The sequence below is a fragment of the Coptis chinensis genome, chromosome 3 (genome assembly GCF_015680905.1).
Source record: "Coptis chinensis isolate HL-2020 chromosome 3, ASM1568090v1, whole genome shotgun sequence".
Lineage (NCBI taxonomy): Eukaryota > Viridiplantae > Streptophyta > Magnoliopsida > Ranunculales > Ranunculaceae > Coptis > Coptis chinensis.
The window spans coordinates 15,295,323-15,367,411 of record NC_141458.1 but is presented as its reverse complement, the minus strand read 5'-3'; the positions used below and the strand labels follow the sequence as shown (position 1 = coordinate 15,367,411).

Below are 72,089 nucleotides of genomic sequence, written 5' to 3'. Positions count from 1 at the left end.
TAAGGGCGAGTGTCTAATCAGTTCTTGACCAACTAAGTTATACATATAGAATATAGAGAAACACCAACGTTAACAAATTTATGGAGTAAGAGAAACAGGAGAATTGAGCTGCTAATGTTTGTAGAATATATACAAAAAGACAGATGGACGTTACCATAATGGTCTGCGCGAAAGAAATGAAACGTGTTGAGAGGCATTACCTTTGACTTAGCGGTTAAACCATATGGTAGGGGTGCTTAATTCTGGGAGGAGAAATTAACCCATTGCATGCAAGCAAAACAATTTAGTGTGAAAAGAAGGTAGCACCAAGAAGAATTAATTAAAAAAAATCAAACCCAAGCGTACATCAGATTGTGTCTTAAAAACACAGCACAAATTAAGAACACATCCTGGCTTAAAGTAGAAGAAATCTTGTGACAATACATATTGTCTAACAATGTCACACAGAGTCATTTCACTTGATATTGATTAAGCAGGACATAATATTGGCATTCCCACTTATATTTGTCATCCTTAAAGAATACCATTGAAACCTTTTAACAAATCAATTGCAATGGTTAAGATTAGATGAATATCCTAAGGTCAAAATGAAATTCTAATTCCTATGCATTCATAAATAAAAGTTGACATTCCCACTCTTCCATCTCAATACCATGAAATACTTAACCGGTGAATTAAGCTAAAGACAAATCTATATCTAGAAAAATAGATTAAGGATTGAAGATCAACACACATCAGGATCCTCAGCCATCCGTGTGCAAATCTGCTCTAGCATCCTTGGCCAATGCATTTTTGTTGTGTACCATTGTACCCTGGTGACTATACATTCAAAATAGGAAAATGTATATTAGACTGAGATAAAGAGTTCTAAACTTGTAGCAAGTAGCAACAAACTCAAAAGCTAATACAAAGCTAATAAACATATACGACCAGTTGCCTCTGAAAACTATGTGACACATTGGTGATATTGAATACAATTGTTCCTAGAACTTGTTCCCAGAAGTTTCTTACATGTGGTTCTTCTAATTTTAAGTGTCGTCCATGTAAATAAGGAAAAAGGGAAAAGTGAGAACGATAGCATACACAAAAAGGAAATACATTCATAGGTTAATGTCTGAAACAAAGGGTTACTGTCATACGAAGTGGGTACTCAGTGATTGGTATTTCTACTCCAATTAATATTATGATTCGACTCCCTGGTAAAATCTTGCTATGTCCTTTTGACCTTTTCCGTCCAAACATAAACCATTAAGAGGAGAGAAAATTGAAAAATGATATGTTAAGAAATTACTCCACTAAGTGGAGTAGGAAAATATCTTCAAAATAACTAATATAGCAAGTAAATAAAGCATGGAGTCGTTAACTGCCACTGAAGTAGTAAACTCGAGAAAAAATAAAAGTTGAAGTACCCATCACTTGTTACATACTTTTTTGCAAATATTCCACCTCACTATTCTCACACTGCTAACCCTAAGAAGAGATTTAAACAACAAAGATTTGAATCCCAGCCCTGGGATATCTCAGAAATTTAAAGTAATTTGAGTTCATTCTGTTTTTTCTGGGTATGTTATCAGTACTACATCACCTTAAAGAAGACCATTGAAACCTTTCGTTTTTGGTTTTGGTTTTGTTCTTGTTTTGGTTTTTCAACAATTATTAGATAAAACTATTACTGACAAAGTCTAATTCTTTGTCATTTTTTTCAACACAAATCCTACATTCTAAGCAATAGAAATAAACTCGTTAATCAGAAAATTAAATCTTATGAAAGCACATATTAAACTAAGGATATTTAACAAAACATGTTGATATTAACCTTGATTTAACAATGACCAAAAAATGACAAAAAAAAAAACCCTGCGTCAACTAATAAATCATATCAAGTATACAGAGCATCAAAGAAATAGCTTAACAAAAAGAAAAGAGGTGTAGGTTTCTCAAAACTAAGGAAGTACGAATTTTGATTCAATTAAATGAAGTTCATGTGATAGAATATGAAAGTAGGTGTACAAACCTTCCTTTTGTGAGTTCTGCCCTCCATACTCATGTTTGCCAATCTATTACTTCCGTTGCTTAACTACAATGAAAAACTGAAAAAGAAATCCCAAATTCTGAAACCAAGAACACATTTAATAGAAAAAACTTCCATCAATCTTTTCCAGGGCGGAGTGAGTCAGTTAATCAATAGGAGTCTATGCCCCCAAAGCAAATAAGAGATGGCAAATTATTGGTTATTCACTTAAATATTCAAAATCAATAAAATTTTCTAGCAGTCATCAAAAATAGAAAAAATAAGATAAAAGCAACAGTTAACGAAGATAGCAAAGCAAACACGAAAGACCAATAATTCTCCACACTATTTTCAATAAAACTTTGGAAACGAAAGGTTCAAAACTTTAATCCTAATCGTGCTAATTAATTTCTAATCTCGGCAACACAACTTTCGAGGTAAAAAAATCCATCCCAAAAGCAATCTCTGAAATTGAGAACACCATGGCAAATAAACAAATAAACAACAACAGCATGGCACTACTATCTCAATAATCTCAATTAAGTGTAGTAACGAACTACACCATGGAACCGCCATCTCAATTAAGTGTCGTAATTATTTTAGATTATGTTTAGCTACACTTACTTGAGAACGCCATGACAACAAATTAATCCACTGACCAAATTTTATGTATATCACAAATTCACAACAACACCCTACTTAATCATTACCAATTCTGGAACAACGACAGTGAGACACAGTGAGGCTATAACTTTGATTGAGAAAAAAATAAGACACCAATGAGGTTCTGATTAATTTACTCACTTAAGGAAAGTAATAGAGAGAGATAGTAGACACGCCATTTCTTTTCGTGGAGGGAGACGGTGAGAAACTTTCTTCATGAATAGATGGATGCTTCTTTGTGAAAAGAGTAGAATGACCCTCGGTGATCTTTTCGTTTTTTTTTTTCATTTGGTTTTCAACTTCGGGTAAAAGAAGTAGTTAAAAGGCATTTACTCTCTTATTACCCCTTTCAGAGAAATTAGAAATTGACCTGCAAAAGCCACCGTTGTATCATGCTACCTTTTTTTTTTTTTTTTTTGCCTTCGTTGAGAACTTAGAGCTTTGGAGAACGAAAGGTTTTTGTGAGCTTTGGTGTTGGGAGAATGAAGGGTTTTTTGTTAATTTTCACAATTAAAGTTTTAAAGTTTTGGAGAACTTAACCGAAGGGTTTTTTTTTTTATTTAATTTCACAATTAAGCTCTTTAATTAATTCCTTATCCACATGGTGGAACCGTGGCCCTCGATTTATACCCCCTAAAACTGAATCCCAACCGTTGGTCATAAAACTTCCCTCTAGAATTAATTTTAAGTTTGACAAGGCTAGAAATATCGAATTGAGCTAATTTTTTGTATATATCTTATCCATGAAGAGTAGATTATATCTACAAAAAATCATATACTAATTCATTGTTGAAATGCACTTTTTGATAGGATATACTAATTTTAAGTGACATCCTTATTGTACATCCTATCAAAAAGTGCATTTCAACAATGAATTAGTATATGATTTTTTGTAGATATAATCTACTCTTCATGGATAAGATATATACAAAAAATTAGCTCAATTCGATATTTCTAGCCTTGTCAAACTTAAAATTATTTCTAGACCGTTAGATAAAATTGCGAACTTAAACACTACTTTTGACAAAGTTCCACATATTAGATTGAGCTAATTTTTTGTATATATCTTATCTAGCCATGAAGAGTAGATTATATATGCAAAAAATCATACACTAATTCATTGTTGAAATGTATTTTTTGATAGGATGTACGTAAGGGATGCCACTCTAGCCAAACCGATATACGAGGGGTTCCGTTTACAATAGATTTGGTACAATACTTCTTACAATAGATCAGGACCGAACACAACTAAAAATCTAGCGGTTTTAAATTTGTGTGAGCTGGCACTCATTTAGTGTGAAAGAAGTGTGTGGGAACGGCTCCAGCCAAGCCGAGAAAAAAAAAAACCCCCACGTAGTTTTTTTACTCTTCTTCCTCTCTGTTTTTGGCCTTTAGAAACCTTACACTTCACCTTCTTGAGAAATAATATCACCATCGTAGCTCTCTCTCTCTCTCTCTCTCCATATATTGACACCACTGTCGGGGTAAAGCGCCTGTTATGACCAGCAATAATGCTACTTTACATTGACGACAAAAAGAGATTAAACGAGTAACATATAAAAGGTATACTTCTCTAAACCCAATTCTGTTATACTAAGAAAAAACATTACTTTGGGTGAAGTTATTGTTCAAAAAGTTATAATATTAAAGTTTTTCTGCATTTTTTGTCTAGTTCTTGGGTGATGTCGGTGTTTATGTGTTTTGGGATGAAAACAAGATATTTTGTTTCTATGGGAAACTAATTGATGTCAACGTTATTTGACAATGTTGCTCATGCATTATAGACAATAATATGATAACATATGAATTGAAGTTTTACACTTTTTTTTAGAAATCATTTTTTTTTTCTTTGTATTAATTTTCTGTTGATTTTTTTTTTCATAGTTGCTACAAAAAATGGAAGAATATCATGACCAAGAATCTGAGCTTATGGGGAACTTCAGTGGAGTCGCAGACTGTGGAACATCTTATGTCCAAGTGGAAAAGAACACAGTTGGATCTCCTACAAAGGATTTCGACGATGCCATAAAGACACCCTATGTAGGGATGACTTTTAAATCAATTGAAGAAGCAAAGAAATATTATGAACAATATGGTGTAAGCAAAGGATTCTCAATTGTTACGAGATCTTCTAACAAATCTTGGTTGCATTGTGACATGGTGACAAATATCGGTTTTGCGTGCTCACATTTTGGTTCTCACAAGAAGAAGTTAAATGAAAATGTTGAGAGACCATGTTTGAATACATCAATAGAAAGAGGGGATTGCAAAGCGTATACGTACGTTAAGCTTAGGCGAACCACACTGAAGTAGGAGGTTGGACAGTTTTGTGATGAACACAATCACACATTTGTCTCGCTGTCTAAAAAGATATTTCTTAAACAAAACCGAATGATGCCAGCTGCGGCGAAAGGCATGGTGGAACTTTTTCAGAGGGAAAATATGCAAATAAACAAAGTTCTACGTGATCTTTGAGATGATGTGGCAAATTGAGAATCCACAATTTTTCTATGCTATTCAGTATGATGGAGAAGGGAGAGCAGTTAATTTCTTTTGGGTTGATGCTAAGTCTCACATGTCGTATGAACAGTTTGGAGATATAGTGTCATTTGATACTACATACAAGACTAATAAGTACGAAGCTGCTGTTTGCACCATTCACCGGTGTGAATCATCACTTTCAAACTATCGAGTTTAGATGTGGGTTACTACAAGACGAGACAGAGGAAAATTTGATATGGCTATTTACAACTTGGAAAGAAGTAATGGGGGGAAAAGCACCTATTTCAATTCCATTATTACTTACTCGGACCTAGCCATGAGAGTTGTTGTACCTAAAGTGTTCCCTAGCACACGTCATAGGCTATGCTATTGGCATATTAAAAAAAAGTTTGGTGAGAAGTTGGGACATTTGTACCACAAAGGCTCATATTTTAAAGGAGATGTTAAGAAATGCTTAAAATGGACATTCAGGATTGAATATTTCGAGAGAAGATGGAACACACTGATGAGTAAATATGAATTAAGTGGCCATCATTGGTTCATTGGAATATTTGAAGATCGTGAGGCATGGGTTCCTGTGTATAATCAAACTACTTTCTTTGCTGGTATGAACACTACTGGTCGTAGTGAGGGAATCAATGGGTTTTTCAAAAATCATATCAAAGCCACCACTAATTTAATGGAATTTGTTCAAAAATATGAACAAGCTTTGAAGACTATGGAATTGAATGAGAGAACAGAAGATTATAAGTCAGAACAAAAGAATCGTATTGTCACTGGGAGAAGTTATATTTTGAAGCATGCATCCAAGATATATACACGAAGGATGTTTGAAAAGTTTATAACTCAATTTCTAAATGCTGAGTTATACAAAGCTGACATTGTTACTACTGAACCACTTACATATGTTGTGAAGTACATTAAAAGAAAGACTGATGGTGAGAGTGAGCATTGGGTTGTGCAATAGAATCCCCAAACATGTGAAGGTATTTGTGAATGTAATTGTTATGAATTTGTTGGAATACCATGTGCTCACATACTAAAGGTGTTATCAAAACTTGATGTCTACTTAAATCCCTGAAAAATCTCATTAATAAAAAAGATGGTTGAAAGGGGCTAATAGATTTTGGAGAGGTGGGAAGGAAGGGTCTCTTTGTCAAGAACAAGTTGATGCCATGAACGTTGGTTATTTGTGTCAAGAAGCAAACCGTTACGTGTATTGCATCTTGAACTCCAACAAGCTATAAAATATTTTTGGACGGTCTAAGAGAACTCGGTAAACAAATGTCGGAAATTATGCCCGATAAAGATGTTGATGAATCAGATGTTCCAGAAGAATCAGATGCTCCATGTTCTTCAAGGGAGGACCCTTGTCCAGTTCAACCGCCTCTAGTACTTTTAGATCCCAATGTTTCATAAACAAAAGGTAGGGGCGGCAAACAAAAAGATGATGGGTCAACAAGAAAACATGGCAGAATTTGCATCCTATTGAAGTAGCAACAAACAAAAACAAAAACAAAAGGAAGTGCCGTTCTTGCAATACTTATGCTGATCATGACAACCGTAATTGTCCTCAAAATGCAACATCAAAAAGAACAAAGTCGGTTCCTCAGAGTGATCCTGGAGCTGCTACAAAGTGATTTTTATGACTAGTTTCTTATAACACCCCGTGTTTTTTCATACGTATTTTTCTATTTAATTAATTAATTTAATTGTTTATTTTAAAAATTCGTCGGATTGGACTCGGGATACGTGGGCCTGGTTTTGGGCCCGAGTCTGTGTTGGGCTTGGGTTTCGGACCCAAGTATATAAACACTTTTTCTAGAAAATAGGGTGGAGAAGATAATATAATATATTAAAAATGGAGGCAGAGAGAAGCTGGTTTGCTGGAGCATTGGAGCGCGACGAATCGGGCTAGGAGGATTCGTCGAGCTGTTCATACAGGTGAGTAGCTATTTTGCTATTTCACCGAACTTATAATTTCCGTGTACCGGGGTATACTGTTAAAAAGTATCTGCTCATATTTTCGGTTCAGTATTTTGTTATTTGCATTCGTCCTGTTTTGAAACTCATACTGTTCATACTGCTGAACTGTTAAACTGTGGTTTTGGATGAAATGCTCAAGCTTTGAAGAAACATCAATGGCGGCACCAAGAAATCGCCGATACCATATTATATAAACCGCTGGTGGTAGTAAGGGGGATGAAGATTGGTAGAGATCGTCGAAGGTTTCGACAGAGCGTCAATGGGGGCAGCGAAAACCCCTGTATTCGTTTTTGGTTTTTGTTGTTTTGCTCTAGTTGGATTTTGGTTGTTGTATTATTGATGTTGGAGTGTAAGAGGGCTGTCGATTGGGTGCTGGAGAGTGGGAGTTCGAAGCTTGAAGGTGCGTCAATGGCGGCACGCCCAGACGCCCTTCGGTAATTTGATTTTTATTGTTTGTGTTGTATTGTTGTTGATTGAAGATGGAGGAATTGGTTATTGGTTGGTTAGTGGTGGTTGAGGGTTGTGTGGGGCTGTCGATTGAAGCTTGAAAACAAGCTTTAATGGAGGTCGGATTTTAGATCTAGGTTGATGTATAAATGGGGATTGAAGGATTGGAGTTTTTGTTTTCATTAAAGTGGTGTGGGTTTCTATGAGGAGTCAAACCGCTAGGTTGGATTGGGTGGCCGATTGAATCGGTGGTGGCGGATTGGGAATCAGCATTGGAGAAAGATGATGATGAACAAGATGGCGAATTTCGGTTTGGGCCTTGGGGTCAAAACCTTAAGTTTTGTTTTGGGCGGTTTTGTTTTAGTTGGGCCGACCTTTGTTTTGTTTTAGTGGCTAGGCGAAATTTCGGGGTGGTTGGCGAAATTTCAGAATTGTTTTATGTGGGCGAAATCTAACTTAAGTGGTTGGGCCCTTTTCTATTTGTTTTGTAATCTTTGGACCAGTGTAATTAAGTTTAGTTTGGGCCCAGTTTAAGTAAGTTTTGGGACCAGTTCTAATATTAGTCTATGGGCCCGTTTCTAATATTGCTTGGGCCAGTCCATATAATTTAATATAGATCCAATTGGGTCAGGTAGAATAAATAAGTGGACTTTTAGACTTCCGGGTTCTAAGGTTTGGGCTTGGCCAGTTGGGTCCGAACCATTACCTTAGTCACGAGCCCGTGAACCATGCACCTTTGACCTTAGCCATGAACCATGGCTATGACTCTGAACCTGTCAAACACGGAAACGCCAGTTTGACTTTGACTAGGACAGTTTGACTTTGACCATCGACCGTTGACTTTGACCTTTGACCATGGACGGTTGACTTTCACCTTTGACTTTGACTTGGACAGTTTGACTTTGACCATGACATGTTGAGTTTGACCTTGACCATGAGGTGTTGACCGTTGACCGTTGACTTTGACTGTTGACTGTGAATGTTGACTTTTCCAGTTTTTCATATGTTTGTTTATATGGATATATATATAGTAATAAAATACTGTCGGATATTGTATAACTTGGTTGGTAAATTATCTAATTTAGATTTTGACGTGAGTAGTGTGTAAAGCATATTGGGCTTTGATTGTGGACTGTGGATTGTTTAATTGTACTACGTTTTATGTGTATATTATATGGACACATATAGTAATAAAATGCTGTGGAAGCTTGTACAACTTTGGTTGTCATTATCTAAGAAAGATTTGACCTTGATGATTGGGTATTTTTGTAAAACATAAGAAAGTAAGTTATGTGTGTTAGCTTTTTAACGCAAAAGCCTTGATGCATTTGGACACCGGAAAAAGCGTTGTGTCATTCGGAAGATAGTCCGTCGAAAATCTAGTTTGTTTGAATATTAGGATTTTTACCGTTTTCGACCTAAGTTTTTCTTTTAGATGGGCTAAGGTTGGGACTTCGAAGTTCTACATGAAAAAAGTATATTTAAATACCTTAGTTTCTAAATAATTAAGTTACATGTCATTTAGATGAATGTAGAAAAAAAACCTTAGCATTGATTATGTGGGTGATAAGAACTACTGAGCGCTTTGATTCCAATCTTGAAAGATTTGGATCGTGGGCAACTTTGAGCAAAAGTGCAGCCACTACACTATATCTATAATATATATATTAGTTTGTGTGATAACTATGTGATTATGTTAGAAATTACTTCATTGTTTTGAGACTACATAAATATATATGTGGGAGATAGAAGTTGTATATGAATATAGACTTTAGTATATGTGGATATGTTTTAGACATTAGTGTGTGTGAACTTGAATTTGGGCTAATGAACTATTTGTTTTTACGATATTGTATATATGAGTATGGTTATATAAATTGTATTTGTTTGATTATAAGTCCGTTTTACCTTTAATGATATTTAAGTGCTTGATTTGCCTTGACGCGCGAAAGTGACTCTTTGCATGTGTGGTCTATTTTGACATGAGTAATGCTAGTATAATTATAAGTGATAATAATGTTTTAATGTGTCGCCCACATCTTTAGAACTCTCCATACTCGATTTGGTAATGAAAAGAAATGTTTATGACTTGTGATGTCATGTGATAGATGGGTATTCATTGAATGTGCCATGAATGACCCGTATTCATTGAATGTGCCATGAATGACCCAATCGTTTGGACTGCCCTATAGAGGAACTAAGGTATTCGCCTTGCGGGTTGGTCGTATTCCTTGAATGTACGGGAATGTAGGTTTGGGTATTCCTTGAATGTGGCGGGAATGACTTCAGGGCATTTATTGAATGTGCCATGAATGGCCCGTTAGTGTTATGATGGGTATTCCTTGAATGTGGCGGGAATGACCCAAGGTATTCATTGAATGTGCCATGAATGACCTGATATTTTGTTATGCCCAAAAGAGGCTTTGTGATTATGTGTATGGAAAGCCCGAGAGATGGTTGTGACTCACAAGTTCTGAGTTTACAAGATGAAAGTATGTTTCACGGAGGCGATATCCCGCTTGGGGCCGTATGTCTTGTGTAGTACTTACTCGGTGTGAGTGAGGCACACGGATATGTGTGATTTGGCAAATGTGTGTAGTGCAAATCGTGGAGTAGGAACTAAAGGTTGGGCTGTGTCTTTGAATAAATGAGTCAACGAGATAAGTAATAAGCAAAGTAAAATATTGATTTTTCGTGTGATGGAGTTATTGCATATGATGTATATAATTTCTTATGATAAATGTTTATGTGGTTTGTATGAGTTGATACTCACAAGGGATGAATGTACTCCTTGGTTGTGGCTTTTCCTCGTTCTCATAAGTAGACGAGTGATACTAAAGTAAAAGTATATGAATTGTGTGATGTTATGGATGTGAAGTGTGACTGTGAATAGTATTAGTAAATGGTTGTGATTTCTATGTGACTATGAATTTACTATAACTTGATATGTTATTACGAAAAATATTAATGACTTGTGATAGTCCGAGATCTATGGTTATGTATGCCAGAAAACTTTATGACGTAATGATGTCATATGAATGACTACCCTTGATGAAGGTATTATGATAAGTGGTATTCCCCGAATATGCGGGACGAACCAGGTTATATCAATTAGACTTGAATGTCTTAAATGAGGTTGGGTCATGAATAGAATTTTGACCGGGCCGAGATAAATCAATTTATTGTGATGTCTAACTCTGTTTTGCAGGAGGGTAGGATCTATTAATCTTTTCTGCAGGGACGTAAATATCCTACCCTAAGACGACGTGTTGGCTTAAAGGTAAGGTATACCAAACTCATATTTAATTAGGTTATCATATGTGCAGTTAATAAATGAAATGTAAGTGGTATTGTATTGTGAGTTATTTTGGAAAGTGGGAATGACGAGTAATATTATATGAGATTCTTGGAATTTGTATGTTGGGGGTGAAATCTTACTTGGGAAGAAACTACACGCCGTTTTTGGAAAACGGAACTATATTGTCTTCCAAGTTGAAATTGTTTGTAATGTTATATTATTCATTTGAAAGATTATTATATATATATTTTGTTGTTAGTCTACTCATACCAGCAAATTCAATTTGCTGACCCATGTTTGCTTTGTTTTGCAACGTGGGTGTGTTCTTGGGAACATAGATGGTGGAGTCTGCGATGGATGAAGACACGTGACTTGGATTTGCTCTTGGAGTCTTCTGGTTTAAGTTTTTCGAAAGTGTATGGTTTTGAATTGAAACAAAGGTAATAGAATTGGTTAGTAAAAATTTTATTTGTAAATGAAGCGTTGTTCTTTCAGTTTTAATTTGATCCCAGTTTTTAAATATTGTAGTTGATAATATGTTAGTGGGTTTTGTTTCACCCTGGGTTTCCAGATGATTGAATATCAGTTTTAATTTTTCTGGAAATTTGGGGTGTGACATTTCTAGTGGTGGCATAACTTAGTATCGAGAAGCTTTTGTTTTCTGGAATTTGTATGCCATTTTATTTGCTAGATTTTGAGTAAGTGCTTGTAATTGCTACTGTTAGTGTTGTGACAAAAGAACACCAGCTGCCTTTACAGCACACTTATCAGAAAGTTTGAATGTTGAATCCCTGATCAGGATCGAATGTTTAGTTCCCTCATCACTAAAGCCAAATTTGTAGCCTATTGGTAGATTGATTCAGTAGAGTCAAAGTTAGCTAAGCAAGTGAACGAGGGACTAGTGGGGTAGGAGTGTAAAAAAAAAACGTTAACCCATCATCCGGTAGAGTACCCGGTTTTCACCCACTACCCAAACCTGCACTGACCCGAAAATAGACCCGCCCCGCCCCACCACCGTTTTTACGCTGTCCGGCTATAGGTGTAGGTTATATGCTCAAACCCGACCTGTCAAGCCACCCGACCCGCACCGTGTCAAAAGCCGTTGACCCAACCCCGTTAACCCGCACAATTTCAAAACTCTAACTCTAATATTTTTGTATTTTGTTTATATTTTCTTTTAACTTTTGTAGGAATTTGAGAGATATGAATACAAACTTATGAGTTCAACATCAATTTCACATATTCAAGTTTGAACATTGGACAAATATCAAAAGTTCAAATTCAACTTTCGAATTTTGGAGAAGATGAATAATTCATCTTTGTATTAATTTCGAATTCTTTTAGTTTATATTTTATTGTTTTGTACCATAGATCCTCGCTCCTATCTTCATTTTATCATGCTATGAGAAATAATCAATTTACAAATGGTAAATCACGAGAAAAAAGTTTCAAATTTACAGATATGGTTTTGGGTTCAAATTCAAGTTTTTTTATTTTTATTTTTGTTTATTTTTTATTGATTGATTCCATTTTTTTCTCTATGTTGTGAATTGGAAATATATTACTTGCGGAATTAGAAAAAAAAATTGGGTGAAATTGGGTTAAAATGATAATTTCCACCCGACCCGGATGACCCACCCAAAACCCGCCCAGTAAGCTGACCCAACAGGCCGGGTGATGGTACTAAGACATGACACTTTAACCCACCCCGCCCCGCTCCGTTGGAGACTACTAGATTTGTATCCCTAGACCCCCCCCCCCCCCCACTATTTGACTGCGGTTGACTTGGCCCGCCCCGTATTATACCCCTACTGGTAGGGCAGGGATCGGGTCGGATATGGCTATATCCGAATCCGAATCCGAACCCGAACCTGATTATATCCGAATCCGACCCGAACCCGACCGAATCCGACTAACCCGATGGGGATAACACTAAAAATTCAAAACAATCCCAAAAATTATATCCGAATCCGAACCCGAACCAGACATATCCGATTCCGAATCCGACCCGAATACATAAACGGATACAAAAATCAACCCGAACCTGATATATTCGGTAATCGGGTCGGGTCGGATTCAGATCTACCCGACCCGATTTCCTGCCCTACCTACTGGTGGGTACTAGAACAAGCTATCTTAATTCGCAATAAGAATTCAAGACTGGCGAACTTGCAAGGTTATTCCTGTCAGACAGTAAAAGAAATCGCCTATAATTTTTCTTTTATTTTATATTTTTTTATCTTGTAAACATAAGTCAAAGTATGTTTATGATACTCTGCAATGTACTATTAATCTTGTTTTGAGTAATGAAATGATTATCCAATTTTTCTCAAGTGTGCTTAATGCTTAATCTTATTTTTTTTTATAGCATACATGAGATGTCAGATCGATTTTGTTCTGGACGGTTAGCAGTCAAAGATTTAAAATAAAAAGACAGCTTACATTGGGAAGAGAAAAAGGACTGTGCCATAAATTACATTGCGAAGATAAAATAGTGAAGAGAAAAAGGGACTGTACCATAAATTAATTATGGAACGACCAAGCTCCTAATTTTATCCAAAAAGTGTTGGCTTTCATACATTGACAGGATAAAATTCTCTCACTTTTTTGCACTCTTCTCTTTATCCATAAAACACATAAAGTTATATTCTTTGGAGTCTATATCAGATCCTTCCGAAATGTGTACTACCAATTTTCAGCTGCTAATATTAAGACAAGGGCATGATAGATTATAAGCCAAAGTACTACAGAAACAAGCATCAAAACCAGTAACACTTCGTGCTAGAGCAGTACCAAGAAAATCATGCAGTTGGCTCCTTGCGATTCTGTGGGCACGGAGAAACGCAGCACATATGCAACATGCCGATTCTAACCTCTCGGCTGTAAAATATGTGACCAACTTTTGCGGACATAAACTCATTTGCAATAATTTATAATAGCCTGGGAAATGAACATGTGCTTTGAGACCATTCCAGACACATAGAGTCTTGTGAGATACCAAATCCATCGCCTCATCAACTGCTTGCATCATAATATTTGCTGTATTAAGCAGCTTGAACACTTGGCATGGAATTAATCAAATATCAAAACCAATACTTGGACTGGCTGTCTAATTGTGTCTGTGGTACAAGATCCCTTAACATAATGATACAGCCTGTAACTGAATCACAGTGGAATCTCCTAGTAGACAGTTTTGAGGAGTTGGAGTCAAGATATATAAAACATCAAGTATAAGACAACACAAGATTAAGCTTTTCATTTTTTTCTCGTTCTTTTTTCAGAGCTATGGAATAGGAACTTTTCGATACTTCCTATTCTTAGGGAAGCAAAGTGATGAGTCAAAAAAAAAAAGATTATAAATTTAAAAGTGCCACATGCATTTTCTCTCTCAACTCATACAGTCATACCTCCACAATGCACATGCTTCGCTTCATACTCAGTGTTAGACCAATCAAAGATGGAATGGAAGAAATGATACGCAACGTCAAATGAACTTACCATTTAAGAGGCGTATCCTTATATCTTTCAAATTCAAGGCATCCAGATGTTTCTCACTTTCAGTAACCGCATGAAGGTGCACCCTCTCTCCTTCCATGTTATTCAAGCATGAAATATATCATTCAAATACTATATTCCTCAGCCCAAAACTTGATTTCACTCATACATACAAAATTTCATTCTAAGATATTGTTTGAAAAAAATAAATTAAAATAAAAAAGATTCGATCAAAATGAAGCTAATCAATGTAAATAAAATAGAGAAAGCACCTTAGAATTGCATCAAGCCCCTTCTTCCTCACTCCAACCCCTTCTTATTCTTCTAGCTCAAAACACATGAACACCGACATCACCCAAGAACTAGATAAAAAACGCAGAAAAACTTTAATATTATAACTTTTTGAACAATAACTTCACCCAAAGTAATGTTTTTTCTTAGTATAAGAGAATTGGATTTAGAGAAGTATACCTTTTATACGTTACTCGTTTAATCTCTTTTTGTCGTCACTCGTCAATGTCAAGTAGCGTTGTTGCTGGTCATAACAGGCGCTTTACCCCGACAGTGGTGTCAATATATGGAGAGAGAGAGAGCTGCAATGCTGATATTATTTCTCAAGAAGGTGAAGTGTAAGGTTTCTAAAGGCCAAAAACAGAGAGGAAGAAGAGTAAAAAAAACTACGTGGGGTTTTTTTTTTTTTTTTTCTTCTCGGCTTGGCTGGAGCCGTTCCCACACACTTCTTTCACACTAAATGAGTGCCAGCTCACACAAATTTAAAACCGCTAGATTTTTAGTTATGTTCGGTCCTGATCTATTGTAAGAAGTATTGTACCAAATCTATTGTAAACGTAACCTCCTGTATATCGGTTTGGCTAGAGTGGCATCCCTTACGTACATCCTATCAAAAAATACATTTCAACAATGAATTAGTGTATGATTTTTTGCAAATATAATCTACTCTTCATGGCCGGATAAGATATATACAAAAAATTAGCTCAATCTAATATGTGGAACTTTGTCAAAAGTAGTGTTTAAGTTCGCAATTTTATCTAACGGTCTAGAAATAATTTTAAGTTTGACAATACTAGAAATATCAAATTGAGCTAATTTTCTCAGTATATATCTTATCCATGAAGAGTAGATTATATCTACAAAAATCATACACTAATTCATTGTTGAAATGCACTTTTGATAGGATGTACAATAAGGATGTCACTCTAGCCAAACCGATATATATATATAAACCCAAATCTAAAGGACCACCATTTTACAGTTCTCATCATAAATAAGAACTCACGTGTGTGAAACAAACAAAATCCCATTCGCACAAAAAACACAAATATTTTCTCACCCTTCGTGACTTTCTCTCGCCCTTTTTTCTCTCTCCTAGTTCTCTCGCCATTGTTGCCACTCTCTATCCTAGTCCCTTTAAATCTATAGTCATCTCCATCTTCCATTGGTAACAATTGTTGCAACGAGAACAAACTATGAATAAGAAGGTCGGGCCGAGGCACGGATCAAACGCTTTCTTTAAGATTGTTTCACATCTGCTTCCTCTTTATGCATAAAATCGTCCAACCTCTGGGGTACAACAGCCGGATAGACTCTCCTTTGTTTCATCGCAGATAAACCAAAGAAGAAAAGAAGAACCACGATTCGATCTTATGAAAGCCCTCAACTTAGTATAGAAAATAGTTTTCGCACACCTTCTTGTTAGGTGCTGCTCTAGGAGTATTTATAGAGGAAAACATGGAACACTTAGTAGATCCGGATAGGTGGTAATTGATCCAATTTCCCAATAAGAATTGGATTCTACAAGTTTATCACATCTGTTTCCCAATCCATATCCAATCTCGCTTTCCAAACTTATCCGAAATAGTTTAAGGAAAATGGTCTACCAAAAGATATCTAATTCGTTTCCAAACTTATCCTAAAAAATTTAAGAAAAATGGTCTACCAAAAGAAGATAAGGGATCAAAGAGAGCCCAAGCCCAAGCCCAAGTTCACCTCTTGTTTTATTCAAAATAACACAACAATCCCCCACTTCTTTTTTGATAAAACAAAATAGAAAAAAAAAAATATACTTAAAGGCAATCAATATCGATTATCAACATGTTATGCATAGATGAAGGTGTCCACGACTTAAACCTTTATGTAATGAAAATTACTCAAAGTATAAGAGACATAAGTGACTAAGTCTTAAACTTAGGTCTTTAGTATACAATAAGTCATAATCACACACAGCATATCTAGTGTTCTTCTTTCATGTTCTGCATATTAAAGACCCTGTGCTCTCCTGGATTCGTGAATGATCTAGAGAATCAGCCATCATTTTCATAGAAAGCGGCCTCTACTTTCACATTCACTAGGTGAGTCTATCAAGAGTGCTCCTCAGAGCTATACACTCCCATAAGGACCATAGAACTTCATTAAGAGTTTTTCCCGTAAAACCTCAACCTTTATTATCGTTCGCTGTGATTTCATACATTTTACTATCCAACTACGGACCAGATAAGTAACAATGTATGTCTTACAACCAACATTCTATGACTTGTTCTTCCCTTTGAACCTAGTTCTTGGGATCTCCAGTCTCTAGGTTGGGTTACCATTATAGATGTTCATCTTCCAATTGGCTTCAGTCCCATGCTTTTGGCGGTAGTCCACAGTTTTTCTTTGGCCAAAGCTTTGGTAAATAGATCTGCTAGATTATCACTAGATCTCACAAAATCAATAGTCATTGCACCTTTAGATATAAAATCCCCGACAAGATTTATGTTTACGACTTAATCTGTCGATTTACCATTATAAAATTTATCAGTGGACATGCCCGATAGCAGCAAAGAAGCTATCACAATGTATCAAAGTGGTCGGCATCGGTTTATGCCAAACCGAATATGAGTGAGAAGATCTCAGAACCAACCAACCTCCTCACTTGCACTAGCCAAAGCAATCAGTTCAGACTCCATGGTAGATTGTGCTATAATAGTTTTCTTCTTGGACTTCCAAGATACAACACCTCCACCAATGCTAAACACATAACCACTGGTGGCCTTAGAGTCTTCTGAGAGAGTGTTCCAACAAGATCTCAGATACCCCTAAAGAACAACAGGATATCTCTGATAATGAATACCCAAATGACTGGTTCCCTTTAGGTATCTCATTAACCTGCCAATTGCTTTCCAATGCTTAGCGCCAGGATTACTAGTATACCTGCAAAGAACACCTACTGCATAGGCAATGTCAGGTCTAGTACAATCTGTAGCATATCTCAAACTACCAATGATACTTGCATATTCATTCTGATTCACAGGTTCACCATTATTCGCAAATAATTTAACACTGTGATCAAAAGGAGTACCAACAGCCACACAATCGAAGTAGTTATACTTCTTTAACATTTTCTTAATGTAGTGTGACTGATCCAGCCATATGCCATCAGACTATCTTGTAATTTTGATTCCCAACATTACATCAGTCTCACCTAAGTCCTTCATATCAAAGTTAGAAGACAACAGGTTCTTGATTTCTTTTACAACATGTAAATTGGAACCAAAGATTAGTAGATCATCAACATATAAGCATATAATAACATATATCCCATCAGAGTACTTATAATAAATGCACTTGTCACTTTTATTTATCTTGAACCCACTGGTAATGATAAAGTTATCAAATTTCTCATGCCACTGTTTAGGTGCCTGTTTCAACCCATAAAGTGACTTAAGTAATTTGCATACCTTTTTACCATTACATGGTTCCACGTAACCTGTTGGCTGATCCATGTAAATCTCCTCTTCTAAATCCCCATTTAGAAAGGCTATCTTAACATCCATTTGATTAATAACAAGATTATGAACAGCAGCAACAGAAAGTAATACTCTTATGGATGTTACCCGTGTAACATGTAAATATGTGTCAAAGAAATCAAAGTTCTCTCTCTGTCGAAAACCTTTGATAACCAACCTTGCTTTAAACTTGTCCACTGAACCATCAGTTTTAAACTTCCTTCTTAAAACCCATTTGTTTCCTATAGTCTTGCAACCAGGAGGCAAATCAACAAGCTCCCAAGTTTTGTTCTCCATGAGAGAATCAAACTCACTCTGTATGGCTTCTCTCCAAAACTCAGAGTCAGAAAATGCGAGAGCTTCTTCAATGGAGGAGGGATCTCCTTCCAAAGAAAAAGTGACAAAATCGGGTCCTAGTTCCTTAGCAACCCTTGCTCTCTTACCTCTTCTCGGTTCAGATTCTGTAACAATGTCTCTGTCATGTATTCTAGGCATATAAGTGTCAGAAACATCAGAAGTAGGTGCCTTGGAGGAAGACGCACCCCCACTATTTCTAGATAGGTATGGAAACTTGTCTTCAAGAAATTCAGCATCAGATGATTCAAACAAGACATTAGTCTTCATATCTAGAAACCTGTAGGCCTTACTGTTCATAGCATAGCCTAGAAAGACACACTCATAAGCTTTGAGATCTTGGGATCATGATTCCTTACAAAAGCCAGACATCCCCATGTTCTGAAGCAACTCAAATTAGGCTTCCTGTCCTTCCATATCTGATAAGGTGTAAACCTTCATCTTAGAATTAACAATTATATTCAAAGACATAGCAAATAAATCAAAACAAAATTTCACCCCCATAAATTTGAGGGTGCTCCAGAACTAAGTAACATAGCAACATTTAATTCCTTAAGAGTTATGTTCTTACGTTAAGATATTCCATTCATTTCAGGTGAATAAAGAGCTGTCGTCTCATGGATTATACCATGTGATTGCAAGAAAAAATCAAAATCAGCAAAACCATATTCAGTACCTCTATCACTTCAAATGACTTTAATGTTCCTGTCATGCTGATTTTGAACCTCAAGTATATAAGCTTTAAAAGCATCAAACGTATCACTTTTATTCTTCAGCAAATAAACATATGCAAACTTCGAGCAATCATCAATAAAAGTAATAAAATATATTTTACCACCACTAGTCAGAACTCCTTCAAACTCACAGATATCAGTATGTACCAAGTCTAGCAGGCTTGTACTTCTCTCAACTGATTTGTGAGGCTTCTTTGTGATTTTCACCTTAGTGCAAGATTCACAGTGTGCAAAATCATCATCCAAGTTAGGAATTAAGCCAAGTACGCTCATGTTCTTAACATATTTCCTATTAATATGACATAATCTACCATGCCAAACATTAACAGAACAAGAGATCATGTAAGCAGAAGTAGAAGTTTTATTCATATCAGCAACATTCAACTTAAACATCCCATTACATGCATAACCCTTATCAATAAAAACCCCAGACTTAGTGATCACATACTGATCACTACCTATGACTTGCTGAAATCCAGCCTTATTCAAAATAAAACCAGAAACCAAATTCTTCATAATCTCAGGGGTATGAAGCACATCCTTTAACAACAGTTTCTTCCCAGAAGTAAACTGCAACTCAACATCACCAGTACCTAGAACCTTGGTCGTATGATTATCACCAAGTATGACTTCTTGATGCGTAGTTGTGGTATAACTCTTGAACCAGTTCCTATTATAGCAAACGTGCCTAGAAGCACCAGTATCAGCCAACTACCCCTCACAGACATTAACAGAATTGACCTCAGTTATCATAGAAATAAAAGGTTCCTCAGTAACATTAACCTCACTGACTTTACGACTCTTACAGTTCCTAGCATAATGCCCCTTCTTCTTGCAAGTATAACAGATAACTTCTGACATGTCAACAGGTGGTTTCTGATTCATATGCACCTGATTCTGGTTCTGATTTTGTGGAGCTTTCTTGTTAACAGGTTTGTTCTTCATGACATTCTTATTAGGTTTCAAACTAGATTTAGTTTTATTGGTTTGTTGGTTTACCACATTAACCTTAGCCTTAGCAAATGACATGGCAACTTCCTCATTAAGGTCTTGTTTTCGTGATTTCTCTTTTATACGAAGTCTCATAATAAGACTCTCCATCGAAAACTCTTTAGACTTATGCCTCAGTATGCTCCTGAAATCCTTCCAAGAGGGAGGAAGTTTATCAATGACGACAGCAACCTGAAATTACCCGTCAATTTTCATCCCTTCTGAAAGTATCTTATGAACAATAATCTGTAGGTCATGGCACTGAGACACAACAGATTTATCATCTACCATCTGAAACTTAAGATAACGACTTACAGCGTATTTTTTGGAGCCAGTTTCCTCAGTATCATACTTTTTTTGTAGGGCTTCCCAAACATCAGAAGCAGACGGAAGTTCAGAGTATAAGTCATATAGATCATCAGCAAGCAAGTTCAGGATGTAATTCTTACACTTGAAATCCGCAGTGATCCACTTATCAACAGCAACAGATAGAGCAGGTTCCAGTAAGACATCTTTATCAGGAATCAGTTCACTTAGAATGTTTTCCACTTTCACCAGGGTCAGATAGAACATCATCTTTGCCTTCCACCGCTTGAAGTGCTCACCAGCAAACTTGAACGGTCGATTATGAAAGTTGTCATTATGGGACCTGGACTGGTTACCTTCTTCAAGTTCCATTGTCAAACAACCTTAAAATTGTTGGTAACAATTGTTGCAACAAGAACAAACTGTGAATAAGAAGGCTGGCTGAGGCACGGATCAAACACTTTCTTTAAGGTTGTTTCGCATCTGTTCCTCTTTATGCAGACAAAATGCGTCAACCACTAGGATACAACAGCCAGATAGACTCTCCTTTGTTTACTGCAGATAAACCAAATAAGAAAAGAAGAACCACGATTCTGATCTTATGAAAGCCCTCAACTTAGTATAGAAAATAGTTTTCGCACACCTTCTTATTAGCTACTGCTCTAGGACTATTTATAGAGGAAAACGTGGAACACTTAGTAGATCCGGATAGGGTACTAATCTAGTTTCCAGATAAGAATTGGATTTTACAAGTTTATCACATCTGTTTCCCAATCCATATCCAATCCTGTTTCCAAACTTATCTGGAAATAGTTTAAGAAAAATGGTCTACCAAAAGATTCCAATTCTGTTTCCAAACTTATCCGGAAATAGTTTAAGGAAAATGGTCTACCAAAAAGAAGATAAGGGATCAAAGAGAGCCCAAGCCCAAGCCCAAGCGCAAGCCTAAGTTCACCTCTTGTTTTATTCAAAATAACACAACATCTTCTTTAACCAGGAAACTAGGACTGCTCTGACTTCTGTTGCTGTCGATTGAAGCTTGAGAGCCTCAGAGGTGTAACAACCAAATAAGATATAAAATGAAAATTTCAAAACTTGAAACAAACAAAGCTTGTTGAGCGTGGTTTTACTCATTCTTGTACCGTGTATATGGATAATTTTGGTGGGTACAAGATGCACCAAGTGCCACTCGTGAGGATATTGGTGGAGAATAAGGGGAAGCACTACTTAGCTTTTAAAAGATATTTAGTTCTATTTGTAGTGTTGCACTTGGAGAGAAGTTCATTCAATCAGCACTATTTCATAAGCAGTATCACCGAATCAATCTTTAGTTGGGGTTAGACTTTAGACACCTAACTTGATGAACCTTTTTCTTAACAACGAATTACACATTGATTTTTCCAATATCTAGATTATATTATAACTTTTTGGTTATGGATTATTGGATGTTCAAAGATTCCCATGGAGGATTTTGAACTAAAGCTCCTCCTTCATATATCCCAAGTCTTATGTTTCTAGCTAGCGTATCCGCTATTCCTTCTGATCTGGATTTACCTATTTCCCTTTGAGAAATAAGTAGAAAGAAGTAGAAAAGGACGCTTACGTTTTTTGGCTCTAGCTGCTCGCCTACACGTAGAAACCACAATCCTTGAACACCCCGACCAGCAAGTCTCTCCTGCACCATCTGGAATGGATTGAGAGAAGTTTTTTACTTTATAGCGGCAGGTTTCTAATCTAATTTCCGATCGACCTGTAAGAGATGAAAGAGTCTTCAGGCTCGCAACAAGGCCTCTTCCTGCATATGCTGCCTTGCTATTAGGCCCTCCACGAGGCTTCCGCTAGGAGAGTCTCCCGATAGAAGAACTCAACGAAGCCGCAAAAGGCCGATGAATCGTCTATTCCCAAGCTGCGACGCGAATTGTTTTTGTTGGGAATAAATAAAATAGGCGCAAAACCACCATGTTCAACACAATAATTCATGTGTTGTATATGTTTTGGTTTTTTTCCGAAAAATGAGCTTGCAATATCGTTTTTTTAAATAGAGAGAAAGAGAGGAGAGACAAGACAGAACCAGAGATAGCGAGAGACAAAATAATAGGAAAAGAGAGAGCATACGTAGAAGAAAAAGAGAGAAAAAGTAGGATTGTAAAAGGTAATTCTTTTTATATCCCTTTTTGGCGTGGGTTTTTTTTAGCGATTGTACGTCCGATTTTTTTCTTTATTTGTCACGTGAGACTTTTATTTTTTGTTAAGTTTGTTTACGGACATCCGCTTAAGAGCCAACCTATATATATATATATATATATATATATATATATAAAATATATATATATATATCGGCAAAAACAATATTCAATATTCGGTGGAGATATATCAAATATTTCTATCTCATGTACCCAAAAAACGAGATATATCGACAATATTTTGGGCCTTGCCTACCTCACCCCCAATTCGATCTCCATGCTTAATATTCTTCCACATTGTAATTTTGAGACCAAACTAACTCAACCATGCCTGATCACCATTAACTACAAGGATTAATTTGTCTAAACCCACCCTACATTTATCAGCAGTTTGTAATAAAACCTCTACATTTGTAAATATCATGATATACCCCCCCATACTGTCTGACTTCCATCCTAGTTTCGTTTAGTGTTCATGATTCCGAACGGAATGTCTGAATTACGCCCAATATTTTAGTTTTCTAAAAAAACAAAATAGGGTTGAAATATTGATCATTTCGAAATTTAACATGGATCGAAATATTGTGAATTTCGATTTTTCAAATTTTTGGAATTCTGAAAATTTTGAAATCTAAAACTATAGTTCCTTTAGTATTCCACTTTATACTAAAATTACTCTTAAATTTCAAGTGTAAATAGAAAAGAGACTAAATTTAATAACGTCTTCTTTTTTCGGAGTAGTTTTGGTATTAGGTGAAATACCAGTGAAAAACTGAGATGGAAATTAGACGGAGTCGGAGATAAATCATGATATTTACAAATGTGGAGAATTTATTATAAACTAGTGACAAAAGGGGTAGACAAATTAACCCTAACTACAATCATCGTAATAGCAATTTGATCACTTAGCATCCCACAGACCCAGAATACTATAGATTCAACGTTGATCAAAACATTACAAATCAAAAAAAAATCCACGTGTCTTATGCTTAGCACACAGTAAAGGCCTCGTCCGGTAGCAGCTTATCACGTCTTTCCACCACTTCTCATTCTAACAAACTCGTCGTACGAACAGCTGGGTCCCACTGGTAACCGTCTCAGTAAACACAGACCGTTCAATCTTCCACGTGTCAAAATCACACTACACGATTCTCAAATTATCCGTACCAGACCACGTCACACATTCCGCTTCAAACAAACTTTGGCTCTTTATTACAGAGTATAAATAGTCTTCTTCACTGCTCTCTCCACAACTCATCACTCAAGTACCTTCACCACCTTCTTTCATTTATCATTTTTTTTCTCATTCCTCATTTCTCTCTCTCTCTTTCCTCTTTCACAACAACAACCACGCCTCTCCTCATTTCTCATTTCTTCAGAAAAGGTAAACTTCTCTCTCTCTCTCTCTGTTTTTCTGATTTGAAGACTGATTGAATGTACGTACACTGAACAAAATAACGATCTATGAACTCGTTTTCAATCGTTTTTTAGGGTTTTAATAAACTCGTTTTTATAGATGTAATCGTTTGATGAATCCGGTTTTCTACTTCTTTATTACTTCAACGTTAGTTATTTGTTCTCTCTCTCTCTGTTGAAATTACAGGCGAAGAAGATTTCTGGAAGGAGTACTGTTGTTGAATGAGGTGAGAAACTTTGTTGTGATTTGTTTCGAGTTTTAAGTAATCTTACATTGAACTTTTGTTTATTAGATCGATTGAGCAATAAATGGCGGCGAACGTAGTAGAACAACCAGCAGCTGGTGCTTTAAGTAGACGACAGTCACGTAATGCTGCTGCAACAACAAGTTTCTCTTTAGAAGTGTTTGATAATGAAGTCGTTCCACCGACTCTAGCAACTATTGCTCCAATTCTCCGTGTTGCTAAAGAAATCGAATCCGAACATCCACGTGTCGCCTATCTCTGTAATAATTAACAACTTCTTTATTCATGCATTGATAATGAATTAAGTTTATACATAGTGTACGTAGTAGTTCCAATTAATATATAATAATGCACGGCTCTGAACTTGTTTTATTGGTTGATTTGTTTTTAAGGTCGGTTCTATGCATTTGAGAAATCACATAGACTTGATCCGACTTCAGCTGGTCGTGGTGTTAGACAATTCAAGACTAATCTTCAACAGCGACTGGAAAGGGTGAGAGAGCTTCTTCATTCGCTGCTGTTTTTCATTCCGTCATTATTGGGCCTGAAAATGTTGTTAGAATTCTAGAGCTTTGTTAATTTGTTAATACCTATCTAAAATTGTTAACAAACAGAACCTGAAAGTTAGCCCATGTTTTTTTGACAAATCTATTCATAGTCCACTTGGTCTGGGCTCTGTGAAAGAGAGCCCAAAAGGAAAAAAGAAAAGAAAAAGAGAAACAAAAACAGTGCACGCTAAACTTTAAACTGAGTGAGACACACAGAGAAAACTAGGAAGGAAACTTGTAGTCAATTCTTGAGTTCTTTGTTCATTAGAGCAGCTGATGTTTTCGCCACCTCAGATGAAGTTCATGTTAGCATCAAACCGGTAGCTTCATCTCACTCTTCCTCTCTATTCCAATAAATTTGAAATGTTTATTATGATTTAACTTTTTTTTTTTGTCTAATTCCTTAACTTGTTTTTATAGTTTTAGTAATATACTTACTTGAACTTTCACCTACAACGTCCAAATTCTACTAAAATATTGTAATGTAATTCCTCTGTCACAGATATGGTTAGAATAGTTCTGAAAGTGTGGAGATATGATCCCTATTTTTCTGTAGACTCTAGTTAGGCATAAACAACATTTCCCATGTTTTATAAATTGATCTGTGGATGCTGAAGACGTATTTGAAAGATTATTACCAACATGCCTGCCCCTTTAATTTCTTCACTGAAATTCTCATCAAGACGAAGCTAATGGTGAAAATTGTTTGACAGGACAACGTATCTAGCCTTACTTACCGTGTTGAAAGGACCGATGCACGGGAAATTGCCAGTTTTTATCAGCAATACTATGAGCAGTATGTTAGAGCCCTGGACAAGGGGGAGCAAGGAGACAGGTTTATTTCATTTCATACATAAGGCACATACTTTTTTATTGTCTGAATTTGTTTACTTATCAGCACATTTGAATTTCTCAATAGAGTCCAAATTGGCAAAGCATACCAGAATGCTGGTGTTCTTCTTGAAGTTCTTTGCGCTGTTAATCAGAATGAGAAGGTTGAAGAAGTTGCTCCTGAGGTTAGTGAATCATTGTCGTTCTTCAATCCAAATTATGGTGCCTAAGAGTGGAAAGTGGTAAATGTGGAAGGTTATTGAGCTATGCTGCTTTTTAGATATTTCTAATGATTTGAGCTGTTGGGGGTGTTCTACTGTGACAGATTATTGCAGCTGCGCGAGAAGTCCAAGAAATGAACGAAATCTATACTTCTTATAATATTCTTCCATTGGACGCTGCTGGTGCTTCACAGTCCATTATGCAGCTTGAGGAGGTCTGTGTAATTGACATTCCCTTTGTCAGTCCAACGATTCAATCCATTGTTTTAGTTTGGATACCGCTTGGCAGTTTGGTCACTAACCATGTGAACATTTGTTTTGTATATGCTCTAACCAGATTAAAGCATCTGTGGCTGCTCTAAGGAACACTTGGGGCTTAAGCTGGCCTGCCACATTTCAGCATACCCGACAGAGAACAAGAGACTTAGACCTTTTAGATTGGCTTATGGCCATGTTTGGATTTCAGGTGCGTGTTATTAATGGCATTAACAGAATACCCACATAAAGTATGGTCCCAAGAAGAGTTCGACAAAGTAAATTTCATATATTTGTTTACAGAGAGACAATGTCAGGAATCAAAGGGAAAACTTAATCATACTGCTTGCCAATGCTCATATAAGACTGGTACCCAAGGCCGAGCCTCTCAACAAGGCAAGTTCTCTCTTGATAAATTAGAAATCTGGGTTTGGGCATCCCCGTTAGGAAACTTAATATGATACAGAGATCTAAACATAGAAACTTAATACCTCTAGCATCATCTTCCAAGTGTTTGTCACTTTGTTGCATATGGAGCTGCTAGTAGATGATGCATCTCCACACTTTTTCTCCCTTCTTTAATTTTGTAATGTTGGTCTTAATTTATCAGAGCAGCGCATACTGGGAATTTTATGTATGTGGTTCTCATCTTATCTTTCAGAGGTGCATTGGTTTTGCATCTAAAGTTTGAGATTAGTTAGACAACTTTAGCTGTTTTATGTTAACAAATATTTCAATTAGCCTCATGAGGCAGTGGTGTTTAGCTTTGAATTTCGAGTTGTCGACTGTAAATTACTTATTTCAATAATTTATTTTAAGTTTGTAACTACTCAACTTAACTAGAATTGAAAGTAGTTTTAGGATTTAAATTTCAGTTTTCCTGCACTATATTTGATTGCTTTGTGGGTGAGAAATCACTCTGCCTCCTCTATCAACACTTCGGATTTAGATACCACTGCTATCTTCTACACATTTCGAAAAAACTAGAAAATCGTTAACTTTCCTCTGTTACCCTTACAAGAATTTTATCATGCAGCTTGATGAGCGAGCTGTCAACACAGTTATGAACAAGCTTTTTAAAAACTACAAGACATGGTACAAGTTCTTGGGCCGGAAGCATAGTTTACGGTGAGCTGTAGTAGAATCTTTGTGGAACTTTGTTAACATTATCATATAACTGCTTGAGACAGCTAACCCTCAGCGTCTTAGCTATATAAAGAAGCTGCACTTTCAAATGTATATATTCTATACTTTCAGGCTTCCTCAAGGACAACAAGAACTGAAGCAGAGAAAGATATTGTATATGGGCCTTTATCTTCTTATATGGGGTGAAGCAGCGAATGTCCGTTTTATGCCAGAATGCCTATGCTATATCTTCCACAACGTGAGTATTATGTTTATTCATGTGGGGTTTTAGTGTTCATTAGTGTGTTTATACTTCCATCGCTCCTCTATAAATATTAAATTGATACTCCAGTACTTTTGCAGATGGCATATGAACTTCATGGTCTATTAGCTGGGAATGTCAGTATTGTGACAGGAGAAAACATCAAACCATCGTATGGTGGAGAAGATGAGGCTTTTCTGAGGAAGGTTATAACACCGATATATCGTGTAATCGAGAAGGTATAATTTAGCATATGCTTGTCATCATATGCTAACCATTTAAGAACTTAGACAACTAATGAAGTATCAGTACCATTTAAGAACTTAGACAACTAATGAAGTTCTATTGATGATGTTCCAGGAGTCCAAGAAAAATCAGAATGGCAGAGCTCCTCATTCAGCCTGGTGCAATTACGATGACTTAAATGAGTATTTCTGGTGTGTGAAGAATTTCATTTATCATGGATAAAGAAAAAGTAGAAGATACCTCGAGTTGTGGAGTGTCTCCATTACCTTAGAACTTGAATTATTCTGCATATTGGTTCAGGTCGGCTGATTGCTTCACTTTGGGGTGGCCTATGCGTGGTGATGGTGGTTTCTTCAAGTCCACATGCAATTGGGTACAAGTAGTCTGACTTCTCTGTTCTCGTTATCGAATAGACACTTTACGAACTTTAGTCTTCTTTGTACATTACAGAAAACACTCACCACTTATTGTGATTTTTATGCTAGGGAAATCGTTGTACAAAAAGCACAGGAAAATCAAACTTTGTTGAAACCAGAACTTTCTGGCACATTTTCCGAAGCTTTGACCGTCTGTGGACCTTTTATGTACTGGCACTGCAGGTATTGAGTTAAATTGAAAACTGGTTGTTGTTATTGGAAAAATGAAAAATGAAAATTATTTCCTTTTAGTTGTATAAACTTTCTATAATCTAACAAAAGGTTAATAAAACAAGCTAACCAAGAAAAAATGAGAATGTTACCAAAAAAGGAGTAATGGCGAGTCGAATCCAGACATACTATATACACCAAAGCAACCTTGAGACAATACCCAAATATCATATTATTGTCTGCCGACCTATCAGGACAGAAAATCACACCATGGTCCGAATGATACTTGGAAATCTTTAATGAAATGTGAATACATGAGTTATATTGACATACTGACTCAGTTATATTTTATGAGAAAACATTTCCCTTTACATTGTCTTTCACCTTTTGGGAATCTGAGGATTCTAAGATTAATCATGCTCTCTAGTTTCTAGTACAGACACACTAATTTTCAAATGATATACTGCAGGCTATGGCGATTATTGCATGGAGTGGTACTTCACCATGGGATATACTTCGAAAGGATTGTAAAAAGATCCTATTTTATGCTTCTAGTATTTTCATCACAGCAGCTTTTCTCCGCTTCCTTCAAAGTATGGATACTTGTATTTTTTTTTGTGATGATCTAATTTGCAAGGAAAAAGTCATACTACTTTTCAAAGTGTTTAAGTATGTTATATGTAGTTGTTCCTGTAAAAACCATTTGTTTTTGGATATACTGTATATACTTTCCCCGTTTAATTTACAGCCCAATTAGAGTGGATCCTTCTTAGCAAGGAGCTAAAGATTAGTGACTCGGGTTCAATGTCACAAAAAGAAACTATTGCATCAAAATAGAATCCCTACTACATACAAACTTTAAAACTTTAAAACTTTAAGCCTTTAAGATAGTTGATACCCCTTTACCAATCATACAATTTTTTTGGCATAGCATGCCTCTCCTTGGTCTTCAGCTAAAATAGTCTCTTATACCGCTCATTTAATAGCACCCATACAATTCAACATGGCCGGTGATACTCGATTGAATGAATATGGATTGTGACGTAGAAGGTTTAATATATTTATATGTTATATTGTAATCGACGTGAGAGCGTTCATATACAATTTGGAGGTAAAGATAATTAAGAAAGTAGAGAATTACCAATCCTAACTTACTAGATAAGCTGAGTTTGAGACTATTCTCTCTTACCAACTTACTATGATACCAAAGTACGAATATCCATTGGTAAGAAAGGATAGCCTCCCCCCCCCCCACCCAAACACGCACACATAGGTTTACACTGATTTGTGCTGGTAGATTTGACTGTTATTCATTTCTGATTCGGTTGCTCTCTTTTGTTTTGATGTAGGTATTCTAGACTTCGTTTTGAACTTCCCAGGCTATCACAGGTGGAAGTTCACGGATGTGCTTAGAAACCTTCTCAAGATAGTAGTTAGTCTTGCATGGCTTATTGTACTTCCAGTATGTTACATGCAATCCTTGTCAGCGGTACCTGCCAATATGAAGGACTTGATGACAAGGCTTCCTGAAGTAAATGGCATTCCACCTTTGTATATCACTGCAGTGGCTTTATACTTGCTTCCAAACATACTTGCTACAGTCATGTTTGTTTTTCCAATGTTACGACGGTGGATTGAAAACTCAGATTGGCGTATCATTAGATTGTTATTGTGGTGGTCTCAGGTATCCGTTCCCTTTTCCTTCCCCATCTCCATTAATCCGTGTCTTATCATTCTTCTCAACTGTATTTCATTTACTTTAAATAAATGCTATTTGCATGATTTACTTGATTGGTTGATCCAAGTTGAAGAGATTAATTAAGATTTGAAAAAACTTACAAATACTCTGCTGTCGATTTGTTACATATATAGTGAGTCTCAAGTTCTCTACAAAGGAGTTACTCCAAAGTCCAAACACATATTTCTAAAAGAAAAGGCACTATTAGTGCATCTAGCTTGCTTTAATTTGAGGTCTCAAAAATTTTATATGACCAAGTTTCAGTTAAAAGTATTTAAATAGGAAGTGTGTAATGAGATTTGGTCCTAGTCTGACTGATAAACTAATTTTTATTATTTAGGGGTCGTTTGTTTGTTTTGTCGTTCTCTGATTGCAATCTTATTAAAATAAAACAGATGTGTTTTATGTGTAAACCGTAATGGATTTAAAATTCTGTCTAGAGATTTAATTCAGTGGAGTTCATAATAAGTTATTAACCATGTGATTAGATAAGTGGAATCAACTCCAAAAACAAGCTGATTAGAACCACCAGTTTCTAAGGTTTTCAAGTGTCAACAACTCAAATCTGATCAGGACCACTGTTTTCTTAGGTTTATCAGCTTAATCTATTGATATGGCCTCCAATCAGATTGAGAAAAATCAAAAGGAATGTTTTAGTTTGCCAATATAGAGGTAAGAAAGTATCTTAGATAAGTAATGGAGTAACTGGTGGTCTCAAGCTGCCTTGTAAAAATGTTAATTCCACTCAGACCTCTCGTTCCGATTAAATAACTTTACTACTAAGTACTAACCTGCACACAGAGATTAATGTGTTGATTAGATTTTGGCACAAAGGTTATTAATAAAAACCAGCTGGCAGCTGAAGTTTCACTATCCACAAATCACTGGATCAAATGTCAATAATTCTTACAGCAGGGGTTGACTTGTGAAATTGCTACGATACATGAGTTAACATGCATTTATTTGAGTCCTGGTAGTCGTTTGGACGTATCTGTTTATATGTTTACTTTCCTTTTACAATATCAGCCAGGTTTATTCTTTAAATTACTATATTGGACACATTCTACATCAAGAATTATCTCTCTTGCATAATATCACAATTTCACCATTAGTTCGATGTCTTTATTACTACCGGTTTGGAGTTCTTATTTCCCTAGGTTATTATTATCTTTTCGTTGTTAAAGCCTATTTCAAGATTTTGATGTTTATTAAACTGAATGACTTAATTCACATATTTGTAGCAAAGGATATATGTTGGAAGGGGAATGCATGAAAGTCAGTATGCGCTTATCAAGTAAGTTCAACAAGGAAAGGTGTTCCAAGTTTCTAATTTGTTGATTATCATTGGAGGATATCATTCTTATATGTGGAGATTTTTTAATCAGTTTGCTGAATTGCTCTGCTTTTCCTTTCAGGTATACTCTATTTTGGGTTCTTCTTTTGTGCTCCAAATTGGCATTCAGCTATTACATCCAGGTTAATCTCAGTTTAATGGTTCTTCCTCCTATCATTTAGAAATTGCGTTTGCTGTTTAGTTTCTTCAACCTGCATTTTGTTGACCAGATAAATCCATTGATGAAGCCCACAAAGGATATAATGAACGTACGCCGTATCGAATATGATTGGCATGAATTTTTCCCTAATGGTATTTGTTTTTCTTGACGGTACATAATGTCATTCTGTTTAACTCTTTGTACTGCCATAATGACAATTTGCCTGCTGGATACAGCAAAACACAACATTGGTGCTGTCGTGGCCCTCTGGGTGCCAGTAATCTTGGTAGTTTTACTATTTCATTTATTTTTTAATTAAACCTTCGTTTAGAATAATTAGTTTTTGCGAACATAGTGAACTTCAAGCTGTTAATCATGTATATGACATTAAGTCATTGGCTTCATGCAGGTTTATTTTATGGACACTCAGATCTGGTATTCTGTTTTCTCAACCTTGTATGGTGGTTTTTTGGGAGCTTTTGATCGGCTTGGAGAGGTAATGAATCTCAGTAAATATATAGTATTTATGCATTTGGATTGTTGTTGCGCTCCTGCATTAGTAATTTTTGGTAATAGCATCTTATATCATCGTAGTCTTTTGGATTGAAATCGGTAGATGAATATATATACGTGGTAGTTGGAGTAGAACTAATCAATTAAGATTATTTCTTGAAGTATTATTTCAAGAACTAGTCAAATATAGGTCTAAATATCATCAATGATAGGAAAGGTACCATTAAGGAGTGGTCGAAGTTATGATATGACTTTTGTAATTTCTTCAATTCAATATTGTCATGGTATAGTTTCTTCATCATTATCCATCCCGTCTTTTAACATAATAACAGACCCTTTACATTTTGTTTTTATTATTGTCATGCACCTCAATGCTTCAGAGATTCTTTATTACTGACCAGCCTTTCATCAGCTTTGTTTGCAAGGGAGGCCTGTAAGAAAATTTTGATGGCAAACCTAGTGCATAATTTCTCAATAAAATCAGGTAAAAAGTAGATTTCTGACCGTGGGTGGATCCATTGATAAGTGAGACTTGAGAGCCACTTCCCCATTGATAAGTGAGACTTAAGATCCACTTCCCCATTGATAAGTGAGACTTGAGATCCACTCCCTTCGGGGAGAGTGTTTCTAGTTTTGGTAGGGGTTGAAGAGCGTCTGTGATTGTTGAATATGATAACTATGTAATGCGTCAGGAATTTATTTTTTTTCTGAAAGACTTCCTGATTTCATTTTGTTGCAACAGTTGCAGTGAACATGTGAACATTTCACAAGTGTTTAGTTTTTGTGATTATTCACTTTGGATAACATGTACAAACTTCTGTTGGTAAGGCGTGTTTGTTACATGCACAGAAATGAAAATGTGATTGGTTCCACAAATGCCAGATTATCTCGTTCTTTGTCTTATAGAAGATTCACACTTATGATTTGTGAGGATTTCAGGAAAATATGGAGAATCTTAATTAGGAACTTTTATTCTTATTGAATCGTTGCTTACAGTTTTATCCTTTTACTTAATCCATCCTATGAAATTCAACTTCTGACGTCAATAGGAACCTGTGAGAGCCTGTGGTACTCTTGTTTATGTGGATTATGGTGCATTAGTTGTTGACTTGTAGTTGAGATTTTTAACCCCACATTGGGTATCTTAAGCCTTTCAAATAAAAAAATCCCAGGGCCTCTCTACTCATCACCAATTGGTTTTGAGTCGGATTCCCAAATTAAATAGTTGTCTCATCTGCTTAAGTTCAGTAAAATTGTATTGTTGTTAATGGATAAAAAGTTTGGAGAGAAAATAGTGAAAAAGAGGACAGGCCTTATGAGTTTCGGCCTTGTGTCACTCCAGTATATATTTGAAAATATGAGTTCACAAATCACAAGTAATAAAAACTTCCTAAAAAAATTCGGAGAAAAAATTCGGGGCCTTATAATACTCCCCTTGTGAGATGTCCCTTAGAACTCTAACAAGTTTTTTAAGTAAATTGATAATTTTTTTTAGGCCTAGGCCTTGTGCAGAAAAGAGGTGTAAAAGAAAAGAGAAAAAAGAAAAGAACAGAGAAAAAAGCTTTCTTTGTGATTATACAAACCTTTTCTCTCATTTTAGTTTATATATCTTGTTCGGTGAATCCAGGCATATGTGAATATCATTAATCCGGTTACAGTCGTTTGGTATTTCTACTATTTCTGCTTGTCTGGATATTTTTGGATGGATGTCCTAAGAACTATGTTGACGAAGAAAAAATTGGGAGACCAACTCTTTACTAAAAGTGCTGTAAATCGTTAGTATATCTCTATCATCTATGGAGCACCTATTTTGCACAATTTGTTCCATAGTAATGATCTATGTGTTGCTTTATGGTAATATTGTTATTTCAGAATTACTAGTTAAAGAAAAGTTTAGATTATTGACATGCCATCATCCGCATGAAAAGTGAATAACTGTGTTTTGTTGTTTCATTTCTGTTCTTATAGATACGGACTCTTGGCATGCTAAGATCACGATTCCAATCTTTACCCGCAGCCTTCAGTGCAAACTTAGTGCCTTCTGATAATACCAGGAAGAGAGGATTTTCTTTCTCGAAGCGTTTTGCAGAGGTTGCATCTCATATTTTGGTCTTTGATATTTAATTGGACAATTCTGACATTATTACCTCATACCTACTTTTTGGATTTGGCTCCTAAAACAGGTTTCAGTAAGCAGGAGAACTGAAGCTGCAAAGTTTGCTCAGCTGTGGAATGAAGTGATTTGCAGTTTCCGCGAAGAGGACCTCATAAGCGATAGGAAAGACCTTTATTCAAGTCACTGATTTTCGGTTTGGCTTATTTTGCTCTCTGTTTCATATCTAACTTGAATTTGATGGGGTTATTGTTTTAATACAGGGAAATGGATCTATTACTGGTTCCTTATTCATCAGATCCTAGCCTGAGAATTATACAATGGCCTCCTTTTTTGCTTGCTAGCAAGGTCATTTGAGCAGATCCAGTTTTTTTGTAGATATTGTCAAGTACCAGAGTTTACTTTGTGATCAATGATTTGTCTGTGCAGATCCCAGTAGCATTAAATATGGCAGCACAATTTCGATCTAGAGACTCTGATCTCTGGAAGCGTATATGTGCCGATGAATATATGAAATGTGCTGTGATTGAATGCTACGAGTCATTTAAGCTTGTCCTGAATGCATTGGTTGTTGGAGAGAACGAGAAAAGGTTGTCTTTCACTCACTTGCTCTTTACTTTTTATATTTCATTTTCATTTCAGTGGAATTTGGCTTATAAGTGTTCAAGTTATGATTTTTTTTCGCATTATTTTAGATGTTTGAGCTTGAGAATTATGTTTTGTATCTTCCTTTAATATAATTACCACGCGATTTTAACATGATTGCTTGCACTGTGTTTTTGTCTTTTAGAGTTACAACCTAAGGCTAGTAAAGCTGCACATTGTTTTCTGCCTATTACTATTACTATTAATATCTCTTTATTCATCAAAAGGAAACTGCAAGGCAAAGGGTGTTTGTCAGGACTCATGATCCTAGCAGTTCATGAAAAGTGATAACATATATTGGGGTTGGGGGGGGGGGCGTGGTTGCAATAAGAAATAACTAGGTGAATTGAATGCATACATGTCTTTAAGAAGACTCAGAAACATAGACAAAAGGTGGACAAAATTTGTAGGATCTCTTGAATTCTCACATTTGTGAATCTGTTCTTGATTGACCACTAACCATACTTCTCTTTACAGGATTATTGGACTTATAATAAAAGAAATTGAAAGTAACATCTTGAAGAATACTTTTCTTGCAAATTTCAGAACGAATCCTCTTCCCATCCTTTGCAAGAAGTTTGTTGAACTTGTGGGGATTTTGGTGGGTCATTATTGAATTGTGCTCTTATTTTCTAGAATCATTACACATGTGTATGTCTGCTTAAAGCCATCCCATTTGATTGCCCTTGCTTGTTGCAGAAAGATGGCGTTTCATCTGACCGAGATACTGTAGTACTATTGCTGCAGGACATGCTTGAAGTAGTTACTCGCGATATGATGGTGAATGAGATTCGGTCGGTGAATTGTTCTAAATATTTTTAACGTGCAAATTGTTAAAACATTTTAGGAGGAAAGCCTAACATGTTTCACCAATTAATTATTGTTTTTTTTTCTCCACTGTTATTCTTCAGAGAATTGGTAGAACTTGGCCACGGTAACAAGGATAGAAAACAACTTTTTGCGGATACCGATCCAAAACCTGCTATAGTCTTCCCTCCTTTAGTTACAGCTCAATGGGAAGAACAGGTGCACCATTTCTCTTAATATATCCATTGGACCGAAAGAGAACATTGATTGCACCTAACAATTTACATTGCCTCCTGTACATTTTTCAGATAAGTCGTCTTTATCTTCTTTTGACTGTAAAAGAATCTGCAATTGATGTGCCGACAAACCTTGAGGCACGTAGAAGAATTGCGTTTTTTACAAACTCGTTGTTCATGGAAATGCCAGGCGCTCCCCGAGTCCGTAACATGCTCTCCTTCAGGTTCAATTCCATGTTTTATTGGTATTGGCAGAAGTTCTTTTTGTTCATTATAAAAGTGATTCTTGTGAATATACACATGTGCCCAGTATACTGCGCAACATTTTTCATAGATTGATTATTTCTGTTGGATTATTAGTTTGTTACCATGATTATGGTGGCTTGTGCTTTATTTGTTGCAGAGTCCATGATCAGTCAGAGGAGTCTGTAGTTCGGGGGGTACAAAATGAGATTTGAGGGGAATCACATAATTCATTTGGATATTTGATTAATCTCTTGATGCAGGAGAGTCAAGCTGAATAAGTGACAATGATATATTCTATGTATTTATATAGACAACACTTGGTTTTAGCAAAAATTCAAAACTTATTGTTGCAACATTCAAGCATTGTTTTTTCAAATATTTGAGGGTGTATACAGCTGATGTAACATGGTTACATGGGTAGGAAAATTCTACATAAACCTGTTCTCGTTTTTGTTCATGATGTATTACGTAATAGGATAATAGCTACTGCTACATGAAGAGAATGCTATTGGTCTTTGTATACTTAGTGTGGGAATTTGTTCAGGTTAACGAGTTTTATACTCATGAAATTATAGTTTTAGTCAAGTGAGCGGAGCAAACGATCTTGGCAGAAGGGGGGGGTGGGTTATGCGGACAAAAACAAAGTTGGTTGGTTTCTGTCTGTCTGTCCTCATCTCTTCTGTTCTTTCTCTTCGTCCCTCTCCCTCTCCCTCTCCACCCACTCTAAATCTCCACTCCTCCCTCTCCCTCTCTGCTCACGCCCCCACTGCTTAGCAGTATACTAGTAGCTGTTCAAATTTTTATTGCACTGGAGGTTGTCACTCTTGTTAATTGTTTTACTCGTCATTGGCAGTGTTATGACTCCTTACTACAGTGAGGAGACGGTCTACTCTAAAAGCGACTTGGAGCAGGAGAATGAAGACGGTGTATCAATCGTATTTTACCTGCAAAAGATCTTCCCAGGTTTTGCACATAAAGATTCCCTATTTACTTTCGATTTCATTTTTTGTTGATTCTATCAAATTGATGTGGTTAACGATATATCTTTGATAGACGAATGGACCAACTTCATGGAGAGGATCAACTGCAAAAAAACGAGTGAGGTTTGGGAAAATGAGGAGAACATCTTGCATCTTCGTCATTGGGTGTCTCTAAGAGGTCAAACTCTGTGCAGAACAGGTAACTGCAAGAAGATTCTTCTTTCTTTTATAATCTTTTTTTCGTATTACTATTTCTGTTCTGATAAAATCTGTTGGTTTTGCAGTCAGAGGAATGATGTACTACAGGAGGGCATTGAAGCTTCAAGCTTTCCTTGACATGGCTGACGAAAGAGGTAAAGTGGTAAAGACAAGAGAGATGAATATGTATGAGATAGTTACGTTCTTGCATTGGTGTATAATTTTCTAACTACTCTTATCATAAGCACCACAGAAATTCTACAAGGTTACAAGGCAGTCACCGTTCCAACAGAAGAAGAGCGAAAAAGCCAGAGATCTCTTTGTGCCCAATTAGAGGCTGTAGCTGACTTAAAATTCACATATGTTGCTACCTGTCAGAACTATGGCAACCAGAAGCAATGTGGAGACCGCCGTGCAACGGATATTCTAAACTTGATGGTCAAGTACGTTAACTTTTCCTTATAATCATTGAGAATTGTGTGGATTAATATATATAGTAAAGTAAGTTTATTGTTGACATCGTGTTCAATTCAGTCATAATCTAAGTTCTTGACTTTGCATGCAGTAATCCATCTCTTCGAGTAGCATACATTGATGAAGTTGAAGAAAGCGAAGGTGGCAGTGTGCAGAAGGTCTACTCTTCTGTACTGGTCAAAGCTGTTAATAATCTTGACCAGGTAATCATATCATTGAAGATTTCAAAGCAAATGAAATGTCATGAGTGACTGTCTTCTGGATATGTCAACTGATGTATACCTTTCTGTTCTAAATAGGAAATCTATCGTATAAAATTGCCGGGTCCTGCTAAGATAGGGGAAGGAAAACCTGAAAACCAGAACCATGCAATAATTTTTACTCGAGGGGAAGCTCTTCAGACCATTGATATGAACCAGGTAATCCCTATGTGCTTGGAACTTACCTTCATTAGCAATGAGTTGTTTAACTAATCTAATACTACTGAATTATGGTAGGACAATTACCTGGAAGAAGCTTTTAAAATGCGTAATCTTCTGGAAGAATTCAATGAGTATCATGGAGTGCGCCCACCTTCGATTCTCGGCGTACGTGAACATATCTTCACTGGAAGGTGAGTGCTGTGAAGATGATCCAAGCTTTTTGAGCTATGAGCTCATTCGGAAAGCTCGTACTGGTTCTTTATTCGGATTTAGTTTTAACGTTTCATTGCATATTGTTGCAGTGTGTCTTCTTTGGCTTGGTTTATGTCAAACCAGGAAACAAGTTTTGTCACTATTGGTCAAAGAGTTCTTGCAAATCCTTTGAAGTAAGTTTCTTATTTCATTTATTGTGTAGCAATAGTTTTGGAAGTATGAGATTTACTTCTCATTGTTACTGCATGCATATGTAACAAGGAGACTTTATTTTGAAGAATTTTGTTTTGGGCACCATGTCACATGTCGCACTCAATGTGTCAAAACGTGTCAAAACACAAGGATGCACTTTAGTGGGTTGTACAAGGTTTGCGGGAATTTGTGTGTTTGGCACTTCATACCCATGTCAAACACCCCTTCAATTTTTCTTTGTTACGGAGACGGTGAGTGATAACATCTTAATAGCCACCATGTTAAACCTGATGATTACATCTTCAATTTGTCTTTGTTACAACAGACATGTGTCCCACCTCCCACCTCCCACCTCCCAGGTGATCATAATTTGGAATATCCTTTTATTCGTATCCAATTCTTGGGAGAACTCAAGAAGAGCCTGCTTATGGGCCTTCTGATAGATCTGCAAGTTATAAATATCATTACGTCCGAACCCAAGATGCCAATCAGCATGTGATCTGGAAGACAAATTGTGTTAATTCATCATTAAGCACAGGATTGAGTTTGATTTTTTTTTAATATATTTTCACTGCAACTTTTAGTTTATCATAAGATGCAAACCTACAGAAAGATTTTTAAGATAAACAAAGAATAAATGGAATATTCATCTGATTACTTTATTGGTTGGTTTCAGGGTTCGATTCCATTATGGCCATCCAGATGTGTTCGATAGAATTTTCCACCTAACCCGGGGTGGTATCAGCAAGGCTTCTCGGGGTATTAATTTGAGTGAAGACATATTTGCTGGTAAGATTCTCACTTTACCGTCTTCTTTTTCCTCTGTCTATTTCCCCTTTACTTCAGTGTACCAGATTTAGATTTCTTACAATGTACGTTATCTATCTTCCATGGCCAGGGTTCAATTCGACCTTAAGACGTGGAAATGTCACCCATCATGAGTACATTCAGGTTGGGAAAGGACGTGATGTTGGGTTCAACCAAATTGCTCTATTTGAAGCAAAAGTGGCTTGTGGTAATGGAGAGCAGGTTCTCAGCAGGGACATCTATAGGCTCGGCCACCGATTCGACTTGTTTCGCATGCTGTCATGCTATTATACAACAGTTGGATTTTATGTCAGCTCAATGGTAAAAATATTTATTACATTCAACTAATCACCTCATTAACATGCTAGATTAGAGTACAATAAGTAACTTGATTACTTTCAGGACCTGAAGTCAGCAATATCAGTTATGCTCACCTTTACTCATCCTTCCTTATGAGCACTTAAAACTAAGAAGTACAGCTGGTGATAAGTTCAAGTTTAAGTTAGGGCATTACATTGAAAGTTATTTGACATGACTTCTTAAAACTGTGTCAGACACATTTTGGAACTTTTTGGTTCTGCAGAATCGGTCAAAGGATTTTATTCTTGCAAAACCTAGAATGTCACTTTCAGTTGAATTATTTACAAATGTATGTGGAGAAATGTTTTTTGTCTTTTGCGTTATGCTTTATTAAACTACAATTTGATCTTGACTCCAGGCTTTTCACATATGACTTATGAGCAACTTATTGGGTGAGGAATATCGATATTAGTGAGAAGTTGATGCTGAAACATATCTAATATATTCTCAAACAAGTTTAATAATGGAGCTACGGTCACTCACAGATTCCATGCAATATTAAATGATTTGGTCTCATCCATATTTTTTAGAAATTTTTGTTAAATTACCTAAGACGCTGTTGGAAATTAAGATTTAAGATCCGTCATCTAGTACGTGACTTTTATATTCTTGAGATTCGGTAAGTACCACTATGAATCTATCTTAAAGCTTTGCTCTTGGTTTTTATAATGCAGATGGTCGTAATAATAGTTTATGTTTTCTTGTATGGAAAACTTTACTTGTCATTAAGTGGATTGGAAAAGTCAATCATGAAATTCGCACGGTCCAAGGGAGATAATCCTCTGCAGGCAGCCATGGCATCACAGTCCCTTGTTCAGATAGGACTGTTGATGGCCTTGCCCATGGTCATGGAGATCGGACTGGAAAGAGGGTTCAGAACTGCATTTGGTGACATAGTTATTATGCAGCTTCAGTTGGCCGCTGTCTTCTTCACTTTTTCTCTCGGGACGAAGATCCACTATTTTGGACGTACAATCTTGCACGGCGGTGCCAAGTACAGAGCTACTGGTCGTGGTTTTGTAGTTCGCCATGAGAAATTCGCAGAGAATTATAGGATGTTTTCAAGGAGCCATTTCGTGAAAGGACTGGAATTAATGATATTGCTCATTGTTTATCAGATATATGGAGCTGCAGCTACTAGCACTTCAGCGTATTTGCTTCTCACGTTCTCGATGTGGTTCTTGGTGCTTTCTTGGTTGTTCGCCCCTTTTTTTTTCAACCCTTCTGCCTTTGAGTGGCAAAAGATAGTGGAAGACTGGGAGGACTGGTCAAAATGGATAAGTAGCCACGGTGGTATTGGTGTGCCGGCACAAAAGAGCTGGGAATCCTGGTGGAAAGAAGAACAGGAACACCTGCAGTACACTGGTCTTTCAGGAAGGTTTTGGGAGGTTGTTCTTTCCCTACGTTTCTTTACCTATCAATATGGAATCGTCTATCATCTACATGTCGCCAATAAGAACAAGAGCATCATGGTGAGTGTTTTGTCATCTTAATAAGTTCTTGCTTCTCTGTTGCATTTATGGTTCAAAATATATTTTCCCTGGTGCTAAGCAATTTGAGTATTAGAAATTACATAAGAAAAGGCAGCCTGTGTACCGATATTTGTCAGTCCACTCTCTTGCCACATAATACAAATGCTGAACCTGTGTATCGAACATTCCCCCACAAAAAAATGTGGATCTGTTTTCACCCCAAAGGATCATCCTGAATTTATTTTTATTTTTGTTTAAAACAAGAACAAATGTTGATTTTCTAGCACAATGGTTATTTACTCTTGCAAAAAAAATGAAGAGGTGTATCAAGTGGCCAGGCCTGGAGCCAGCTGCTTCTTTCATATATGAGTGACAGAGAAGTCAGCAAATGTTTTTCTTTTCTCTCCATAGAACAAAATGGGAATGTGTTGTCACTGACTTTATAGGTTCAACTTCTGTATTAATACTTCACTGTAATTTGATTTTATATCAGGTCTATGGTCTTTCATGGTTCGTCATTCTGGCGGTTATGATAATCTTGAAGGTAATTTTTCTATTTTACATGTCAAGGATGAAGCAGACTCATTGGTTTTTACAATAGCTTCCTGCATGTGCTTGCCACTTGAGATCTTTTATCTCCTGCTGCAGATTGTGTCCATGGGCAGGAGGAAGTTTAGTGCAGATTTTCAACTGATGTTCAGATTGCTAAAGCTGTTCCTCTTTGTTGGATTTATTATAATCCTTGGCATTCTATTTGCATTCCTTCACCTCACAGTTGGGGACATATTTGTCAGCCTTCTGGCCTTCATGCCAACTGGATGGGCATTGTTGCAGGTACAATTTATATCTTGAACTCTAATTTGTTTCTACTGAAAAATGTAGCTGGTTTTATAAGTAGTTGAATTGGAAATATATACACCTTCATCAGGATAGACAAACTACTGATTTCACAAGGAAGCCATGACTGAATGTTTCAGTAATTAGACGATCCTTCTTTAGAGTCAATCCCGTCCATTAAGATTCTGAAAACTCTCATTCTTCTTTTTTCCTACATAATGATACGTTGTGAGCGTCTTAACCTAACGCCCTGGGCAGTTAAACCATTGAGTACTCGCCGAGTAATCGTTGAGTACTCGCTACTTAGCTGACCTGTCTAACCCCCGATTATGATTGGGCTCAAAAACTCCCCGAGTACTCGGCTGATTAGCCCGATTAGCTGATTAATACGTGCCGATTAGCCAAGTAATTGTGTTCACTATTTCACTGTTAAACATCGAACTCGACATTTCGCCGATTCGATCAACCCTCGACTTTTTAAAGTTCTACACTTTAATCATGTATTTGTAAAGAAATATAGTGTTCTGAAAAATTGCCTGATTAATCCCCAACCAACTAGACCTTGTCGCTACTCGCTCTTCGACCGAGTAACGATTTAACTGCACAGGTAATGCCAGTGTCCTTATAAATTTGCTGGTGGTAATGCCAGTGGAACAGGCCCACCTATGCTAATTACTATATGAAATCCCACGCCTATTAGTAAAGCTTAAAACTCTACACAAGTTTGTAAAACACCAAACCTCTCATCAACCAGCAGCAGCTGATGCCATTTTAGGCAATGAGGTGAGCTGTGGTGTTTTGTTGGCCGGGATAGAGTTAGAAATTTACACCCTGGATTAGACAATCTAGACATATCTAATTATCAGTGTCACATGATTTGGAATATTGGTAAAAGTCTGGTTGGTTTGGTAAGAGATATTTGCTAGATTTAATTGATACTGTGATGGATGAGAACCACTAAGTTTAAAGGAGTGAACCACTAATTATTCATACATTCTTAAGCAAATATCAGCAATAACCCCCGATGTTGCTGGTCCTTCCTTATCGAAGACTCCACCTCGTCTGTGCAGCTTCATATTCCACCGTCTTGTGGAACAGATTTTGTGACTCCACCCCGAGTTTGTTTGAAAACACGTAAAAACATTTTTCTACTATTTATTGATTTATTATTTTCAATGATGAAGCTTGTTCTTAGAAAAGTCTAGTTTTTGTAGTGCTATTTTACTCTGTTCTAGAAGTATGCTGGGAAAGTTTTAGAGAGGCAAGTTCATCGTATTAAATATTAAGGCTTCCTGCTACTAAGTGCTGGAAGTGCCTTGTACATACGGCTGCCCTTGTTAAGAGAGGGTTCCAGTACTTAGTGTGATGATCGGAAAACATTGTTCACTTTACTGTTTCTGTAAGGAATGGATTGTTTATGTTGGTAGTGTTCGCATGCTTGGTTTCGTGGTACTTCCCCGTTCTTTGAATTAACTCGCCATCTGGACTTCACTTTTCCTTTGTGATCTTACTTCATCTTGCACTTTCCTCAGATTATTATCCTGCTTGTCCTCGAGTTGTTATAAGTTGAATAAGATGTAATGAGTGATATCAGTGTTCTAGCAGATTTGATGGTGTGGTAACTCGATACTTGTTGATGTTTAGTTGATATTCGAATTTAGAAATGAACCCTTTATTGTGTGGTGGTGGTGCTGGTGGTTGTGGAAATTGGCTTGAGTTTACTAATCTTAACCTATTTGGTTTGTAGTTAAATAATTTGCATCTTTATAAAAAATTACAGTCAGGTAATTGATTTCCAATGCTTGCAGTGAAGCTGGTATTTCATACATTTAGGAAAAACAGATGTAGTAAGCTTAGCTAATCATCTCATCTCATCCATTTTTCAGTTAATATGGGACTTTAAGACTGAGTATGATTGTTCTCTCATCTGAAACTTTTGTACTTTTTCTTGAGTTTATCCAAAATGTCTGTACTCCTTTAACAATCTTAAACTCATTATGCTGCGTGGTATGCAGATTTCCCAAGTATTTAGGACGCCAATGAAGACCCTTGGGTTGTGGGCTTCCGTCAAAGCTCTATCCAGGGGATACGAATATATAATGGGGGTCTTGATCTTCACACCCGTGGCTATTCTGGCGTGGTTCCCATTCGTCTCAGACTTCCAAACCAGACTGCTGTTTAACCAAGCTTTCAGCAGAGGGCTTCAGATCTCTCGTATTCTGTCTGGTGGAAAGAAGCAACGTTAGAAACTAGGAAACTACTGAGGAGCGTACTATGCATGTATTTGTAGTTGTGTCCCCAGGTTGGTCATGTTTCTTGTATAGAAGTGTTGCTGCAAGTCTGTACGTGTTTATATATAGATGTAAGAACTCTTATTTTTTTTATCAGTAGATGTAAGAACTCTGATTTCTGAACCCTGCAAACATCTTAACAACATCGAGCGAAAAAATATCAATTAAATATATCGTCGATCTCAACATCTCGACAAGAATCAACAAGTCACAATTTACTTCTGCAGCCATCACGCACGTTGGTAGTCGCGTGTATCTTGATGTCAACTAGTTATCCGCATTCCTTTGTCCAACTTTTTTTTTTTTTTTTTTTTTTTTTTCTTCGATAAACCACTTCTTTCCATATATTTAAAATCTCATAAGAGTAGTTACAGACTCAAATACCCAGTTTGGAGGAGGTCCAATTCCTGCATATCTTGCTGCCCACTTGGCCAGTTCATGGGCATCTCCATTGGTGTTACGGCTTATCCAAAAGAATTCGGAATTGGACTCATTTTTTTTATTACAAACTTGAAATAAATCTAAAATTTTCTTCACATGTTCATCTACTTGCTAACCTAAGCTTTCCTCATTCCCTGCAAGCACGTCCATCAACTGACGATTATCTCCCAAGACTATAGAGGGCCCTGGCTTTATCTTCTGAATTAGAGCAGTTGTGACTTCTGCTCCATAACATTCTTTTGTATAGGCTGTTTGACAATTGAATTTCATGTATCTTTGCCCCTGTAATTTACCATCCGGACTTACGCATATTGGGCCGCGGCCCCTTATTTCTCACATCTGTTAAAAGCACCATCAAAAGAGATGAGATTCCTATTCTTTGTATAACTCCCTATGGCGCACACTAAAATCTAAGTATTGTTTATGACATGGCGAAGATCCCGCCATTAGGGGATGGATTGTTCTCTGCGCAGTATAGGCTTTTGTGATTCTCTTATTTTTTGATTCACAATTGTGTAGAGCTCACGAAATCGCTCCTCTTTCTTTCAAACTTGAGTTTGTTTCTTGCTTTCAGATTTCATGCATCATACATAAACCATAGATCTTGGAAGCCTGTAGATCCTTGTCTCTCTCGACTAATGAAATCATCAAGCCAACATCGATATCCTTTTCTTCTTTTGCATCTGCCCTCAAACTTATGTTTGATCCATACCATAGTGTTCTACTCCACTCACAACCAAAGAAAAGGTGATAATCAGTTTCAACGTGCCTTTCACAGAAAACACAAGTTACATCACCCTTAAACTTCTTCCGCATCAAAACCTCTCCAGTGGGTAGACCTCCCATGTAAGCTTTCCATGTAAAGAGTTGAGTGGCTGCATCAGTTTTTATTTTCCAGATCCTCCTTATACTCTTTTTATTCATTCTAGAGCTCTCACCCTCCTCATATTCTTTGGCAAGCAACTTGTAAGCAGACCTGACTGTAAGAACTCCCTTCTTATCTTTCCACCAAATGATTTTATCAATGACATTTGGTTTGATAGTTAAGGTTTTAATACAATCAGAGATAAGGTTAGGAAACAATTCTCCTAACCTAGTAATGTCCCATTCCTCTCCGTTTTCCCTAGATAGGTCAAATACTCTACGTGTGAGGTTCAGGTTGACTCTTTTTGGGTTTAGGTGGTTTCCTAAAATAAGAGGTTTATCAAGAAAAGATAACCAAGGTTCAGAAAAAGTTTTTATCCTAGAGCCATTACCAAGTAACCACATAAATCCTTTCTTTACTGCTTTCATACTTAACTGCATACCTCTCCAGAAAAAAGATTGTGGTTTTTTCTTCTTACCATCTTGGTTATTAAAACAATCCCACTTATATATACTATTGAATGTTCTAGACCATATCGAATTCTCATCTGTAATAAGTCTCCAACTGTATTTAGTCAACATGGCCAAATTCATTTCTTTGGCTTTCCTGAAACCCAAACCCCCATTTGCCTTTGATTTGCAAAGTTTCTCCCAACTCATAGTATGCCAAGCAGTAGTATTTGTTGTTCCATTCCACCAAAAATCCCGATTGAGTCTATCTATCCTTTCATTGATTCTGTTAGGTAAAGCATAAACTCCCATGGCATAGATATGCATTGCTTGCCCTACTGATTTGACTAAAGTGGTTCTGCTAGCTTGTGAAAGGATTTTAGCTTTCCAACCACTGACTTTCTTTTGTAAACTTTCTAAAAGATACTCGTGAATCTCCTTATCTTCCATCTCCTAAGAATCATTTTCTGATGTGTTATGCACATTCCTACTGAAAAAAGCACTAGACTTCTCCAAGCTGAGTCAGTACTTCTGTAAGATATCCATGACACTATTAACTCTCTAACTACACCAAGAATATGAAAAAAGTAGAATTGTAGCAATTTAGTTAGTTGAATGATGCTGAACAACACAGCTAGCTGTAATAGTAGCAACACGTGACTTCTTGGGATTCACAACAATGTCCTTTACTTCAACAGCACTATTGCATTATCCAACAACTGGAATAGCTACCAAATCAAACTGCCAAAGAAACAGCTACATTCTGAATCTTCTTTAACAGTTTCCCTGGAACTGTCCAAAACAAAAATGACATCAAAGTACCGGTCATAGCAAAGTTGAATATTCTTGTAATAGTAGCAACACGTGACTTCTTGGGATTCACAACAATGTCCTTTACAGAATAACAGCACTATTGCATTATCCACAACTGGAATAGCTACCAAATCAAACTGCCAAAGAAACATCTTCTTTAACAGTTACCCTGGAAGTCTGGAACTGTCCAAAACGAAACTGATATCAAAGTACTGGTCATAGCAAAGCTGAATATTCTCTATATAAGCACTCCCAGTTATGCTTGGACCTTGATAGTGTACTGCACGTCGCCATACTACGGTAGTACGGTAAGCATGAAAAGAGTCTCACTTCTAGCTGCCATCTTTACTATCGCTGCCATTGATAGCGTTTCTCCATCGCCTTCCATTATCAAAGGCGGTTACTGGCCTTCGTATTCTGCTTCGGTATTACCTATAGATGATATCAAAGCGTCCTTCTTCACCCATCTTTTCTATGCATTCCTCACACCAGACCCAACTACATTTAGGCTAGTAGTTGTTGGAATCTTCATGTGTATTTCAAATACTTGTGTGTTGTTTAGTCCCACATTGGTGAATCACCACTAGGTAGTGAGGTATATGAGGTGAACCTATAACATAAGGGCGTGCCCTTAGGGTACAAAGGCTTTTGTGTTAGGAGGGAGGACTCACCCAAAGCCATAGCTAGTAAATTAGGTGATAGGTGGATGACAAAAGTTCGATCACGGCAATTATTAAGCCTAAGATTCAAATTTTCAACAATAATACTTTTAAATATTCGGTCCAATAAAACGCTAACGTAAAAATACGATATCGTGTTTTTTAAACGGGTATATCTGAATGCATTCTTTTAAAATTCGGCTATATGTTTTACATTTAAAATTTTGATATATAAGTATATAACGTTTTTTATTTTTATTTTTACAATTTTATTCATGAAAAAATAATGCAAATGTCAAATTTTTGGTTCTACTTACTATTACTAACACATTTATTTTTGGTTCCAACTAAGGCCCGGTCCAACCAATTTGCAAATTAAACCGTATCATTCAAAAATTTGCCAAATTATTCATTTTATTCGCCAAACCTTATAATTCGTGAATAATTCGGCAATTATAAGTCTGGCCCAACCAATTCGCGAATTAAACCGTATCATTCAAAAATTCGCCGAATTATTCGTTTTATTCGCCAAACCTTATAATTCGCGAATAATTCGTGAATAATTCGGAGAATTACTAGCTAAGCCCAAAGCCACACACGCCCGCCCCGCACCGAACCGCGTCGTGGGCTTGGGCTGGTTGTCTAGTGGGTAGTGGATTACCAATTGCCTAAACTTGTTTTTCTTTTTTGAACAAGTTTTGGCTGGAGTCGCAGTGCGAGTTGGACTCTGTCTCATAGCTGTTTTGGGAGACCGAATTGAGGAGTCGTTCTCATGTTTGGATTCCTACGAAAAACTCTATATAAACACAAAAGCAGTGTGTCTATAGAGATGAACCGACTGAGAGTAAGAGAGGGAAGTTGAAGTCGTCTTCTTTGCCTCCACACCAAATAAAAACAGAACTTCGTGGATACTCCGCTTCTCTCCACCCTACGAAGCAAACATAAGTCTTTTTATTGCTTCAATCTTCTTCTCTTCTCTTCTTCTGTCGGCCGCCAGAGAGTTATATTCTTTGTTCTAGAGGGTAGTCCGTTCTAGTGCAAAGTCGGGCTAGCTTTGTTAACCATTGAATCCTGTGAGGAAGATTGTGCTGTTTTTCTTTACGCACCATTGGAAGGGGCTTAAATCTTTCCTTAAGGATGACTAATCCGCCTTGGTTATTACATTATTCGTCCTTGTCTTCTATTGTTTTCTTTTATCCGCATACATCAATCTTAAGGAAAGATCAAGATATCTACACTGTTGACACCACGCCGATCAAAGAAACTAATTACAGAGTCATGGAAGTAACTTCGTCTATGAGAGATCTTTGCACCTCTCTTGAATGCTTGCAATTTACCCAATGTGTCAAAGATTGAATCCTTCAAACACTTCAAGTGATGGAGAGAAAGGGTGTTCACAATTCTAGATGTACTCAACTATGCAAAGTATCTCAGCGATCTGAAGACCCATGGAGGGTTCTAATGATTTGAAAAGAAATCAAGATGCTTGGCTCAATGGGAATAAGGTATGTCGTCATGCTATTTTGAGTACCTTGTCCAATGAGATTTTTGATATTTATTGTTCAAATAAGAATGCACATGATATATGGGAGAGTTTGAACAAGAAATATATAATAAAGATCTTTGGTACTTTCGAAATATGCTATATTGGGAATTTTCTAAAGTTCCATATGAGAGAGGATAGAGATGTAACGCTCAAAATCCATGATTTTCATGTCTTTGATTAATGATTTGAAAACCGAGGGTATTAATTTACCCGAAACCTTTGTTCTTTGGATGTTTGATTGAGAAACTCCCCGAGTCTTGGAAACACTAAAAAATAGTATGAAGCATAAAAGCGTAGCGGATGACACTTGAAGATGTGATCATTCACATTCACATAGAGGAAAAAGAACAAGACTTCGGGATGAGGTATTGTCTAAGGAATTCCATTCTAAAGCCAATATCATTGAAGGTAATCCCAAAGAAACTAACAAAACCTCTAAAAGCGAAGTCCAACAAAAATAAGAATTTCAAGGTCAAAGGCACTTCTTTTAAAAGGAGTGAATGCTTGTGATGGAAATTGTTATGTTTGTGGTAAACCCGACATAGGGCTTTTCGGTCTGCATACCAAAGAAAGACAGACATGATCCTCCCAATGCTAATCTAGTTGGGGAGATGATATTGTTATTCTTTGTCGTGTCACAAGTGTTCATAGCCAATACGGAAGAAGAGGAACTGGTACTAGATTCTCGTGCCACCCGCCATGTGCTGGTGATGTTGAAGCCTTCTCGGACTACATACTAGTGAAAGATGAAAGGGTCTATATGGGTGACTCTAGGTCCGTTCTGTTGAGGAACAGGCAAGGTTCTTATGAAGTTAACCGGGGAAAACCCTTTCACTTAGTAATGTTCTTCATGTTCACGAGATTAAATCGAGAATCGATTTTACGTGTCCCTATTTGGGAAAAGTGCGTCAAGGTGACTTTTGAGAGTGACAAGTTTGTTCTGACAAAGAATGAGGGTTTTGTTGGTAAAGGTTATTGTAATAACAGTGGTCTTTTCATGTTGAATGTACTTGACAACATTATTATTAATAAGAATGAATCATACGCTTTACTTGCTTGACTCTTTTAATATATGGCATGGTAGACTAGGACATGTGAATGTTCAGTATATGAAAAGGATGAAAGCATGTGGTTTATTGTCTAATATTTCTGATTTTTCTAATGATAAATGTGAGATATGTGCTGAGACTAAAGCCACGAAGAAACCCTGTAGAACTGTGTCTAGAGATAAAACTGGATTACTAACTCTTATTCATACGGATTTGGGTGAATTGAGAAGTACCATGTCTAGAGGGGGAAGTTTTATTATATTACATTCATAGATGACTTCTCTAGGTACACCATGGTATATTTACTTAGGACACAAGCATGAGGCAGGTGAGATGTTTCTCAAGTACAAAGCTGAAGTTGAAAACCAGCTTAAGCTGTAAGATTAAGAGACTTGATTCCGATAGGGGTGGAGAATATGAGTCTAACCCCTTCCGGGACTTTTGTGACAAAGAGTGACATTATTCATGAGACTACTCCACCATACTCTCCCGAGTCAAATGGAGTAATAGAACGGAAAAAACGTAACACTAAAAGATGATGAATGCTATGCTTGTAAGTTAAGGAGCTTCCACTAACTTGTGGGGAAGCAATCCTATCTGCTTGCCATATCTGAGAATAGGATACCCAACAAGAAAACAGGGAATAAGACACCATATGAGTTATGGAAAGGTCATGTACCTAACGACATACTTAAAAAATGGGGGTGTCTTGCTAAGGTTCTTGTGAACGAACCTAAAAAAAAAAAATTGGGACCTAGAACCGTTGATTGTATGTTCATTGGTTATGCTCATAATAGTCTTTGCATATAGATTTTTAGTAGTAAAATCGATAATAACCTTGTCGATGCTAACACTATTATAGAGAGTAAAATGCTGATTTCTTTGAGAATTTGTTTCCTTTGAAAATTGGCATTGAGAGGTTGGTAGCTCCTAGTGAACAACAATCAATCGGATCTGAACAAGAAATTAGGAAGAGTAAAAGAGACAGAAATCCACCAATTTTGGTGATGACTTTTACACATTTCTTCTTGATGATGATCCCTGGCGATATAATGAGGCAATTAGTTCTTGAGATGCTCCTTTTCGGAAGGATGCTATATACTTTAACTAGATTCGATTATAGCTAATCACACATGGGAGATAGTTGATCTACCTCACGGCGAAAACCTATCGTTACAAGTGGATCTTCAAAAGAAATTGAAACTAGATGGTTCCATTGAGAAATACAAGGCTAGACTTGTAGTCAAGGGTTCTCCCGAAAGAAAGGCATTGACTATTTTGATACTTATGCTCCGTAACTAGGATTTCTTCTATAAGAGTTCTAATGGCTCTAGTCTGCTATTCATAATTTATTTATTCATCAAATGGATGTAAAACTGCATTTTGAATGGTGATCTTGATGAAGAAATATATATGATGCACTGAGAATCTGATAGTACCGGGAATGAGCATAAAGTATGCAAGTTAGTTAAGTCTTTATATGGGTTGAAACAAAGCCAAAACAATGGCATGAAAAGTTTGACAATGTCATGATGTCTAATGGATATCACATAAATGATGCCGATAAATGTATTTACTTCAAATCTTTTGATGTGAATTCATATGTGATTATCCTGTCTATATGTGGATGACATGTTAATCATGAGTCCTCCTTTTGATGTTGTGAGAAACACCAAGATGTTTTTATCCTTCCAATTTGAAATGAAGGATTTGGGAGAAGTCGATGTGATTCTTGGAATCAAAATCATCGAGAAAGCGATTGATGGCTATCTGCACGCTTTCAAAGAGCATTATGTTGAGAAGTTTTTGAAGAAGTTTAACTTTTATGATAGTAAGCCCGTAATGCGACACCTTTATGAGGCAAATAGTGAACTTCGAAAAAATGCTCAACATGGTGTACTTCAGTCTAGATATGCCCAAATTATTGGTAGTCTCATGTACTTGATGAATTGCACTAGACCTGACATTGCTTATGCAGTTAGCAGGCTAAGCAGATACACTCATTGTCCTAGTCAGGAACATTGGAGTGCGTTAGAGAGATTAGCCAAGTACTTGAGAGGAACAATGAATTACGGCATAAGGTTTAGACAAACTCCACGTGATAGAGGTTATTGTGATGCAAACCGGATATCGATTCTCATGATATCAAGTCCACTAGTGGTTATATTTTCACCCTAGGTGGAGGTGCGCGATCGCTTGGAAATCTTCTAAGCGGACCTTGATAGCTCGTCAACCATGGAGTTCGAGCTTATTGCTTTAGATAAAGCAAGTCGCAGAGGGTCTGAGTGGCTTAGAAACCTCTTGGCGATCTTCCTATTGGTACAAAACCGCCTCAATTTGCACCTATGCATTGCATTTGTCGGGCCGTCAATAGCAAAGCAAAAGGCAAAAGCAAATTGTATAATGGGAAAAGCGGGCATATTAAATGCGAGACTACAGTCTATAAAGCAGCTGCTGGAATCTGGAGTTGTGGCTCTAGATTATGTGAAGTCAGAGTTAAATTTGGCCGATCCTCTGACAAAGCCACTTAACAGGAGACAAGTGGTTGATACGTCGAGGGGGATGGGACTTTTGCCTTAGATAGAGGGCGACACTGACGGCAACCCCACCTATGTGATTGGAGATCCCATGAAGTAGGTTCAAAGGGAAAACAAGTCACCTCCATTAAAAATGCTATTGTCTTTATTTGAGACGTCCCACCCTATGACTAGATAGCATTATTGTATACTTTGTATAACTTGAATAGCAATGAGAAAAAGGATGAGTTATTTTACTCTTAATGGAATCCATAGTCCATTATTTTTATGAGATAGTGTATTTTAACTGCTATGTACACTTGATGGATATCCACCTACGTGAATGTAGAAACTGGTCGGTTCTTATGAGTATTCTACTCTAGAGCATTCACATAACACGAAGCCGCAAAGGGCAAAAAGCAACACCCTTGAGTAATCGCATATAATGAAGGAGCAATGTGGGTGCATGTCCTCTATTTTACTACAAGGGAATGTTGGTTCAAAGATTTTTTATCCACCACTTTCCGTATTATAAGACATGTTACCCTATGACCGGTTCAAGCCCGAAAAGCACCCGATATCTTATGCATTGTTTTTTTCGATTCTCTCCGGCATTTTGTTAACCCATTTCTTTTGTAATATCCTATTCCAAAATAGTGGGGACTATAAGTATTTTGAAATAGTGGGGGATTGTTGGAATCTTCATGTGTATTTCAAATACTTGTGTGTTTTTTAGTCCCACATTGGTGAACCACCACTAGGTAGTGAGGTATATGAGGTGAACCTCTAACATAAAGTGCGTGCCCTTAGGGTACAAAGGCTTTTGTGTTAGGAGGGAGGACTCACCCAAAGCCACACACGCTTCCTTCGAAGTCGTCGTGGGCTTGGGCTTGGGCTGGTTGTCTAGTGGGTAGTGGATTACCAATTGCCTAAACTTGTTTTTTTTTTGAACAAGTTTTTGGCGAGTCGCGAGCTCAGAGTTGGACTCTGTCTCATAGCTATTTTGGGAGACCGAATTGAGGAGTCATTCTCATGTTTGGATTCCTACGAAAACCTCTATATAAACACAAAGAGCATTATGTCTATAGGGATGAACCGATTCAGAGTAAGAGACGAAGTTGAAGTCATCCGCTTTGCCTCCACACCAGCCAAAACGGAACTTCGTGGATACTCCTTCTCTCCACCCTACACCTAAAACAGATAAGTCTTTTATTGCTTCAATCTTCTTCTCTTCTCTTCTTCCGCCACCGAGAGAGTTATATTGTTTGTTCTAGAGGGTAGTCCGTTTCTAGTGCAAAGTCGACCGCTGTTAACCATTGAATCCTCGTGAGAAAGACGCCATGCCTTTGTTGCCTTTCTCGCACCATTGGAAGGGGCCTTTTCCTTAAGGACAGCTAATCCGCCGCCTTGGTTATTACCTGTTATTCTGTCCTTGTCTTCTATTGTTTTCTTTTATCTGCATACATCAGTAGTTCCAGGCTCGGCACATGATACGCTTAGCCAATTCACCTCCACTCTTCATCATCAGAATCCTTCAATTAAGACCATTCTTTCAATTGCTGGAGGTGATGATCCTACTACATTATCTCGCATGGCTGCAAAAGCAGCGATCGTCGCAATTTTATTGACTCAGCGATTAAAATTGCACGTAAATATGGATTTGATGGGCTTGATCTTGATTCGGAGTTTCCACTTAACCAGGCAGAAATGAATAATCTAGGCCATCTATTTGAAGAATGGCGTAACGCAATCAATGATGAGGCACGTGCAACAAAACAAAGGCCACTTCTGCTATCTTCAGCTGTATACTTTGCAGCTGAATTCTTTCTATCTGAGCCAGCATTTGCTTACCCATCACAATCCATAGAGAAAAACGTAGATTGGATTAACGTTATGAGCTTTGACTATCATGGGTCTTGGCTGCACTATTTGACCGTAAAAGTCAAATCAGCACAAGTGTTGGGCTCTTAGTCACCAGAACGCTGAGCGGGAGCGTAAGAGCGCCTAACTTGAGAAGGTCTGTGTTTCAGAGCGCCTTGAGAACGACTTATATAATATATAAATAATATACATATTTGTAAAACAAAGTAGTAAAAAAAAATATTTAAACAAAGTAAAGCTTAGATATTCAAAATGAAAAGAAATATAGTTACAAAAATAGAAAAAGAAAATAAACATATGAAATTTCTTAGTCCAGATTACTACTCATTATTTTTAGTTCTTTATTATTTTTTTTAATATAGAATATCTGTATACTCAAAAAATTACTATCTCTCTCTTTTTCTCGACCCCTTTTCTCCTCCTCTTCTCCTCTTTTTATACTCTCCCTTTTTTCTAACTCCTTCTCTCATTAGGTTCGTTCATCTCCACTCCATCCCTCGCCTTCTAGCTTCTCTCCGCCCCCTCCCTATATGGCGGTTCTATATTCATGCTACAAGGACTTGATCGGCACCGCGGTGTTCTCTCTTCACTATCAATCACGACCCTTTTGTACCTCTGACTCCACATGTCATCAATAGGTCCTATACAGATGCCCCTCTCGGTTCCGTTGACATTCCGCGGTATCATTTATGGTCCGCGGATTGTATACGGTTCCGAGAATCATCCCAAACCTCCTCCAAATATTCCATCTCTGGCATGCACCCCCTTCGCATGTGCGCCCTCATCCACGTGGCCAAAGAGCACGTGTATGAAAGTCGTCTTTTTCGGGCGCACGCCAAGCGTCGAACCCGCCTTTTCAATTTTCGAGGACCCACGTCTTTTCTACTCTCGGCCCTTTTTCTGGCGATATTACGCTTTTACCCCCCGCCGCTTAGTATCCCGGCAAACATCTCTTTCCTTCAAAACCCTCTTTTGCATATAAACTCTCTCACTTTTCTCACTCTGCTCCTCCTTCCTACTGTTTCTTCATTTCCGGTGGATTTTTGGCCGTTCAAGGTTTGAGTTTTCTTCATCGTTCTTCATTTTCGTTGCTCTTTGCTGCTTGTATCTCAGGTTTGTCTTCATCCTCCTTGCTTCTGTCCTTTGTTCCTGATTACGCTTTTTTTGTGTAACTGTTCCTCCATTTCCCTTCGTTGGAGCTCTCCAACTTATCGGATTCTATTATGTCGGAATCCGAATCTGTGAGTGCCTCAGGCACTCACTCCAGGGGATCCGCGTCCTCCACCTCCAGATCTAGCGGTCATACCGCGGAACGATCTGAATCCACGGCTTCTGACATTTCTAGCCCTGCCGCGGAACCTTCCACTTCAGGAAGGAAAGCCCCTCTTCCTCCCCCGCCTTCATATCGTTGTAGACCCAACTTAAAGGCCATTAAAACTGCTTACGGCATCCCCGCCGACGCGATCCTTGAGCACGTGCCTAGCGTTACCCATTTTCCCCATCTAGTCACACCGCGGTCCGGTTGTCTCGTCGCTACCGTAGATCAGATAGCCGCCGGTTTGCGGTTTCCCTTAACTCCTCTAGATGTTGCGGTATGTAACCATTTCAACATCCCCCCATGCCAAGGCATTGGTAACTTTTGGCGCATCTTATACGCCGCGAATTTCTACAACAAAACCAATTCCCCAAAAATCCAACTCTGCGACATAATAGCTCATTACTATATAAAGAAAAGTACCAAGTTTGGTAGCGTAGGATACCAATCCCTTTGTACCCGACCACAGAAAAAGTCCTTTGTCCTCCACATTACTACTTCTGACAAAGTATGGCATTATTATCCGTTATATGTGTCCGGTAGTTTTCTACCCGCGGATCTTCCCTCTGACGTTTCTCTAAGGCATCTCAGTTTCCTTTCTAGTGGTACGTAACATCTTTTGGTTCGCAATGTCTTTTCCTAACTAGCTTTTAATTCCTCTTTCTTCTGTGACACAGGTTGGAGCCCGATTCGCGATCTAAAATTTACACCGGCGTCTCCTCAACAATTTTTCAAAAGCTCCGTGATTTAGGAAGTGCCCAGTGTGAAGTTCTTGGTATAGATACATACAAGGGGAACCCTCTTCTCCTTGATTCTTCATTGAAAACCATAGGTAACTATCAAGGTTCGCTCTACCGACCAACACCACCCAAAGAAAGACTTCCCAAATCCTCCCCTCGCCCTAAAAGAAAAGCCTTCAAGTCCTTCAAGTACACCAACAAGATATCTCACTCCAAAGCCGTTGCCCAACGAGCTGCCGCTCAATCTCGTACCGCTACACCTAATACCGCCCCCTCTTCCTACTTTGCCGCGGCGGATTGGGAAGACGACTTTATTCAACCAGCGTCCAGCGGTATCGGGACGATGCCATGGCCACAAACAAGCTCAAACTTTGGGAAAGTGACTTCGGACGGGTGAGGAGGCCCCGGCTGCAGCCAAGAGTCCTCCGACCAAAAAGGCTAGAACCGCCTCTCATCATCACCGAACCCGCATTCAGTATCATCATGACCATCCGGTCCTCCACGACGTCCTGGTAAAGAACCCTACCCATCTGGGGCCACTTTTGCATGTTTTCTCCGGTTTTGAGTCATGTTCCTCTATGGAGTGAATTATGTATTTATTGTTTTTCGTGTTTCTTATAATAAACATATAAAAATAAAATTAAAATTCTTAAAATCATAGAAATAGCAATCCAACAAGTCTTGGGAATCTGACTTTAAACGACCCACGCTGTAAAACAAATTTTGTGTTTAAAAATTTGTTTGGGGTGGGCAATCGATCTTTCCATCGGAATGTTCCAACTTTCCATTGGTTTTGTTTAGGCCCATTAGTTCAATTGGGTTGACGTAATCTAAACTAAGATTTCCTTCGTTCGCATAACTTACGTCACACACGCACTTCGAGGCGTTCTTCTACCCTCTTATACGTCACCCATGGTTGGAATTGAGTGTTTTATGGATCATTGGATTGGAAATTCTCTACTGATCATTTCCATAACTCATTCGCCAAAATCGGGCCAGTAACGAAGCGGCAAATTGAGTTTGAATTTGCGCGAAAAATCGGAAAATTTCGGAATTCAAACTGGGCTTGGGCCCAACCCGCACGCACGTTGCGCGTCTCCTTCCTTCCCAACCCGCACGCACAGTGTTTCCACTTCAATCCCAAACCGCCGGTTACATGTTAAATTAAATTTTGGAAACCAAAATAAAAAAATAAATATAGAGAGAGGGAAGAAAACCTAACTACACCTACACCAAGGAAATCAAATCCACCTAAATCTTCTCTAAACAATCATCACCACCAACCCAACTTCGAAAAACAGCCAACAATTATAGTTTCCACCACCACCACCAACGCCACCAACGCCGTTTTTAGTAGTTTTCTTCAAAACTCGCCTCCCCCACAGTCTACAAACCATTAGTAGTCTAAGAAATTTCAATGGCGCTACGACGTAGAATTTTGCCGGAACACGCGTTTGCTTCCGATTCCATTTTCTTTACGACGCCGGAGATGTTCAAGAGACATTGGAACGGACTGTGGTACTCAACTGAGGAGTTCTATCACTATGATTTGGTAGAACAGTTTTATAAAAAGCGAGAATTGGAAGGGGATAGGATTTTCATAAAGTTAGGAGGAACGCGGAGAGAAGTAACGCTTAGCGGCGGTTGTTAGTCGAATGTTAGGAATTACGCTTTGAAAGCAACCTAGTAACGACAATTCGGGAACCCCAAAGATCTTTGGGGTTCCCGCTTTGATGAAAGATACCGCCGTGGAGGGTGAATACAATCCGACATCCCATTCGTCCGCCGGATCACCACGAGAACCAATCAACCGGGTCAGAGCTCAGTGGATTGGTAGGAACGTCCTCGGGAAAGACAAAGTCAGTGATATTGGCCTGCAATGTCTGCACGTTCTCTGGATTTTGCAAACAAAGAAGTATAATTTCTGCATCCTTGATTTAATGTTTAATGTGATTCGAGGAGTGGGGAAGAGTTTAGCGCCTCTTCCCGTATTGATCACTAAGATCATGCTCTCCTTTAGAGCTGTCGCAAGATTTGCTCCTATTAAGATCAAATTGCATTCTAATGCAAGTATCTATACGGATTGCATCCAAGAGACTTGGTCGTTGTCTGAAGAAAAAATGGATGAGTCGGAGGATGAAAGGGAAGATATGACATGGATGGATGAAGATGCATTAGAGAAGTGTAATTCTAATGTAGAACGCATGCAAGTGTTGCAAACTACCTTGCGGTGCGTTTATGGTATTTGTGGAGATATCCGAAATAGACAGATAGTAGTTCAAAAGAAGCAAGGGAACCTTCGAGGAGATTTGAAATGCTCGGCGGGTTCTCGACGATATCTTGTATAACATAGAGACTATCCACCGGAACAACAAACCCGATGTATCGATTTTTTCGATGCGAGATGGAAGCCCAACGCTTGTTCCGAATAGAGATGCTACGACGCATGCCACCCGTGGAGGACTCTGTTTTCACCGAGTCCGACGGGCATGAGTCGTCGCCAAAGGACAGAGGGTTCAAGCCAATCTCCATCTCAAGGTCCATCATCATCACAAAACTAGGTGTTCACCCCAGTTGGAGTTCGCTGTTATTTCATAAATTCATTTTATTAGAAGGATTTTAATTCAGTAGTTAAATTTAAATAGTAATGTGTTTATTTAATGTTGTTTGGATTTATATTTTATTTTATTTTTAATATAATTGGTTATTTTCGAGTACTGCTTGTTTTATTATTTATCCCACCTTCCCGACTTGTTTGGGGGTGGAAATATTTAGACCGAGCATAAGTCGTTATATGATCATATATATGTGAAGTTGTCTTGGAGGAAAGGTTGATAATTTGGCCGATATCGGCATATCTATGACTTGTGTGGTGGTAGCATGAAATCTAGGAGAGTTTAGAAGTTCCTATTCTAAATCCAGTATGAAAGATACCAGGATTTTTAGGAAATTATGAAAATGGCTTGTTTCCGTTTTCGGTTTTGGGAATTTTCCTATTTCCGAAAATTGCCTTCAAATAAATAGGGAACTTCCCGATTTGTTTTGGAAGCTCCTAACCTATTTAAACTCCATCCTTTCTACACTAACAAACCACAATACATCCCACCATCATCCCGCACCATCCACTCCAAGTTTTACCTTCTTTTTGCTCTAAACTCCGGTTTTGGTATTACTACAGCCGCTGCGCTTTGTCGAGCGCTAGCGCTTTTTTTTTTTTTTGAAGAATTTTGTCGAGCGACCGCCCTCATACTTGAGCGACCAATTCGCCTCAGCCTATCGGACCTAGAGCGCGCAACCCGCCCTCATACCAAAAGCGACCAGCGCCATAACATCAAATCAATTTACAAGAAGAGCGACCAGCGCCCTATACGAAGCCGCCAAGACGCATCGCCGCCTTCTTCGTGAACGCTGAAATTTTCAATTTTCACAGGGGTCATTCCAAGATTTTTGTGGAACTGTTCAAAGAGTAGTTAAGATGACATCTCCCGTAGTCATACTTGAACAGTCTTTTCGAAGATGTGTTGGGCACCGGACCTATGGACACCGGTTCCGGCCACGGGATCCTCGCGATTAGGATGGCGCCATCTATCGGTAAGTGATGACGAGTCATATTCACCACAACTTACTGCTTATTTCTATGACCACGTTAAATTCTATTGTAATCAGGATGGAGATCAAGAATTCTCCGTCGTAGTCAATGACACGACACATGAATTCAATAAAAATTTGGTCGCCTTAGTTTTAGGAATACCAATACCTGATCCTGTTCACACATGGGCATATATGACTGATAATGCATATCTTTATGATTATACATATTTCCATGATTATTATGGGGAGGGTATTTCGAAGTAATGGACCGAGGCTTATATAGCATTGCCCTTGGTAGCCTTTCCTTAAACGTAGGCACCACTATGTTATTCATCCCGATGAATATTTTGGGGAATGGCGCTTCATTTTCGCAAACAAGATCTTCTGGTGACATTTTCCTCGCTTTAGGCGAGGGGACGCCGCCACTATGACATTCCCCCCGAGTTTTGGTCACTAGTCTTAAGAGAGCCCAAACCATGAGGCGTAAGTATCTTCTTATGCCCGTTGGTAAGCCGCATCATGCGTAGTTGTTTACACATATTCGCGCGCACAATTCACAAATTGGAAAAGGGTTGAAGTCATGAGACCCACCAATAGGTGGTTCGCTCATTCGCGAATAATGACTTGGTTGGGATGGCGGTGTGACCTCATTTGGTTTGGTCGCCCATTACATCCCATCGGACATAATAACACTTAACAGTTAGCATTAGTAGATGATAAAATGGCGGCAAGCTTGGCAAGTTATAATGGACCGGCGGGGATCTTGAAGGAACCTCATATCTTTAATGAGGAGGAGGATGCTTAAAAGCGGGAGATAAGGTAAGTTTTAGTTTTTTAGTGTCCGCTTATGTCCCAAGCAATTTCATTTTTGTTAACCCCATAATGGGTGGAACTTCATTATAGAGTTATGTCGGTTTATTTCCTATAGTAGTGCGTTCTAACTTTGTTTTGCGGATGTTCACTCGAATTTCACACGCTTCAATGGTATTTTTCCTACCCTCTTTATTTACAATACTTTGAGGACAAAGCATGATTCTTGTTTTGGGGCATAGAAACACGGTAATTGAGGCATCTGTTAGGATATAGATATATATAATATGCATTTGTTTTCTAGTTAAAATTTTTAAAAAAAAAATCAATTCAAAAATATAAATAAATAAGTTATGCTATACACTTAGGAATATTGGTATTGTTTTCTTTCTCCATGCTCTTAACAATCTAGAAGTCTCAATGAGCTTTTGCATCGAAATAATTGTTAGAAACTTAGGTTAATATATAGGTAATAATCTTTGCATCTATCTATAAATATATTACATGAGTATCTATGATTGTTAGCGATAAGTTTCAAATCTAGGCTAGAGTACTTATTCTACAAATCCTGTGAGAATATAGCCTAAAGCCTTATATGAAATAAAACAATTGAGAAATGACACAAGGGAGAAGTAAAATCCGGATAGGGATATCACACGTCCACTTGCTTGATCACTATGCCATATCCTAAGCAAGAATTTAGGCCCTTTTTGGATCGATATAACAAGAAATTCAAACCTATGAATTATTTCCCGCTAGTCGCCCCTCTGAGCCTTTCTTTAGCCTTCCATAAACCACAATTCCTTTACCCTGTTACAAAAACAAAAATAAAATAAAAAAAAATAAAATAAATCAACTTACCCAATTTAGAATAAGTCTGAGAATAGAATGAGTGAAGAAAGAAGAAGAGAAAAACCTGTATAAACAAAAATTAGTTAGTTGCTTCTAAAAAGAAAAGAAGTTTCCATCCAAGGAAAAGAAAAAAAATAATATAGAAATAAATAAAAACTCCAATAAAAGGGAGTCAAAAGCCAAAGAAAAGAAAAAAAAAATATGGCTAAGGATGGAAACAAAGTATAGAAGCAAAAAGAAAATAACAAGGTTTTCTAAGTTATATAATATGAAGACTCTATTATCTCGGACTTGTCCTTTTGAATATCCATTTCCTTCCTTCTTAAACCATCTCCTAATCCCCGTAACACCTAATAAAGACCTCTAGCTCAATTAGGAATAGGTTAGTGTGATAGTAAGTGGCGATGTGTTTGATCGACCCGCTTCCTTGTTGTCATTGAGATTGTAAGGTAAAGTGTGCCCACCGCACAATGGAGCAAAGATAAACTTGAGTAGAAAAATCATTATAGTGGTTTTGTCTTGACATTTATGTGAGGACCTACTTAAGGACGCTTATTCGAAGTTTTCAGAAAACGAACCCGCTAGGCATTTCATAGTATTACTCATAGTATATATATTTGTATCATAGATGATTGATTATTATGCATATATTAGTTTAGGTTTTGACTTGGTTATTCTTATTCAATTGCTAGTGAGATGTATAGATAGTTGGGACATGAATGAGGAAAACAATAGTTTTATTTCTTAGTCGTTGTAGTATAGTTGAAGTTTGTGAGTACCTTCACTGAAAACTCTCACGAGGGCTATAACTTCGTCCACTAGGGAATTCCTAGTGGTTTAAGGCCTTGTCGCATAGGGGTCAATGCAATCGCTCAAATAAACGAGAGTAGATAGAACTCCATTTTTGGTCACTTATTTTAATTTCTCATCTTTGCTTGAGGACAAGCAAAATGCTGTTTTTGGGTGGTTTGATAAGAGCCCAAAACTGTAGTTTTAACCCTTTAACATCATACTTTTGGACCAATTATGTGAGTAATAATTAAGAGTTAACACCGACATTTGTTTTATGCATTTCGTGCTTCAAAGTCCATTATGTGCGTAAATGTGCCACTTTAGTGAGATAAAGGAGAAAAGTTCGGTTACTAAGGAGTTCCGTGATTAAAGGCCAAGATTCAAGAAGATAAAGCCTTCCTAAAGCCCGGTCAAAAGCTGAAAAGTCGACACGGCCAAAACATCACAATAAGTCAGTCAGAACTTCCGAAAGCCGTATCTTTGGACTCAGAACTCGGAATGGGGCCTACCTTATGTCAAAACGACCGGCTCGGAAAGAGATTTCCAATGGTCTAATCCTTGACCCAATCAGAGGAGCAGAAGTGGATTAAAAGTGTGTGGAAGAAAACTGCAGCTGAAGAGGCCTTTTTGGACTGAAAGAATTGGGTTTTGGGCCTGATTCTCTGGCCCAAAACATGGCTCCAAGCCCATGCACGATTTTTGGATCTGAAAGTATAAAAACAAAAGTTTAGCTCTTTGTTAATGGTAGCTAGTTAGACCTAAAATAATATAGATAATTCTAGATCTGTTTTCATTAATTAAATTAAGCTTTAGTTCCATTTTCAATTCTTGTTTAGATTAAGTCTTTGAATCATTGTTCTTGATTGATTAGATAAATAAAATAGTTGTTTTCTCAATTTCGAATTATGTTATTTCAATTTATAGATCTGATTTTAATTCTTGTTGATTATCATTCCGTAGTTTAAATAGATTGAACCATTGTTAGTTAATTTAGTTAAGTTAGAATTTTAATACGATGTGTAGTTATAATGAAATGGGAAATGATGGTTTGATGACTCAAGGCTAAAACCTCCATTAGAGGGGTTGATGAAACCTTGATGAAAACTTAGTGGTATAGTATAGAAACATTGTAGAATCTATTCCAATTTAGAAGGTCGTGATTCGCCATGAGAATGGGTGGACAACCTCACATGCTAGTTAGTACTCGGTAGAAATGACATGAACACTAGGGATTAGAACTCGAATTTCTTGCCGTAAGAACGTAAAAATCGAGATACAAGAATCTATGTTAGGCTATTAAGTTGGATTCGAGGTGGATTCAATTCCCCTCTAATCCTTTATCTAGATTCAAGCACAATCATATTTCCATATCATTCGTAGTTAAATTCAAGTAATCAAATTCAGTAAGTATCGTAGTATATCACCTTCGTAAAGCTCTCATTGACTTAAGACCGACTAATTAGATTAGAAAACATTCCATGCTAGAGCACTAGGAGTGGAACGGACTTCCTACTCCACTATATCTCATAGGATTGAGAGTAGAGAAACTTTGATAAATATAAGCATCATAAGTTAGTTTTAGTTTACTTACGTTTTGAGTTCCATCGTTCATTTTGTAGGTAGACTATTCATTTTATCTTTTATCAGCATCCATGAAAGAGAATACTTTGAAACCAGCGGTTCTATCTACTAACTCATCCACTCGCGGCATAGGATAACAGTCTTTAGGGCACTCTTTATTTACGTCCGTAAAGTCAACACACATTCGAACCTTGCCGTTCTTTTTTGAAACCGCGACCACGTTGGACAGCCACTCCGTACATTCTACGTCCCTGATTATACCCGCATCCCTAAGCCGTATAACTTCTTCGCGAATCCCTTCCGCGTATTTGGGTCTTACGCTTCTCATCTTCTGTCTTACAGGCTTCGCACCCTCCTTCATATGCAAGTGATGGCAAGCGAACTTTGGATCTATTCCTGTGATATCTTCAATCGCCCATGCAAATATGTCAGCATTCTCTGTTAATAATTGTGCCTGTTTGAATTTCCATTCATTTGGCAAGTCCGACCCGACCGAAGTAAACTTCTCTTCCTCTCCCACCCCCAGGTTCACGATCTCGATCTCATCCAGAGTTTTCGGTCTCTGATGAGACTCGCATCCTTCAGTGAATTCCGCCTCCTGTAATTGCTACGCTTCTCCCTTATCATTCGTCGGTTTTTCACCCCCTATTCCACGAACCATACTTTTCACCGTCACTTGGTGTATATTCTGAGCCGCGACCTGATCCCCCTTAATTTCGTACACCCCCCCCTTCGCGGGGAAGCGGATCACCTGATAATAGGTCGACGGAATAGCCTTCATTTCATGAATCCATCTTCTCCCTAGAATGACATTATATTGGGACCCAGTATCTACCACCATAAACCTGGTGAATACCGGCCGCCGGACCTCGGACACCGGGTAACGCGTTACCTCCCCCATAGGCTTTGTCATGCTTCCATTGAAGCCATACAAATTAGTCTGAGAAACCCTCAACTGATCCCTATCTATATTCATCTCTTCCATGGCCCCTATAAACAACATGTCTACTGAACTTCCGCAATCTATCAACACTCGCTTCACTAGATAATTATCCATTGTTATGGTAATCACCAACGCATCTTCATGCGGCGAAATCACTGATTCCAAGTCTTTCGGAGTGAACGTTATGTTTCCTTCGGCAATCGCGGTTCTTGAAACTAACCGCGTCATGCTTGCCACCTCATTTACCTGTTGTAAGCTCGCTGTCCTTCTCATCTTGTCACGGTGGGCATTCCTCCCAAGTGTCTCTCCACTGTAAATGACATTTATTGTTCCCAAGATCCTAGCGGGAGCCTGTCCTCTCTCCGCATGACGAACCTTCGCGACATACTCTCTAAGCATCCCCTTCTCAATCATTCTTTCCACCAGCCACTTCAAAGCATAACATTCGTTAGTGGCGTGGTTTCTAATCTGATGATAGGCACAAAAAGGTTTCCCCTCAATCTCTCCAGGTGTATTCCGCGGTCCTTCATAATGCTGCAACTCTTTGATAAGTGGCAAGATTTTCTCTAACGGCCTATTAAGAGGTGTTTGTTCTATCTCACGGTACGACTTTCTTTCACGAATATCTCTCCTGTTCCGATCTCCCGTTCTGTCGGGTCCACGCCTTTCCCCTCTGTTGGATCCCCCTTCTCTCTCTTCTCTCTTTCCCCTATCTCTTCTATCATTTTTATCCACCGCCTGCACTGCCTTCCCCGATCTCTTTTGTTCCCTCGCATTTCTTTGCATTATATCTTCGTACCGAATATATTTTTCTACCTTTGGGTATAGAGCGTGCAAAGTGGTGATTTCGATTTTGGACACTGATTCGTGAACCCTAGTCCCCTGCTTCAAGCCGTGCTGAAATGCAATGACCGCTGTATGCTCCTCCAGATTCTCCACCCTCAGGGTCTCTTCTTTGAATATGCACAGAAACTCCCTTAATGACTCCGCTGACCTCTGTTTGATGTTAAATAATGCCGCGATATCCACTACCCTCCGTTTCTGGTGGATGAAATGGTCCACGAAGGCACGCTCTAGCTCTTCAAATCTACTGATGCTCCACGAAGATAAGCGGTAATACCAACCGATCCGCGCCCCCCCTTAAAGAACTGCGGGGAACATCATGCAAATAGCGAATCCGTCATACTTATTTTCCTGCCACAATGGCATCTGTTGTCTAAAATGATGCAAATGATCAATTGGGTCGCCTTTCCCATCATACCTTTCGAATCTTGGTTGACTGAATCTCTTAGGTACCTCTGAATTCCAGATCGAATCCGCCAGTGGATTCTTGTTGAGGTTAGCAACCTCCTTTTGAGTAGCACTTTGGTTCACTTTTTCAACCGCACGGTTTGTTTCTCTATCTTTCTCGATCATGGCCTGTACCACTTCCAGCCTGATGCCCTCTACTGTATCTACTCCCCAAGACTGGTATACCTCATTTTCCCCTTCCATCTCACTGCCCCGACGATCCCCATGTTCCATGTCATCTTGTGCGGTGTCTCTTTTCCTTTCTCAACTCATCGTTCTCGTTTCTTAACCTGACTATTTCTTCTTGCATAAGTCTGGTGGCGTCTGCCGCCACATCAGATATGTCTTCCTCTCCACCCACCTCTCTTTCTTCACTCACTTCTTCCTCTACTACCTCTCGAATAACTTCTTTTCTAGGTCTTCCTACTCCCTTTTTTGTTATGGTGGCCATTTTATCTCGCTCTTTCCCACAGACGGCGCCAAAATGTATACTCAAACAATTACTATCTCTCTCTTTTTCTCGACCCCTTTTCTCCTCCTCTTCTCCTCTTTTTATACTCTCCCTTTTTTCTAACTCCTTCTCTCATCAGGTTCGTTCATCACCACTTTATCCCTCGCCTTCTAGCTCTCCACCTGTCCCACTCCCTATATGGCGCTTCTCGGCGATTCTTCTCGCGGACTTGATCCACCGCAAATGTTCTCTCTTCACAATCTTCAACAGACGACTTTTTGTACCTCTGACTCCACATGTCATCAATAGGTCTTATACAATATCCAACTCCACTCTCTTCTCTCCTTTCTCTCTTTGTTTGCCAAGAACACAGTGTCAGAAGTCATGTAAACCAGTGAACACACACGTCAAGCTTGATTTTTTTATTATCTCGACCCAAATACTACTCCTTTCAATTGAAACTTCTTGTAGATAGACCTAAAATAAGTTCTAAGGTAGTTCTCAATTTTTTTTGTTGAAGGAAAAAAACGATTTTCGTTGAGATTTCGGAGAGCGCGGTTGTAAAAATTGAGAGCACGGTTTTAAAAATCTCATAGCAGGGTTTTATGAGGGATTGGCACTTAAACTGCGAGAGCGAGGTTTTAGAGCGGGAGTGGTAGGCACTTCACACGGTTTGTGTGACTAAGGTTGGGCTCAAATCATGGATCAGATCGAGAGTTTCACCAACAAAGTTGATCATGGGACTGCCATTGTATGGACACACGTGGAAACTTAAGAAGACAAAGGTGCGTGGGATCGGTGCACCTGCAGTTGGTGTGGGACCTGGTGACGGGTCAATGACATTCGCAGATGTGGAGAATTTCAACCGGAAAAATGGTGCGACTGTTGTGTACGATAAGACTACTGTGTCAACATATTCCTTTGCTGGAACTTCCTGGATCGGGTACGATGACCCTAGATATGTTTCCGCGAAGATAGGATTTGCTAAGGCCCAACATCTCGGTGGATACTTCTTTTGGGCCATAAGTGGTGATAATGAATGGAAGGTCTCAAGCCTAGGTATTTGTTCATGGCTCTCCATACGACCATACTTACGAACCAAGTAGGAAGAATGAAAAACCATAAAAATAAAAATGATGTTTCTCTGAAGCTCACATCTCAACACTTAATTTTTCAAATAAAGAAATCACTTTCAATGGTAAAAATCCTAAAATAGATTATTATAAGCTAATTGGTATTAACATACACTCATCAATTGTTAGCAACTTGTCTAGAGAAACTTTTTGGACCGATTAACCATTTTTTTTTAATGATACATACAGCATCGAAGGCTTGGGATGGGTGATATCAAAAGTTTAATGGAGTAGCCGATGGACAAGAAGAGATAATAGGTTTTCCATTCAATCTGGAGTTGGCATCCCTATATTAAATATTTAATAAATAAACAGCAATTCTTACTAGCAAACTATATTGTTTCTGTATTTTCATTGCATGAGAACGATTTTGTAAGCGAAGGTCATTTGTGACAAAATTGAAAACAAGTTATTCTAATCATGTAATGTAAGTTCCAGCGATGTTGACATCATTTTTTATGCACCTTCTACTTGATCGATGATTTCGAAAATCTTGGATCAAGCTAACATAATATTTTTTTGGCTAATTAGTAAAGCACACTTCCGTTGCCGGGATTTTTCTAACATAATTGAATAATCTGAAGTCTTTTCTCACACTCTTGCTTCAAATACCAAAAATCAGATGAAGTACTTTAGCAGTTTCGCTGAGATTTTCAGTTGTTTCCTTAGTGCTGTTGGAATTGTTCTGTTTCATTGCTGGAAAGTCCAACAACTGCCAATCTTCTTGAAGTGTACGTTTTCTACTTTAAAACTCTCTCTTTGAGAGATGAGGTTGGAGAAATACCATTAAGGTTTGCTAGACAAGCCATGCTTTGTGGTATGAGAAGCAAAGAAACAATGTAAATTAGGACTATGTCCTGGTTTCTCTTATATCTGTTACTCTGTTAGGATAGATAGATACTGGCCACAAAATGATATAACTGTTGGGGATTATATCAATACCAATCGATTCCCCCACTACACAGATAACTTGTATTTGAACACAATTCAACTCCGGACAAAATCTAAATATCAACTACAACCTACACTAACATGCCCAACTCGCTAAACAACTATTAACAACAGATAATAATGTAAAACAGTAAAAGCAAACCACAACACAAATATTTACCGTGGTTCGGCCAATGATGTCTACTTCCACAAGAGCCAGTTCTTAATAAAGTGGGAAGGAAGATTACAATCTCTCCTTTCAGTCTCTCACCTTACTAGATCACTCTTATCTCTTTTTTACTGAGGGTTGTATCTCTCGTAAAGGTTCTCTCTTTTTTTTAGTCTTCCAATCCTTCCCGACTTGTTAGGTTAGGTTTTCCAAAACCTTGATTTTTGGTTTTTATCTCCAAAACCAAATTTCGAATCTTGAAGAAAGCCCACGAAAATTAGACTGGCCTTGAAGCGCCCTCTTTCAATGCCATATCTTGGAGATCGAAGCTGGTCGCCTCTAGTCATCTAATCCCGGAATCTGGCCTTGAAGTCCCCATCCTCTTCGACATTTCAACGCCCGATTAGCCTTTCTCCACCTGTTTTCTCTCCTCATGTGAGGGATAACTCAACAATCTCCCCCCTCGAGCGGTGGGGGGATACCTCCATGCAATTGCCAAATCAACGGGAGGAGTCCGCCATTCCGCAATAAGACAACAAACATCAAACTTACCTTTCGGTAAGACTTTGGTCATCATATCGACCCGCTCTTGTCGGTATGGATCTTCTCGATACACAAATGCTTGTCTTCGAAAGTACTTCTCTAATCCAATGATAACGCCATCGTGTATGTGCTTGGATCTAGAATGAAAACTTCGGATTCTTGCTCGCCGGATGGCGCCCCGACCGCCACATAGAACTACAAACCCTTTCTTTAGCCTAGTTAAGGTGAAGAACCTCTTCATCCCATAGCAACTCTTTTTTACACACTCGCTGGCTGCAATATACTCGGCTTCAGAAGTGGAGAGGGCAACACACTTTTGCAACTTAGATTGCCAAGAAACTCCCTCTCGCAAAGTAACCCGGATAACCGGAGGTGGACTTCATCGAATCAACATCACCGCCATGTCTGCATCGATTAGCGCCAAGTAAGGGCTTACTTCCACCAAAGCACAAACATGATTTGGAAGTGCCTTTGAGATATCTCAATATCCACTTAACACCTTCCCAATGCTCTTTACCCGATTCGACGAAAAATTTACAACCCCAATGGCGAAAAGCAATATCCGGTCTAGTACACACCATGGCATACATCAAACCGCCCATCGCGGATGCATAATGAATCTTTTCCATCCGACTCGCCATGCTCACCCTTTGGACACATCTCTTTGGTCATGCGAACGGCCACCAAGCGGACAACCGACCGCCGGCTTGATCCATGTTGAATCTCTTCAACACCTTCCAATGTAGCTTTCTTGAAAGCCACAACTTCCCACTCTTTTCTCACACGCAGTGATCCGCATCCCAAGTATCTCGCTTTGCTTGACCCAAATCCTTCATCTCAAAGGACTTACTCAAGTCTTTCTTTAGCTTGGATATCTTGTTGATGTTTGGGCCAACTATCAACATATCATCCACATACAAAAATAAAGACAATGAAATCTCCATCCGGAAATCTCTCAACAAACGCACAATGATCTGGGCGGACTTCTTGTATCCTTGCTTCGCCATAAAGGAGTCAAACTTTATGTACCACCGCCTCCGGTGCTTGCTTCAACCCATACAAGCTCTTTATCAACTTGCATACTAGGTGCTCCTTGCCTTTGACCTCAAACCCCTCCGGGTTGGTCCATGTAGACATCTTCTTCAAGGTCTCCATGAAGAAAAGCCGCCTTAACATCTAGCCGCTTTCAACCTCTAGGTTCATACTTCCATACCCAATACCACCCGGATAGAAGTCATCTTTACTACATGAGAGAAAATCTCATCAAAGTCAATCCCTTTTCTTTGACCGAATCCCTTCACAACAAGGCGACCTTTATGCCTTGAGTGAGGATTGTTCTCCTCATGCTTGACTTTGTATATCCACTTATTCTTGAGAACTTTTCTCCTTGTGGGTTTCTCAACTAACTCATAAGTGTGATTCTTATGCAAAGAATCCATCTCGTCATGCATGGCCTTGAACCACTTTTCTTTGTCTGTACCTTCAAGTGCCTCTTGATAGTACATAGGTTCTCCACCATCCGATAGTAGCACGTCGCATTATGTGGTGGATACCGGTTGAAGCTATTCTCCTCCAATCGGACCTCCTTGCCCCATCTGGCGGTGCCTCGGGGAGGTTGCACTTCATGCTGCTCAAGTGGTGGTTCATGCATCTCATCTCGCATCTTCTATACCAATAGGTTCTATCCCATCATGAGCAATAGGATTCTCATCATGAGCTTCAAACTCATGGTTCTCTGTTTCACAAGTAGGAACTTCCGGTTCAATCAACAAGATCATTGGTGAAAGCCGTGAGCTTCTCACCCTCCTCAAAGTCTGCTATGGTTTGGTCTTCTAAGAACACAACATCTCGACTTCGGATTACCTTCTTGTTAATCGGATCATAGAGTTTGTAACCAAACTTTTCATCTCCATAACCTTAAAAATGCAATGCTGGCTTTGTCATCAAAGCTTGGATCTCATCCTTCGAATATGCACAAATGCCCCGCACTCCAAATACCCTCAAGTATCCATAATCAACATCTCTCGGACCACCATACTCTCTCATAATCACTATTCGAGGCTTTGCTTGTGGATGTTGATCACATGCACGGTATGCGCATTGCTTCTACCCAAAGAGCTTCTAGGTAGCTTAGAGTGAGATAGCATGCATCTCATCCTCTCTACAATGGTACGGTTCATTCTCTGCTATTCCATTCTCCCTA

The 72,089-nt window shown here is 38.0% G+C and overlaps 4 protein-coding genes, 1 long non-coding RNA gene and 1 pseudogene across 6 annotated transcripts; 4 read left to right on the top strand and 2 right to left on the bottom strand.

Annotated features, from left to right (window-relative positions):
• The first annotated feature begins 4,570 nt into the window (after window positions 1-4,570).
• Window positions 4,571-4,987, top strand: LOC147508168 (protein FAR1-RELATED SEQUENCE 1-like). Its single transcript, XM_086596913.1, has one exon. It carries the CDS (start codon window positions 4,571-4,573, stop codon window positions 4,985-4,987), a length of 417 nt encoding a protein of 138 aa, XP_086453039.1.
• Window positions 4,988-5,492: 505 nt separating this feature from the next.
• Window positions 5,493-6,143, top strand: LOC147508167 (protein FAR1-RELATED SEQUENCE 5-like). Its single transcript, XM_086596912.1, has one exon. The coding sequence runs from the start codon at window positions 5,493-5,495 to the stop codon at window positions 6,141-6,143; it is 651 nt and encodes a 216-aa protein (XP_086453038.1).
• A 7,807-nt stretch (window positions 6,144-13,950) lies between these two features.
• LOC147508166 (uncharacterized) lies at window positions 13,951-15,133 on the bottom strand. Of its 2 annotated transcripts, XR_015216319.1 has the most exons (4): window positions 14,874-14,911; window positions 14,675-14,764; window positions 14,406-14,554; window positions 13,951-14,087 (listed from the first exon to the last, which is right to left on the bottom strand). It is a non-coding gene; the product is annotated as an uncharacterized LOC147508166 (long non-coding RNA). The 2 variants fall into 2 exon arrangements; XR_015216318.1 differs by having other exon boundaries at window positions 14,406-14,764; window positions 14,874-15,133.
• Window positions 15,134-19,227: 4,094 nt separating this feature from the next.
• LOC147508165 (uncharacterized) lies at window positions 19,228-20,943 on the bottom strand. Its single transcript, XM_086596911.1, has 3 exons — window positions 20,581-20,943; window positions 20,068-20,457; window positions 19,228-19,986 (listed from the first exon to the last, which is right to left on the bottom strand). The coding sequence occupies exons 1-3, from the start codon at window positions 20,941-20,943 to the stop codon at window positions 19,228-19,230; spliced, it is 1,512 nt and encodes a 503-aa protein (XP_086453037.1).
• A 3,093-nt stretch (window positions 20,944-24,036) lies between these two features.
• On the top strand, window positions 24,037-44,653 carry LOC147508164 (callose synthase 5-like). Its single transcript, XM_086600733.1, has 44 exons — window positions 24,037-24,138; window positions 24,358-24,397; window positions 24,464-24,675; window positions 24,808-24,908; window positions 25,677-25,798; window positions 25,883-25,979; window positions 26,120-26,230; window positions 26,353-26,481; window positions 26,574-26,666; window positions 27,307-27,398; window positions 27,528-27,654; window positions 27,759-27,896; window positions 28,018-28,094; window positions 28,204-28,276; window positions 28,389-28,502; window positions 28,960-29,083; window positions 29,840-30,174; window positions 31,470-31,522; window positions 31,644-31,704; window positions 31,792-31,873; window positions 31,958-32,007; window positions 32,131-32,217; window positions 34,203-34,325; window positions 34,418-34,513; window positions 34,612-34,695; window positions 34,777-34,937; window positions 35,470-35,593; window positions 35,692-35,786; window positions 35,904-36,018; window positions 36,108-36,259; window positions 37,135-37,244; window positions 37,335-37,460; window positions 37,546-37,614; window positions 37,713-37,902; window positions 38,025-38,136; window positions 38,233-38,352; window positions 38,431-38,546; window positions 38,658-38,741; window positions 39,437-39,549; window positions 39,659-39,888; window positions 40,602-41,399; window positions 41,893-41,943; window positions 42,048-42,233; window positions 44,252-44,653. Exons 3-44 carry the CDS (start codon window positions 24,480-24,482, stop codon window positions 44,480-44,482), a joined length of 5,748 nt encoding a protein of 1,915 aa, XP_086456859.1. The 5' UTR covers window positions 24,037-24,138; window positions 24,358-24,397; window positions 24,464-24,479; the 3' UTR covers window positions 44,483-44,653.
• A 2,756-nt stretch (window positions 44,654-47,409) lies between these two features.
• On the top strand, window positions 47,410-68,456 carry LOC147508163 (nod factor hydrolase protein 1-like; annotated as a pseudogene).
• Window positions 68,457-72,089: the final 3,633 nt, after the last annotated feature.

Bases quoted from the DNA above. Each gene is read 5' to 3' on its own strand.
- LOC147508164 (XM_086600733.1), top strand. From the start codon at position 24,480: ATGGCGGCGAACGTAGTAGAACAACCAGCAGCTGGTGCTTTAAGTAGA. The intron at 34,696-34,776 runs GTCATTTGAGCA...TTGTCTGTGCAG, and splicing joins CTTTTTTGCTTGCTAGCAAG to ATCCCAGTAGCATTAAATAT. The intron at 37,461-37,545 runs GTAACTGCAAGA...TTGGTTTTGCAG, and splicing joins TCAAACTCTGTGCAGAACAG to TCAGAGGAATGATGTACTAC.
- LOC147508167 (XM_086596912.1), top strand. From the start codon at position 5,493: ATGAGAGTTGTTGTACCTAAAGTGTTCCCTAGCACACGTCATAGGCTA.
- LOC147508165 (XM_086596911.1), bottom strand. From the start codon at position 20,943: ATGGAACTTGAAGAAGGTAACCAGTCCAGGTCCCATAATGACAACTTT. The intron at 20,458-20,580 runs GTAAGTCGTTAT...GGGTAATTTCAG, and splicing joins CTGGCTCCAAAAAATACGCT to GTTGCTGTCGTCATTGATAA. The intron at 19,987-20,067 runs GTCAGTGAGGTT...TGTGAGGGGTAG, and splicing joins GGAACTGTAAGAGTCGTAAA to TTGGCTGATACTGGTGCTTC.
- LOC147508168 (XM_086596913.1), top strand. From the start codon at position 4,571: ATGGAAGAATATCATGACCAAGAATCTGAGCTTATGGGGAACTTCAGT.